At 52.0% G+C, this 71,492-nt stretch overlaps 3 protein-coding genes across 3 annotated transcripts; 1 reads left to right on the forward strand and 2 right to left on the reverse strand.

Moving 5' to 3' along the window:
• Window positions 1–7,074: 7,074 nt before the first annotated feature.
• LOC309890716 (N-alpha-acetyltransferase 20-like) lies at window positions 7,075–13,105 on the reverse strand (the record flags this gene model as incomplete). The annotated part of the gene is made up of 6 exons (XM_082785140.1): window positions 7,075–7,139; window positions 7,853–7,998; window positions 9,001–9,136; window positions 10,337–10,427; window positions 10,516–10,545; window positions 13,079–13,105. 6 exons carry the CDS (start codon window positions 13,103–13,105, stop codon window positions 7,075–7,077), a joined length of 495 nt encoding a protein of 164 aa, XP_082641266.1.
• Window positions 13,106–31,537: 18,432 nt separating this feature from the next.
• LOC309890717 (N-alpha-acetyltransferase 20-like) lies at window positions 31,538–37,575 on the reverse strand (the record flags this gene model as incomplete). Its single annotated transcript, XM_082785141.1, has 5 exons — window positions 31,538–31,602; window positions 32,317–32,462; window positions 33,465–33,600; window positions 34,806–34,987; window positions 37,532–37,575. 5 exons carry the CDS (start codon window positions 37,573–37,575, stop codon window positions 31,538–31,540), a joined length of 573 nt encoding a protein of 190 aa, XP_082641267.1.
• Window positions 37,576–40,001: 2,426 nt separating this feature from the next.
• On the forward strand, window positions 40,002–59,862 carry LOC309890719 (N-alpha-acetyltransferase 20-like; the record flags this gene model as incomplete). The annotated part of the gene is made up of 5 exons (XM_082785142.1): window positions 40,002–40,046; window positions 56,935–56,964; window positions 57,053–57,143; window positions 58,344–58,479; window positions 59,481–59,862. 5 exons carry the CDS (start codon window positions 40,002–40,004, stop codon window positions 59,731–59,733), a joined length of 555 nt encoding a protein of 184 aa, XP_082641268.1. The 3' UTR covers window positions 59,734–59,862.
• Between the last annotated feature and the right edge of the window lie 11,630 nt (window positions 59,863–71,492).

Below are 71,492 nucleotides of genomic sequence, written 5' to 3' on the forward strand. Positions count from 1 at the left end.
CCCAGCAGTCAATCAGTGAATAATATCGGGTGTGGTGCCTTCTACTTTTCTTCCTGTGGGCTAATTACAGCAGCCTTTCGGTATCTTGGATACCCCTGGTGAGATATTATCCTCCTATTACTAGGTCTAGTGTTTGTCTTCTTCCCCAAGGCAAAGCAATTGATTAAGAATATTATCCAAGGACCTGTCCCCAGACAAAGTTGTGGGTGGCAAGGTGTGTGGGGGGATTTGGGCAGGTACCTATCACGGTTTTCTCCTCCAATGGTTCTAAATTTCACCCCTGAACAAGTACAAAATCCAAGAAAACTGGTAGAATGTTTGAAAGATGTATGCCCTGATCCTGGCAATACTAGAGAACTCCACCAGCTGGCTGCACTCTGCTGGGGTCTGGCTAACGCCTGTCAGATGTCAATTAACATTGCCCAGCACCCTCAAGGAGATAGGGAGGTTCTTGAATTTGATGATGAGACAGCACACAGTGTGACCACCCCAGAGGACCGACCATCTTTGGTATCAGTCGCCCCTGTAGTAAAGACGAAACAGTGGAAACGGAGATCAGGTCGTTTAGTAAGGGAAGAAGCTCCTCCTACGGATGAGGGAGAAGAGGAAAAGGCAAGCGGCTCTAAAGCAGCGTTATCACGGCAACATCACGAAGAAGAGACTGAAATCATAGATGAATCAGAAACTACTCGGTCTCTATCCTTGAGTGAGCTGCAAGAAATACGAAAAGACTTCAGTCGCCGTCCAGGTGAGCACATCCTCACTTGGCTGCTTCGACGCTGGGATAGTGGGGCCAACACCCAACAGCTAGAAGGCAACGAAGCCAAGCAGCTGGGATCCCTTTCTAGAGAAAGGCTCATTGACAGAGTAATTGGAAGAGAGGCCCAAGTTATCAGCCTCCGGAGGTGAATCCTAACAGCTGTGAAAGAAAGGTATCCCCACAAAGAGGATATTGTCTCCCAAGTAAACAAATGGCCCACTACGGCTAAGGGCCTCCAGCAGCTGCGGGAATTAGCTGTGCTGGAGGTGCTTTATAGTGATTTAAACAACGCCCAGGCACCTAAAGACCCCGATGAAGTCCAATGCACAGCGTCCATGTGGCGGAAGTTTGTACGGGCTGCACCCCCAACACATGCCAGCACACTGGCAGTCATGGGTTGGGACGAGGGGATGGGGCCAACTGTGGACAACGTGTCCAATCCACTTCATAAATATGAAGAAAATCTCTCTGCCCCAGTACGGGGCTGCATTTCAGCTGTGGAGAGACTGTCCCAACGGTTAGATGAACACATAGCTTCGTCCTCACCTAGACGGAAAAATCGGCCTTCAAGCACCAGCAGTCCCCGGCTCAAACAAGGGAGAATCCGGGACGCACACCGCGAGGTACCTTGTGGTTTTATTTACGTGACCACGGGGAAGATATGAGGAAGTGGGACGGTGAACCGAACTCGGCCCTAGCTGCTCGGGTACGTGAGCTACGGAAAGATACAGCAGCAACAAAGAGGGCCCCTAGGAGGATTGCTGCCTCCAACACTTTCTGCTGAACAGTCCCCCAGAGGGAGTACAAGGAATAGTAATACTCCTGACCCTGATGAAGAGACTTCTCTTTCACGTTTGGAAGAAATAATTGATAGATACTCCGACCAGGACTAGTGGGGCCCTGCCTCTGGCCAGGTAGAGGAGAGGAACAACCGGATTTACTGGACTGTGTGGATTCGATGGCCTGGCACACCGGAACCGCAAAAATATAAAGCTTTAGTGGACACAGGCGCACAGTGTACCCTAATGCCGTCAGGCCACCAAGGGGCAGAACCCATCTCTATCTCCGGAGTGACGGGGGGATCCCAAGAGCTAACCTTATTGGAAGCGGAAGTGAGCCTAACTGGGAATGAGTGGCAAAAGCACCCCATCGTGATTGGCCCAGAAGCTCCGTGCATCCTCGGCATAAACTACCTCAGGAAAGGGTACCTCAAGGATCCAAAAGGATACTGGTGGGCTTTTGGCATAGCTGCCTTGAGCACAGAGAAGATTAAGCAGCTGTCTACCCTGCCTGGTCTCTCACAAGACCCTTCTGCTGTAGGATTGCTGAGGATTGAAGAACAGCAAGTGCCAATTGCGACTACAACTGTGCACCGGCGGCAATAGTGCACCAACCGAGACTCCCTGATTCCTCTCCATGAGTTAGTTCACCATCTGGAGAGCCAAGGAGTGATCAGCAAGACTCATTCACCTTTTAACAGTCCTATATGGCCAGTGCGGAAGTCCAATGGCGAGTGGAGGCTAACAGTGGACTATCGGGGCCTGAATGAAGTCACATCACCACTAAGTGCAGCAGTGCCAGACATGCTAGAACTCCAGTACGAACTAAAGTCAAAGGCAGCCAAGTGGTATGCTACAATCGATATTGCTAATGCATTTTTCTCTATCCCTCTAGCAGCAGCATGCAGGCCGCAGTTTGCCTTCACTTGGAGGGGCATTCAGTATACTTGGAATCGACTGCCCCAGGGGTGGAAACATAGCCCTACCATCTGCCATGGACTGATCCAGACGACACTGGAACAGGGGAACGCTCCTGAACACCTGCAGTATATCGATGATATCATCGTATGGGGTAACACAGCAGAAGAAGTTTTTGGGAAAGGGAAGAAAATAATTAAAATTCTCCTGAAAGCTGGATTTGCCATTAAACGGAATAAAGTCAAGGGACCTGCACAGGAAATCCAGTTCTTGGGGGTAAAATGGCAGGATGGACGTCGCCACATTCCGACGGATGTGATCAACAAAATAACAGTTATGTCTCCGCCAACTAGCAAAAAAGAAACACAAGCTTTCCTAGGTCTTGTGGGATTTTGGAGAATGCATGTGCCAGGCTATAGTCAGCTTGTGAGTCCTCTATATCGAGTGACTCGAAAGAGGAACTCTTTCGAGTGGGGCCCCGAGCAACAACAGGCCTTTGAACAAATCAAACAAGAAATAGCTCGTGCAATAGCCCTTGGGCCTGTCCGTACTGGACCAGCTGTGCAAAACATACTGTACACTGCAGCTGGGGAGCATGGGCTCACCTGGAGCCTCTGGCAGAAGACCCCAGGAGAAACTCGAGGCCGACCTTTGGGGTTCTGGAGCCGGGGCTATCGAGGATCAGAAGCCAATTACACCCCAACTGAAAAGGAAATATTAACAGCATATGAGGGGATTAGAGCAGCTTCAGAAATTGTTGGTACGGAAGCACAACTTCTCTTGGCCCCACGGCTACCTGTGTTACATTGGATGTTCAAAGAGAAAATCCCCACTACACATCATGCAACCGATGCTACATGGAGTAAGTGGATAGCGCTGTGTAATTAACACAGCGGGCTCGAATGGGGAAACCCAACCGCCCGGGAATCCTGGAAGAGATTATGGACTGGCCAGGGGGCAGGGATTTCGGAGCACCGACAGAAGAAGTAACTCGTGCTGAAGAGGCACCACCATACAATGAGTTGCCAGAAGACAGAAAGCAGTATGCGTTGTTCACTGATGGATCCTGCCGTGTGGTAGGGAGCCATCGGAAGTGGAAAGCTGCTGTGTGGAGTCCCACACGAGAAGTTGTGGAGGCCATGGAAGGGGAAGGTGAGTCAAGTCAGTATGCAGAAGTGAAAGCTATACAACTGGCCCTAGAAATTGCTGAAAGAGAAAAGTGGCCGGTACTGTATCTCTACACTGACTCATGGATGGTGGCAAATGCGCTATGGGGGTGGCTGCGACAATGGAAACAGAACAACTGGCAGCGCAGAGGTAAACCTATCTGGGCTGCTACCCTGTGGCAAGATATTGCTGCCCGGGTAGAAAACCTGGCTGTAAAGGTACGTCATGTAGATGCCCATATGCCTAAGAATCGTGCTACCGAAGAACATCAGAACAACGAAGAAGTAGATCGAGCTTCAAAAATTGAAATAGCTCAGGTGGACCTGGACTGGGGACGTAAGGGTGAACTGTTTGTAGCTCGATGGGCTCATGAAACATCAGGACATCTGGGGAGGGATGCCACATATAGATGGGCTCGTGATCGAGGGGTGGACCTGACCATTGAGGCCATCACACAGGTTACCCATCAGTGTGAGACCTGTGCTGCAATCAAACGAGCCATGAGGGTAAAGTCTCCCTGGAATAGGGGGAGATGGCTTGGATTTCGATATGGTGAGGCCTGGCAGATTGACTACATCGGACCACTTCCACAAACCCGCCAAGGCAAACGGTACATACTCACCATGGTAGAAGCAACTACTGGGTGGCTGGAAACATACCCTGTAAACCATGCCACGGCCCGAAACACTATCTTGGGCCTGGAAAGACAAGTGCTGTGGCGACATGGTACACCGGAGAGAATAGAGTCCGACAATGGGAGTCACTTCCGAAACAATTTGATCACTTCCTGGGCCAAGAGACATGGCATTGAGTGGGTGTATCACATCCCTTATCACCCACAAGCCTCTGGGAAGGTTGAGAGGTACAATGGACTGTTAAAAACTATGCTGCGAGCATTGGGTGCTGGGACATGGAAACATTGGGATATAAATCTACCAGAGGCCACTTGGCTAGTTAACAACAGGGGGTCTGAAAGCCGTCCTGGTCCTGCTGAAACCAAACCCCTACACACTGTGGGAGAAGCTAAAGTCCCTGTAGTGCAGGTGGGGAAGTGGATGGGGAAGGCAGTGTGGCTTGCCCCTGCCATGGGAAAAGGCAAACCCACTCGTGGGATTGTCTTTGCCCAAGGACCAGGGTATACCTGGTGGGTAATGCAGAAAGATGGGGCTATCAAGTGTGTGCCTCAAGGAGATTTAACACTGGGAGAAAATTAATCTGTCATCCAAGTTATGTGTTGTAGGAGGACACTGCAGAACCAATGACAGGTATACTTTGCAAGGAACCGGGCAAGTGCAACACTGATGTGAGCTAAGCTGGTGCTGGTGTCAAGAAAACCAACTTCGAGTGCCCTGAGTGACCACTTTGACAGATGAAGGCGAAACCATCAACAGTTTTTATGAGCATTTTGGGAAAAGACCTATAGAATAAAGAGAAGTAGAGACATAAAAATGCTTCAATGGACAGAAAACAATGGTGATGAGACCATCTATATACTAAACTGTACCTGATTGTGACAGAAATGTTATGGAATAAGGGGTGGAAGTTGTGTTGGGTCTGTCTGAGCTGGAGTCACCTTTTCCCTGCAGCAGCCCGCACAGTGCTGTACTCTGCACTCGTAGCTGGAACAACACTGAAGTCACTCCAGTGTTGTGTCTATTGCTGCATAGTGCTGGCACAGCATCAGGACTCCTTCCAAGTCCCCAAGAGACACGCACGGGTGCCGGCTGTCCCGTGTCCCGTGGGTCCGAACTCGGGCTGCGTGGGGTCCAGCCATCACGCTTCCTGGGGCTCCGGTCTTTGGCGACGCATGTGCCAACCGCACCGGGTTCCGGGTCCGACCTCGGGCGGCGCGGGGCTGGCTGATCCTATAATCTGGGCTCCGGTCTTTGCGATGCGTGTGCTGGACGCACCGGAGAGCGTGTGTGACTTCGGGCGGTTCGGGGACGGCGATCCCGAGGCCCGTGTGTGCGGCCTCCGGCGGCGCGGGTGCCGGCTGTCCCGTGGGTCCGAAGTCGGGCGACGTGGGTGCCTGCCGAGCCGTGAAGCGGGAGGCTGCTGCCCACCGGCTCGGGCTCTGGCCGTCCCGGAATCCAGCAGGTTCGGTCTCTTGCGGAGCTGCGGCAGGCCGTCCTGCCCTCCCGGGTAGCTCCTGCCGGAGGCGCGGGATGCGACCGTCCCGAGGTCCTGGGCTGCGGTCCTGGGCGACGCGTGTGCTAGCCGCACCGGGGTCCGGGTCCGACTTTGGCTTTTTCAGAGACGGCCGTCCCGGGCTCCAGGTGTCCGGCCTCGGGCGGCGCGGCCGGCTGTCCCGTGTCCCGGGGATCAGAACTCGGGCGGGTTGGGGGCCGACTGTGCCGTGAAGCGGGAGGCTGCTGTCTGCCGGCTCGGGGTCTGGCTGTCCCGGAGACAGGGGGTTCGGTCCCGTGCGAAGCTGCGGCTGGCCGACCCGCGCTCCCCGTTTCTCTATCCCGGGGCGCGGGATCTGACCCTCGCAAGCCCCTGGGCTCCGTTGTCGGGAGACGCTTGTGCTAGTCGCAGCGGTGTGGCCGGCCGTCCCGATTCTCTGGGATCCGGTCTTGGGCGACGCTTGGGAGCCCAGAAGCTCTTGGGAGCCCAGCTGCTAGGGACAGCCGGCCCCGCGCCGCCCGAGGCGGGACACCTGGACACCGGGACCGCCGGCCCCGAGAAGCCGAGTTCGGCCCCGGACCCCGCTGAGTCTAGCACTAGACCGGTGCCCAGGGATTCGGGCCGGCCGGCCACCGAACCGCACGGGACCGAAAGCCCGCTCTCTGGGAAGCCGGCGGACGCCAGCCCCCCGCTTCACTGCACGGCCGGCCCCCACGCCCCCTGAATTCGGATCCCCGGGACACGACATAGCCGGCCCCCGCTATCCGACGGCCCCGGAATCGCCGTCCCCGAACCGTCCGATGTCGGACCCGGAACCCGGTGCTGCTTGCAAACGCGTCGCACAAGACCGGAGCACAGGGGCTCGGAAGAGCCAGCTCCCGCCCTGCCGGAGGCCGGACTCCCGGGCTATGTCCACATGTCTCTTAAATACCTTTAAGGATCGGGTCTCTTACCACTTCCCCGGGCAGCCTGTTCTAATAGCAAACCACCCCTTCCATGAAGAAATGCTTATTCAGTATCGAGCTATCCAGTGCTGGTAAACAGAGGTGTTTCTCCCTAGGGGTAGGGCTTGGCATTTCCCTCTCCTGAACTTCAAAAGGTTCCTGCCTGCCCCTATCTGCAGCCTGTCAAGGTTCCTCTGAATGCGCAGCCCCCCATACAAGCGCCTTTTCCACAGAAGCCACCGACCACCCGCCGCCTCGCCCCCTCCCAATTCAGGCTGCCCCAGGGCGCCACCGACCACCAACCTCCTTGCAGCACCATGCCTCAGCATCCCGAGCTATGAATGTCAAGAAAATGGCAGGCTAAAAGGGCAAACATGACTTAAGTGATCTGCAACAACTGTAGTTGTCTGTCCACAGCCTTTGTATTTCGTATGTTACTTGAATCTGAAACGATGAATGGATGAACAGAAAAGATACACAGCAAGCCCAAAGAAGCTTTCGTGGAGGACACTTACAGGAAAAAATACCTTGCAATAACAAGCACCTAGTACTCCTGTTGTTTTAAACAGTACTTGAAATTTCCATGTCCTTTATCCTTTAAATTGAAAAGGCCACCCAATTCTCTCTCACTGTGGACCATTAGCCTCTGTAAGATTTTAATTGGCTGAGAAAAACAATTCCTCAAGTCCGTATAATCAAGGGACAACAAAACAAATGCGTGTGTGTGTGGGGGGGGGGGGGGTGGGGGTGGACCGTCACAGAAAAGGAGGGAAGAGAAAGGAAGAAGAAGGAAAGCACAGCCATTCCTCTTCCCAGTGGCATCAGGAAGAAGTCCAGGCACCTGCCAGGAGCATTCTTTCCATTAGATAAGTAACCAAACGTTATTTATCCTTACTCACAGAATAACATGTCTTTGTACTTGATAGCTTACTCATCTGGTATTTTATTTTACCATGGATACAATGCAACGTGCAAACCACAAGGTTGAGTTTTTTAACAGATATTAATCCTCAGCAGGAAAAGCTATCTAAAGGAAGAAGTAAAATCCCATTAAACAACCACCACCTTAACTTTTTCCCTATAAACAAAACACAGGGACAACCCTGGGACACACAAGAGGACCTTTCCATTCAACGTGGGGTAGAACAAGTACTTACCATAAGCATCCTCATCAGGCTCTCCACTGCTAGCAGAATAGTACTCTAACACTGTCCGGTACACACTGTAGCGCAGTTGCTTATACATGTTTACCGCAACCTGATTTGATACTCTCACAAAGAGATCAACGAAAAATCCGCACTTTCTTTTAAAAAATAAACAAAACACAGTAAGAACGAGCAGGTGAATATATTTCCAATTAAAAACCCACAACATGTAACCAAGAACAGGTCTGATGAGGCAATACACTAATCAGGTATGTTTCACGCTGTAGTAACAGATGCACTCCTTTTACCACGGGATAAGCCCAGTATTGGCATAAGTTATTTTTTTTGGTCACATGAACAATCTTCTACACCATCCAGTGCACTCAGAATTATTAACAAAAAGAACAGGGCCAGCCAAATACCCACAGAAGCCTCATTTTCGTATATATATATATGATTATTTTAATTATAATCCGTACTTTAGATGCATTTACATTGCACTAGCTTAGGGACTGCCCCCTTCAAAATGAACAGGGGAAGAAAAATCAGTCTCACAATTCAGTTGCCTAACAGCAACTGAGGAGACAGCCCTCAGTATGCAAGTTCTTCAAAGAATCAAGCAATTTGGGGATTCAACCAACCACAATAGGGTTGCCCTACTGGCACAAGCTAGGGACATTTCCCTAATGTGTTCATTTTCTGCAGTTACGAGTAAGCTAGCATGAGATGGAAAATAAGCTAAGTTACTGTCTGCAGCACTACATTTGCATAGTATTGCGTCCAAGGGAACCCGCACAAAGCCCACAGCCGCTAAATAAGTATGTTGGGAGCACTGTGGAAAACACTGTTGGTAGGAAAAGAACTTCACAAAATATCAAGAAAAGGATAATTTATACTGTGTCTTTGCTGCAATTTAGACTACTTCCCATTCATCATGGCAAGTGAGCTTTCATAGAAATCAAGACATTTTAAAATGCCGAGCGAAGTTTTTAGCTCTTGTTCTCTAACTACAGGGAATTTCAGTCATTTGGGGGCACTATTTAATAGAGAAGTCCGGGAGTCTGGGTACGTTTCATGTAAAACAAATACCTAAACCAGGGACAAAAGTCTACAGAAAGAATACTTTACAAGATCAGCTTAAAGAGAAGGGTAATACTCACTTTTCTGAGATTTCTTCCAATAGTTCCATCAACTTGGCAGCCAAACCCAGCCGTCGAAATTCTGGTGCAACAGAGAGAGCAGTAACATGTCCGTGCCATTCTTCCCTGGACACAGAGCCTTCTGCTTTACCCATTACTGCGGACATACAGAGTATCAGCACAGCAGCACCTCTGGGACACTGCACCCCAGGTGTACATCGTTACAGAGGAGTATATGAACACATGCTGCTGCAACAACTGTGGCAAAAAGCTGAACAAAGCATGTCTGTATTATCACTCTATGACTTAGCAACTCTGTACGGTTACGGGTCAAATATCAGAGCTTCAGAGAAAGGCAGACAAGGCCCCTGAAGGTCACATTTCCGTCTGGATTCCAAGCTCTATTGGAAAGACCCCCAGATGCTAGTTCCTGATTTCACCAGCTGCACGCTAACAGAACCTATTCTGACACCCAACTTCACCTACCGCAGACAATGCAGATGGTTCTCATACAGTTCTGCTTCATTGCATCAGACATCATTTTGCTCGTTTTACAGTAGTCTCTTGACTAGCATTAAAAAAGTTAAATCATTTTTCAAAGTTTGTTTTTTGAGGAGTGCCTTCTAAATAAAAGCCTTAAGCAATTCTCACGAGTCTTTAAACGAGCAGAATTCGGGGTCTGACTGGAATAATGGAAGAACAGAGGGCTGCAAGCCAAAAAACTAGTTAATCACCCTAGCAACCAAAGGAAATTTCTGGTCGCTTTGAGGGGGTAGAACTTGGGCAGCTTTGCTAATGTGGCAAAAGACAGCTTAGACCCTGCAAACACGTTACATGTAGCCAAAAGAGGTGGGTTTTTATGTTTGTTTGTTATTTTGGGGGGAGGGGGAAGAGTCGGGTGGGGAGCAGGGGTGTCTTTGGAGCTTGTTTCTACACAGCACCACACAAGCGTTAGATTGCGAACAACCCTTCAAACCTCCTGTCGCACGCAGTACTTCAGAAACACCCGTCACTCACAGCACCAATGCTTTAGGCTTCAACACATAGAACGGGTATTTCCCCACTCTCTGCAAAGGCCTCCCGGGATGCCGGGGCAGCGATAACGAGGAGGGCGAACCGGCAGAAAGCCCTAGTAGCGGGTACTGCTGGCGAACGCCACCGCGGCAAGGTAAGGCAAGGCAAGGCTCGGCTCCCCGGCCCAGGACAGCTCTCGGCGGTCGAAGGGAAGCCCGAGCCCGAGCCCGGAGCTCAGCGCCGCTCGCAGCGCGCCCGCTCCGCGGCCCAGGAGCAGCAGGAGCCCCCGCCGAGCGCTGCGGCCCCGGAGCGGCGGGGCCGGGACCGGGGCCGGGGCACTCACTGTAACCCATCAGCTCCCCGCCGGGCGCCTCCGCCACGATGAAGTACTCGGGCCAGTGCGCCAGGTACTGCAGGTAGAAGGGGATCCCGTACTGCGGCCGCCAGTTAAGGAGCACAGCAACATCGGCGCGGCGCCCCCCGAGGCCTCCCGCCAGGCGGCCGGCGGCAGCGGAAGGATACGGTCTCCGTCAGGTAAGGGTGACGGTTAGGCTAAAGGTAAGTGTAAGGTTTAGATTTAGGCTAAGGGTAAGTGTAGCAGAAAGGGTCAGGTTTACGGTAAGGGTAAATGTTAGGATAAGGGTAAGGTTTAGGGATAGGGTAAAGGTTTTCATTTGTTAAAGCTGAAACGCAGTATGCAATCTGGGACGTCACAGCCAGAGCTGCCTATGGCAAGGTGAGAGAGGAAAATATGGAGCAGATGTTCTACTCCTAGTTTTTTCTTTATACGTAAATAAAAGTTTGAGCTAATTCCAGTTGGAAGAGTTCCAATTACTTGCTTGGTCATACTGTCTTTTAATATTGAAAGCTGCAGCAAAAGCATGGGGATTTTTGCTTCTAGAAACACCCTAGTTCTCTTGTCTGCACTATGCATGCTTTTGAGCTAAAACTGATTAAAAAATAAAAAGAAAAATCACACACACAAAAAAAACAAAAACAAACACACCACCGCTGCTGCTGCTGTCTTCCTACTTCCTTGTGCTTTGCCCCTACCCTTTCCCAGGTGATTGGGTTTGGGTGCTAGGCGGGGCCAAATGGTATATGAGTCCCAGGCATCCCCTCAGAGAGCTCATTCTGCTTGGGTTGCTCTTTGGGGTGTTTGTTTTACCTTCGGTCAGTTGCAGGCTTCTTCAGGTGGATGAGAGTTTATGGACGCACATCTTTTTGAGGTAACAGCTAGTAGGATCTGTTAGAATAAACTAATGTAGTACTTGGTGCCTTTATTGCATGCAGTTCTTTATCAGGTGAGTAACTGTTGTGAGTAACTGAAGTCAATGTTACTTGGTGTGTTCGCTATGCGGTGCCTATGCGGACTATTGCACGAGACACAGCTTTCTGACATCTGGCCCAGCAACTACTAAATAAGGGGAGGGGAGAAGCTGAAGAACGACCAAAGGACAAAGCCTGGGAGGAAGACTATGAGCCTTCAGTAGGAGCGGCCGCCAGAGGGACCACCGGAGACTGATAACGTATGCACCAGTGGCAGGGTTCGGATTCTGGGAACTAATTAGAATAACCCTGCCTTTAGGCCTAGTAGTAATGAATATGTATTAGCCTAGTAGCATAAAAACCAGCCGCCTGATGTAACTTGTGTGCGTCTTGGTGGAGCAGAGACTCCTGGCGCACCCAGCGCTGTTTGCTTACCTCTATTCCTTTAATAAATCATAAACATTAATTGTAAGCCTATTTGGGACTCGGTCATTTATTACAACTGGGACCTCCCGATGGGTGGAAGCTGTCGGGATAGCTCGGGATCCTGAGGCGTGGTGCTGCAAGGAGGTTGCACTGGATAGCTCGATACTGAATAAGCATTTCTTCATGGAAGGGGTGGTTTGCTATTAGAACAGGCTGCGCGGGGAAGTGGTAAGAGACCCGATCCTTAAAGGTATTTAAGAGACATGTGGACATAGCCCGGGAGTCCGGCCTCCGGCAGGGCGGGAGCTGGCTCTTCCGAGCCCCTGTGCTCCGGTCTTGTGCGACGCGTTTGCAAGCAGCACCGGGTTCCGGGTCCGACATCGGACGGTTCGGGGACGGCGATTCCGGGGCCGTCGGATAGCGGGGGCCGGCTATGTCGTGTCCCGGGGATCCGAATTCAGGGGGCGTGGGGGCCGGCCGTGCAGTGAAGCGGGGGGCTGGCGTCCGCCGGCTTCCCAGAGAGCGGGCTTTCGGTCCCGTGCGGTTCGGTGGCCGGCCGGCCCGAATCCCTGGGCACCGGTCTAGTGCTAGACTCAGCGGGGTCCGGGGCCGAACTCGGCTTCTCGGGGCCGGCGGTCCCGGTGTCCAGGTGTCCCGCCTCGGGCGGCGCGGGGCCGGCTGTCCCTAGCAGCTGGGCTCCCAAGAGCTTCTGGGCTCCCAAGCGTCGCCCAAGACCGGATCCCAGAGAATCGGGACGGCCGGCCACACCGCTGCGACTAGCACAAGCGTCTCCCGACAACGGAGCCCAGGGGCTTGCGAGGGTCAGATCCCGCGCCCCGGGATAGAGAAACGGGGAGCGCGGGTCGGCCAGCCGCAGCTTCGCACGGGACCGAACCCCCTGTCTCCGGGACAGCCAGACCCCGAGCCGGCAGACAGCAGCCTCCCGCTTCACGGCACAGTCGGCCCCCAACCCGCCCGAGTTCTGATCCCCGGGACACGGGACAGCCGGCCGCGCCGCCCGAGGCCGGACACCTGGAGCCCGGGACGGCCGTCTCTGAAAAAGCCAAAGTCGGACCCGGACCCCGGTGCGGCTAGCACACGCGTCGCCCAGGACCGCAGCCCAGGACCTCGGGACGGTCGCATCCCGCGCCTCCGGCAGGAGCTACCCGGGAGGGCAGGACGGCCTGCCGCAGCTCCGCAAGAGACCGAACCTGCTGGATTCCGGGACGGCCAGAGCCCGAGCCGGTGGGCAGCAGCCTCCCGCTTCACGGCTCGGCAGGCACCCACGTCGCCCGACTTCGGACCCACGGGACAGCCGGCACCCGCGCCGCCGGAGGCCGCACACACGGGCCTCGGGATCGCCGTCCCCGAACCGCCCGAAGTCACACACGCTCTCCGGTGCGTCCAGCACACGCATCGCAAAGACCGGAGCCCAGATTATAGGATCAGCCAGCCCCGCGCCGCCCGAGGTCGGACCCGGACCCCGTGTGTTGGGGCTGTCTGAGCTGGAGTCACCTTTTCCCTGCAGCAGCCCGCATACTGCTGTACTCTGCACTCGTAGCTGGAACAGCACTGATATCACTCCAGTGTTGTGTCTATTGCTGCATAGTGCTGGCACAGCATCAGGACTCCTTCCAAGCCCCCAAGAGCCAGCAGGTTAGGGGTGGGCAAGTGATGGGGAGGGGACATTGCCGGGGCAGCTGACCTAAACCAACCAAAGGGATATTCCATAACACCTGATGTCACACTCAGCAATAAAAGGTGGGGCTCTCGTGGGGGAGGGGGCTGTTCCTCCTGATCAACCACTACGCGTTTGAGGCCCTGCTTCCCAGGACGTGGCCAAACATCGCTCGCTGATGGGAAGTAGAGAATAATTTTTTCTCTTTCTGTGCTTCCACGCGGACTGATTGCTTCTTTTGTCTCTGTTTTTTCCTCCCCATTCCCTTTCCCTTTAATTAAACCTTTCTTATCTCAAACCTCGAGTTCTCTGTATTGTATTTTCTCCCCCTTCCTCTTTGAGGAGAGGGGGAGTGAGAGAGCGGTTGTGGTGGAGCTCGGCTGCCCACCTGAGTAAAACCACCACAGTTCTTTTTGGCGCCCAACGTGGGGCTCGAGGGTTGAGATAACAATAGTATTGATTGAAGTATTTACAGCTAACATATTGGTTGTCATAGTGCTCGGTTTTCTGGTAATACTTTTCTGTGTGGATACGTTGTATGTAGCCCACTCTCTGTTTTCTTTTTTCCTTTACATCCGATTGGAGAAAGTGTTGAAGTCTGTGCTTTTTTTTTTTTCATGTTGTACTGTAACATACTGGCCTTCAGTTTGGTTTGGTATTCAAGCCCGGCATTGTTATCCTCCTGGTCTCCTAGAGATTATCTTATTGAAAATATTAAGAATTACAGTGCCTTCTTTTTTGCCCCCAGCAGTCAATCAGTGAATAATATCGGGTGTGGTGCCTTCTACTTTTCTTCCTGTGGGCTAATTACAGCAGCCTTTCGGTATCTTGGATACCCCTGGTGAGATATTATCCTCCTATTACTAGGTCTAGTGTTTGTCTTCTTCCCCAAGGCAAAGCAATTGATTAAGAATATTATCCAAGGACCTGTCCCCAGACAAAGTTGTGGGTGGCAAGGTGTGTGGGGGGATTTGGGCAGGTACCTATCACGGTTTTCTCCTCCAATGGTTCTAAATTTCACCCCTGAACAAGTACAAAATCCAAGAAAACTGGTAGAATGTTTGAAAGATGTATGCCCTGATCCTGGCAATACTAGAGAACTCCACCAGCTGGCTGCACTCTGCTGGGGTCTGGCTAACGCCTGTCAGATGTCAATTAACATTGCCCAGCACCCTCAAGGAGATAGGGAGGTTCTTGAATTTGATGATGAGACAGCACACAGTGTGACCACCCCAGAGGACCGACCATCTTTGGTATCAGTCGCCCCTGTAGTAAAGACGAAACAGTGGAAACGGAGATCAGGTCGTTTAGTAAGGGAAGAAGCTCCTCCTACGGATGAGGGAGAAGAGGAAAAGGCAAGCGGCTCTAAAGCAGCGTTATCACGGCAACATCACGAAGAAGAGACTGAAATCATAGATGAATCAGAAACTACTCGGTCTCTATCCTTGAGTGAGCTGCAAGAAATACGAAAAGACTTCAGTCGCCGTCCAGGTGAGCACATCCTCACTTGGCTGCTTCGACGCTGGGATAGTGGGGCCAACACCCAACAGCTAGAAGGCAACGAAGCCAAGCAGCTGGGATCCCTTTCTAGAGAAAGGCTCATTGACAGAGTAATTGGAAGAGAGGCCCAAGTTATCAGCCTCCGGAGGTGAATCCTAACAGCTGTGAAAGAAAGGTATCCCCACAAAGAGGATATTGTCTCCCAAGTAAACAAATGGCCCACTACGGCTAAGGGCCTCCAGCAGCTGCGGGAATTAGCTGTGCTGGAGGTGCTTTATAGTGATTTAAACAACGCCCAGGCACCTAAAGACCCCGATGAAGTCCAATGCACAGCGTCCATGTGGCGGAAGTTTGTACGGGCTGCACCCCCAACACATGCCAGCACACTGGCAGTCATGGGTTGGGACGAGGGGATGGGGCCAACTGTGGACAACGTGTCCAATCCACTTCATAAATATGAAGAAAATCTCTCTGCCCCAGTACGGGGCTGCATTTCAGCTGTGGAGAGACTGTCCCAACGGTTAGATGAACACATAGCTTCGTCCTCACCTAGACGGAAAAATCGGCCTTCAAGCACCAGCAGTCCCCGGCTCAAACAAGGGAGAATCCGGGACGCACACCGCGAGGTACCTTGTGGTTTTATTTACGTGACCACGGGGAAGATATGAGGAAGTGGGACGGTGAACCGAACTCGGCCCTAGCTGCTCGGGTACGTGAGCTACGGAAAGATACAGCAGCAACAAAGAGGGCCCCTAGGAGGATTGCTGCCTCCAACACTTTCTGCTGAACAGTCCCCCAGAGGGAGTACAAGGAATAGTAATACTCCTGACCCTGATGAAGAGACTTCTCTTTCACGTTTGGAAGAAATAATTGATAGATACTCCGACCAGGACTAGTGGGGCCCTGCCTCTGGCCAGGTAGAGGAGAGGAACAACCGGATTTACTGGACTGTGTGGATTCGATGGCCTGGCACACCGGAACCGCAAAAATATAAAGCTTTAGTGGACACAGGCGCACAGTGTACCCTAATGCCGTCAGGCCACCAAGGGGCAGAACCCATCTCTATCTCCGGAGTGACGGGGGGATCCCAAGAGCTAACCTTATTGGAAGCGGAAGTGAGCCTAACTGGGAATGAGTGGCAAAAGCACCCCATCGTGATTGGCCCAGAAGCTCCGTGCATCCTCGGCATAAACTACCTCAGGAAAGGGTACCTCAAGGATCCAAAAGGATACTGGTGGGCTTTTGGCATAGCTGCCTTGAGCACAGAGAAGATTAAGCAGCTGTCTACCCTGCCTGGTCTCTCACAAGACCCTTCTGCTGTAGGATTGCTGAGGATTGAAGAACAGCAAGTGCCAATTGCGACTACAACTGTGCACCGGCGGCAATAGTGCACCAACCGAGACTCCCTGATTCCTCTCCATGAGTTAGTTCACCATCTGGAGAGCCAAGGAGTGATCAGCAAGACTCATTCACCTTTTAACAGTCCTATATGGCCAGTGCGGAAGTCCAATGGCGAGTGGAGGCTAACAGTGGACTATCGGGGCCTGAATGAAGTCACATCACCACTAAGTGCAGCAGTGCCAGACATGCTAGAACTCCAGTACGAACTAAAGTCAAAGGCAGCCAAGTGGTATGCTACAATCGATATTGCTAATGCATTTTTCTCTATCCCTCTAGCAGCAGCATGCAGGCCGCAGTTTGCCTTCACTTGGAGGGGCATTCAGTATACTTGGAATCGACTGCCCCAGGGGTGGAAACATAGCCCTACCATCTGCCATGGACTGATCCAGACGACACTGGAACAGGGGAACGCTCCTGAACACCTGCAGTATATCGATGATATCATCGTATGGGGTAACACAGCAGAAGAAGTTTTTGGGAAAGGGAAGAAAATAATTAAAATTCTCCTGAAAGCTGGATTTGCCATTAAACGGAATAAAGTCAAGGGACCTGCACAGGAAATCCAGTTCTTGGGGGTAAAATGGCAGGATGGACGTCGCCACATTCCGACGGATGTGATCAACAAAATAACAGTTATGTCTCCGCCAACTAGCAAAAAAGAAACACAAGCTTTCCTAGGTCTTGTGGGATTTTGGAGAATGCATGTGCCAGGCTATAGTCAGCTTGTGAGTCCTCTATATCGAGTGACTCGAAAGAGGAACTCTTTCGAGTGGGGCCCCGAGCAACAACAGGCCTTTGAACAAATCAAACAAGAAATAGCTCGTGCAATAGCCCTTGGGCCTGTCCGTACTGGACCAGCTGTGCAAAACATACTGTACACTGCAGCTGGGGAGCATGGGCTCACCTGGAGCCTCTGGCAGAAGACCCCAGGAGAAACTCGAGGCCGACCTTTGGGGTTCTGGAGCCGGGGCTATCGAGGATCAGAAGCCAATTACACCCCAACTGAAAAGGAAATATTAACAGCATATGAGGGGATTAGAGCAGCTTCAGAAATTGTTGGTACGGAAGCACAACTTCTCTTGGCCCCACGGCTACCTGTGTTACATTGGATGTTCAAAGAGAAAATCCCCACTACACATCATGCAACCGATGCTACATGGAGTAAGTGGATAGCGCTGTGTAATTAACACAGCGGGCTCGAATGGGGAAACCCAACCGCCCGGGAATCCTGGAAGAGATTATGGACTGGCCAGGGGGCAGGGATTTCGGAGCACCGACAGAAGAAGTAACTCGTGCTGAAGAGGCACCACCATACAATGAGTTGCCAGAAGACAGAAAGCAGTATGCGTTGTTCACTGATGGATCCTGCCGTGTGGTAGGGAGCCATCGGAAGTGGAAAGCTGCTGTGTGGAGTCCCACACGAGAAGTTGTGGAGGCCATGGAAGGGGAAGGTGAGTCAAGTCAGTATGCAGAAGTGAAAGCTATACAACTGGCCCTAGAAATTGCTGAAAGAGAAAAGTGGCCGGTACTGTATCTCTACACTGACTCATGGATGGTGGCAAATGCGCTATGGGGGTGGCTGCGACAATGGAAACAGAACAACTGGCAGCGCAGAGGTAAACCTATCTGGGCTGCTACCCTGTGGCAAGATATTGCTGCCCGGGTAGAAAACCTGGCTGTAAAGGTACGTCATGTAGATGCCCATATGCCTAAGAATCGTGCTACCGAAGAACATCAGAACAACGAAGAAGTAGATCGAGCTTCAAAAATTGAAATAGCTCAGGTGGACCTGGACTGGGGACGTAAGGGTGAACTGTTTGTAGCTCGATGGGCTCATGAAACATCAGGACATCTGGGGAGGGATGCCACATATAGATGGGCTCGTGATCGAGGGGTGGACCTGACCATTGAGGCCATCACACAGGTTACCCATCAGTGTGAGACCTGTGCTGCAATCAAACGAGCCATGAGGGTAAAGTCTCCCTGGAATAGGGGGAGATGGCTTGGATTTCGATATGGTGAGGCCTGGCAGATTGACTACATCGGACCACTTCCACAAACCCGCCAAGGCAAACGGTACATACTCACCATGGTAGAAGCAACTACTGGGTGGCTGGAAACATACCCTGTAAACCATGCCACGGCCCGAAACACTATCTTGGGCCTGGAAAGACAAGTGCTGTGGCGACATGGTACACCGGAGAGAATAGAGTCCGACAATGGGAGTCACTTCCGAAACAATTTGATCACTTCCTGGGCCAAGAGACATGGCATTGAGTGGGTGTATCACATCCCTTATCACCCACAAGCCTCTGGGAAGGTTGAGAGGTACAATGGACTGTTAAAAACTATGCTGCGAGCATTGGGTGCTGGGACATGGAAACATTGGGATATAAATCTACCAGAGGCCACTTGGCTAGTTAACAACAGGGGGTCTGAAAGCCGTCCTGGTCCTGCTGAAACCAAACCCCTACACACTGTGGGAGAAGCTAAAGTCCCTGTAGTGCAGGTGGGGAAGTGGATGGGGAAGGCAGTGTGGCTTGCCCCTGCCATGGGAAAAGGCAAACCCACTCGTGGGATTGTCTTTGCCCAAGGACCAGGGTATACCTGGTGGGTAATGCAGAAAGATGGGGCTATCAAGTGTGTGCCTCAAGGAGATTTAACACTGGGAGAAAATTAATCTGTCATCCAAGTTATGTGTTGTAGGAGGACACTGCAGAACCAATGACAGGTATACTTTGCAAGGAACCGGGCAAGTGCAACACTGATGTGAGCTAAGCTGGTGCTGGTGTCAAGAAAACCAACTTCGAGTGCCCTGAGTGACCACTTTGACAGATGAAGGCGAAACCATCAACAGTTTTTATGAGCATTTTGGGAAAAGACCTATAGAATAAAGAGAAGTAGAGACATAAAAATGCTTCAATGGACAGAAAACAATGGTGATGAGACCATCTATATACTAAACTGTACCTGATTGTGACAGAAATGTTATGGAATAAGGGGTGGAAGTTGTGTTGGGTCTGTCTGAGCTGGAGTCACCTTTTCCCTGCAGCAGCCCGCACAGTGCTGTACTCTGCACTCGTAGCTGGAACAACACTGAAGTCACTCCAGTGTTGTGTCTATTGCTGCATAGTGCTGGCACAGCATCAGGACTCCTTCCAAGTCCCCAAGAGACACGCACGGGTGCCGGCTGTCCCGTGTCCCGTGGGTCCGAACTCGGGCTGCGTGGGGTCCAGCCATCACGCTTCCTGGGGCTCCGGTCTTTGGCGACGCATGTGCCAACCGCACCGGGTTCCGGGTCCGACCTCGGGCGGCGCGGGGCTGGCTGATCCTATAATCTGGGCTCCGGTCTTTGCGATGCGTGTGCTGGACGCACCGGAGAGCGTGTGTGACTTCGGGCGGTTCGGGGACGGCGATCCCGAGGCCCGTGTGTGCGGCCTCCGGCGGCGCGGGTGCCGGCTGTCCCGTGGGTCCGAAGTCGGGCGACGTGGGTGCCTGCCGAGCCGTGAAGCGGGAGGCTGCTGCCCACCGGCTCGGGCTCTGGCCGTCCCGGAATCCAGCAGGTTCGGTCTCTTGCGGAGCTGCGGCAGGCCGTCCTGCCCTCCCGGGTAGCTCCTGCCGGAGGCGCGGGATGCGACCGTCCCGAGGTCCTGGGCTGCGGTCCTGGGCGACGCGTGTGCTAGCCGCACCGGGGTCCGGGTCCGACTTTGGCTTTTTCAGAGACGGCCGTCCCGGGCTCCAGGTGTCCGGCCTCGGGCGGCGCGGCCGGCTGTCCCGTGTCCCGGGGATCAGAACTCGGGCGGGTTGGGGGTCGACTGTGCCGTGAAGCGGGAGGCTGCTGTCTGCCGGCTCGGGGTCTGGCTGTCCCGGAGACAGGGGGTTCGGTCCCGTGCGAAGCTGCGGCTGGCCGACCCGCGCTCCCCGTTTCTCTATCCCGGGGCGCGGGATCTGACCCTCGCAAGCCCCTGGGCTCCGTTGTCAGGAGACGCTTGTGCTAGTCGCAGCGGTGTGGCCGGCCGTCCCGATTCTCTGGGATCCGGTCTTGGGCGACGCTTGGGAGCCCAGAAGCTCTTGGGAGCCCAGCTGCTAGGGACAGCCGGCCCCGCGCCGCCCGAGGCGGGACACCTGGACACCGGGACCGCCGGCCCCGAGAAGCCGAGTTCGGCCCCGGACCCCGCTGAGTCTAGCACTAGACCGGTGCCCAGGGATTCGGGCCGGCCGGCCACAGAACCGCACGGGACCGAAAGCCCGCTCTCTGGGAAGCCGGCGGACGCCAGCCCCCCGCTTCACTGCACGGCCGGCCCCCACGCCCCCTGAATTCGGATCCCCGGGACACGACATAGCCGGCCCCCGCTATCCGACGGCCCCGGAATCGCCGTCCCCGAACCGTCCGATGTCGGACCCGGAACCCGGTGCTGCTTGCAAACGCGTCGCACAAGACCGGAGCACAGGGGCTCGGAAGAGCCAGCTCCCGCCCTGCCGGAGGCCGGACTCCCGGGCTATGTCCACATGTCTCTTAAATACCTTTAAGGATCGGGTCTCTTACCACTTCCCCGGGCAGCCTGTTCTAATAGCAAACCACCCCTTCCATGAAGAAATGCTTATTCAGTATCGAGCTATCCAGTGCTGGTAAACAGAGGTGTTTCTCCCTAGGGGTAGGGCTTGGCATTTCCCTCTCCTGAACTTCAAAAGGTTCCTGCCTGCCCCTATCTGCAGCCTGTCAAGGTTCCTCTGAATGCGCAGCCCCCCATACAAGCGCCTTTTCCACAGAAGCCACCGACCACCCGCCGCCTCGCCCCCTCCCAATTCAGGCTGCCCCAGGGCGCCACCGACCACCAACCTCCTTGCAGCACCACGCCTCAGCATCCCGAGCTATGAATGTCAAGAAAATGGCAGGCTAAAAGGGCAAACATGACTTAAGTGATCTGCAACAACTGTAGTTGTCTGTCCACAGCCTTTGTATTTCGTATGTTACTTGAATCTGAAACGATGAATGGATGAACAGAAAAGATACACAGCAAGCCCAAAGAAGCTTTCGTGGAGGACACTTACAGGAAAAAATACCTTGCAATAACAAGCACCTAGTACTCCTGTTGTTTTAAACAGTACTTGAAATTTCCATGTCCTTTATCCTTTAAATTGAAAAGGCCACCCAATTCTCTCTCACTGTGGACCATTAGCCTCTGTAAGATTTTAATTGGCTGAGAAAAACAATTCCTCAAGTCCGTATAATCAAGGGACAACAAAACAAATTCGTGTGTGTGTGGGGGGGGGGGGGGGGTGGGGGGGGGTGGACCGTCACAGAAAAGGAGGGAAGAGAAAGGAAGAAGAAGGAAAGCACAGCCATTCCTCTTCCCAGTGGCATCAGGAAGAAGTCCAGGCACCTGCCAGGAGCATTCTTTCCATTAGATAAGTAACCAAACGTTATTTATCCTTACTCACAGAATAACATGTCTTTGTACTTGATAGCTTACTCATCTGGTATTTTATTTTACCATGGATACAATGCAACGTGCAAACCACAAGGTTGAGTTTTTTAACAGATATTAATCCTCAGCAGGAAAAGCTATCTAAAGGAAGAAGTAAAATCCCATTAAACAACCACCACCTTAACTTTTTCCCTATAAACAAATTTACTGGGAACTAATTAGAATAACCCTGCCTTTAGGCCTAGTAGTAATGAATATGTATTAGCCTAGTAGCATAAAAACCAGCCGCCTGATGTAACTTGTGTGCGTCTTGGTGGAGCAGAGACTCCTGGCGCACCCAGCGCTGTTTGCTTACCTCTATTCCTTTAATAAATCATAAACATTAATTGTAAGCCTATTTGGGACTCGGTCATTTATTACAACTGGGACCCCCGATGGGTGGAAGCTGTCGGGATAGCTCGGGATCCTGAGGCGTGGTGCTGCAAGGAGGTTGCACTGGATAGCTCGATACTGAATAAGCATTTCTTCATGGAAGGGGTGGTTTGCTATTAGAACAGGCTGCGCGGGGAAGTGGTAAGAGACCCGATCCTTAAAGGTATTTAAGAGACATGTGGACATAGCCCGGGAGTCCGGCCTCCGGCAGGGCGGGAGCTGGCTCTTCCGAGCCCCTGTGCTCCGGTCTTGTGCGACGCGTTTGCAAGCAGCACCGGGTTCCGGGTCCGACATCGGACGGTTCGGGGACGGCGATTCCGGGGCCGTCGGATAGCGGGGGCCGGCTATGTCGTGTCCCGGGGATCCGAATTCAGGGGGCGTGGGGGCCGGCCGTGCAGTGAAGCGGGGGGCTGGCGTCCGCCGGCTTCCCAGAGAGCGGGCTTTCGGTCCCGTGCGGTTCGGTGGCCGGCCGGCCCGAATCCCTGGGCACCGGTCTAGTGCTAGACTCAGCGGGGTCCGGGGCCGAACTCGGCTTCTCGGGGCCGGCGGTCCCGGTGTCCAGGTGTCCCGCCTCGGGCGGCGCGGGGCCGGCTGTCCCTAGCAGCTGGGCTCCCAAGAGCTTCTGGGCTCCCAAGCGTCGCCCAAGACCGGATCCCAGAGAATCGGGACGGCCGGCCACACCGCTGCGACTAGCACAAGCGTCTCCCGACAACGGAGCCCAGGGGCTTGCGAGGGTCAGATCCCGCGCCCCGGGATAGAGAAACGGGGAGCGCGGGTCGGCCAGCCGCAGCTTCGCACGGGACCGAACCCCCTGTCTCCGGGACAGCCAGACCCCGAGCCGGCAGACAGCAGCCTCCCGCTTCACGGCACAGTCGGCCCCCAACCCGCCCGAGTTCTGATCCCCGGGACACGGGACAGCCGGCCGCGCCGCCCGAGGCCGGACACCTGGAGCCCGGGACGGCCGTCTCTGAAAAAGCCAAAGTCGGACCCGGACCCCGGTGCGGCTAGCACACGCGTCGCCCAGGACCGCAGCCCAGGACCTCGGGACGGTCGCATCCCGCGCCTCCGGCAGGAGCTACCCGGGAGGGCAGGACGGCCTGCCGCAGCTCCGCAAGAGACCGAACCTGCTGGATTCCGGGACGGCCAGAGCCCGAGCCGGTGGGCAGCAGCCTCCCGCTTCACGGCTCGGCAGGCACCCACGTCGCCCGACTTCGGACCCACGGGACAGCCGGCACCCGCGCCGCCGGAGGCCGCACACACGGGCCTCGGGATCGCCGTCCCCGAACCGCCCGAAGTCACACACGCTCTCCGGTGCGTCCAGCACACGCATCGCAAAGACCGGAGCCCAGATTATAGGATCAGCCAGCCCCGCGCCGCCCGAGGTCGGACCCGGACCCCGTGTGTTGGGGCTGTCTGAGCTGGAGTCACCTTTTCCCTGCAGCAGCCCGCATACTGCTGTACTCTGCACTCGTAGCTGGAACAGCACTGATATCACTCCAGTGTTGTGTCTATTGCTGCATAGTGCTGGCACAGCATCAGGACTCCTTCCAAGCCCCCAAGAGCCAGCAGGTTAGGGGTGGGCAAGTGATGGGGAGGGGACATTGCCGGGGCAGCTGACCTAAACCAACCAAAGGGATATTCCATAACACCTGATGTCACACTCAGCAATAAAAGGTGGGGCTCTCGTGGGGGAGGGGGCTGTTCCTCCTGATCAACCACTACGCGTTTGAGGCCCTGCTTCCCAGGACGTGGCCAAACATCGCTCGCTGATGGGAAGTAGAGAATAATTTTTTCTCTTTCTGTGCTTCCACGCGGACTGATTGCTTCTTTTGTCTCTGTTTTTTCCTCCCCATTCCCTTTCCCTTTAATTAAACCTTTCTTATCTCAAACCTCGAGTTCTCTGTATTGTATTTTCTCCCCCTTCCTCTTTGAGGAGAGGGGGAGTGAGAGAGCGGTTGTGGTGGAGCTCGGCTGCCCACCTGAGTAAAACCACCACAGTTCTTTTTGGCGCCCAACGTGGGGCTCGAGGGTTGAGATAACAATAGTATTGATTGAAGTATTTACAGCTAACATATTGGTTGTCATAGTGCTCGGTTTTCTGGTAATACTTTTCTGTGTGGATACGTTGTATGTAGCCCACTCTCTGTTTTCTTTTTTCCTTTACATCCGATTGGAGAAAGTGTTGAAGTCTGTGCTTTTTTTTTTTTTCATGTTGTACTGTAACATACTGGCCTTCAGTTTGGTTTGGTATTCAAGCCCGGCATTGTTATCCTCCTGGTCTCCTAGAGATTATCTTATTGAAAATATTAAGAATTACAGTGCCTTCTTTTTTGCCCCCAGCAGTCAATCAGTGAATAATATCGGGTGTGGTGCCTTCTACTTTTCTCCCTGTGGGCTAATTACAGCAGCCTTTCGGTATCTTGGATACCCCTGGTGAGATATTATCCTCCTATTACTAGGTCTAGTGTTTGTCTTCTTCCCCAAGGCAAAGCAATTGATTAAGAATATTATCCAAGGACCTGTCCCCAGACAAAGTTGTGGGTGGCAAGGTGTGTGGGGGGATTTGGGCAGGTACCTATCACGGTTTTCTCCTCCAATGGTTCTAAATTTCACCCCTGAACAAGTACAAAATCCAAGAAAACTGGTAGAATGTTTGAAAGATGTATGCCCTGATCCTGGCAATACTAGAGAACTCCACCAGCTGGCTGCACTCTGCTGGGGTCTGGCTAACGCCTGTCAGATGTCAATTAACATTGCCCAGCACCCTCAAGGAGATAGGGAGGTTCTTGAATTTGATGATGAGACAGCACACAGTGTGACCACCCCAGAGGACCGACCATCTTTGGTATCAGTCGCCCCTGTAGTAAAGACGAAACAGTGGAAACGGAGATCAGGTCGTTTAGTAAGGGAAGAAGCTCCTCCTACGGATGAGGGAGAAGAGGAAAAGGCAAGCGGCTCTAAAGCAGCGTTATCACGGCAACATCACGAAGAAGAGACTGAAATCATAGATGAATCAGAAACTACTCGGTCTCTATCCTTGAGTGAGCTGCAAGAAATACGAAAAGACTTCAGTCGCCGTCCAGGTGAGCACATCCTCACTTGGCTGCTTCGACGCTGGGATAGTGGGGCCAACACCCAACAGCTAGAAGGCAACGAAGCCAAGCAGCTGGGATCCCTTTCTAGAGAAAGGCTCATTGACAGAGTAATTGGAAGAGAGGCCCAAGTTATCAGCCTCCGGAGGTGAATCCTAACAGCTGTGAAAGAAAGGTATCCCCACAAAGAGGATATTGTCTCCCAAGTAAACAAATGGCCCACTACGGCTAAGGGCCTCCAGCAGCTGCGGGAATTAGCTGTGCTGGAGGTGCTTTATAGTGATTTAAACAACGCCCAGGCACCTAAAGACCCCGATGAAGTCCAATGCACAGCGTCCATGTGGCGGAAGTTTGTACGGGCTGCACCCCCAACACATGCCAGCACACTGGCAGTCATGGGTTGGGACGAGGGGATGGGGCCAACTGTGGACAACGTGTCCAATCCACTTCATAAATATGAAGAAAATCTCTCTGCCCCAGTACGGGGCTGCATTTCAGCTGTGGAGAGACTGTCCCAACGGTTAGATGAACACATAGCTTCGTCCTCACCTAGACGGAAAAATCGGCCTTCAAGCACCAGCAGTCCCCGGCTCAAACAAGGGAGAATCCGGGACGCACACCGCGAGGTACCTTGTGGTTTTATTTACGTGACCACGGGGAAGATATGAGGAAGTGGGACGGTGAACCGAACTCGGCCCTAGCTGCTCGGGTACGTGAGCTACGGAAAGATACAGCAGCAACAAAGAGGGCCCCTAGGAGGATTGCTGCCTCCAACACTTTCTGCTGAACAGTCCCCCAGAGGGAGTACAAGGAATAGTAATACTCCTGACCCTGATGAAGAGACTTCTCTTTCACGTTTGGAAGAAATAATTGATAGATACTCCGACCAGGACTAGTGGGGCCCTGCCTCTGGCCAGGTAGAGGAGAGGAACAACCGGATTTACTGGACTGTGTGGATTCGATGGCCTGGCACACCGGAACCGCAAAAATATAAAGCTTTAGTGGACACAGGCGCACAGTGTACCCTAATGCCGTCAGGCCACCAAGGGGCAGAACCCATCTCTATCTCCGGAGTGACGGGGGGATCCCAAGAGCTAACCTTATTGGAAGCGGAAGTGAGCCTAACTGGGAATGAGTGGCAAAAGCACCCCATCGTGATTGGCCCAGAAGCTCCGTGCATCCTCGGCATAAACTACCTCAGGAAAGGGTACCTCAAGGATCCAAAAGGATACTGGTGGGCTTTTGGCATAGCTGCCTTGAGCACAGAGAAGATTAAGCAGCTGTCTACCCTGCCTGGTCTCTCACAAGACCCTTCTGCTGTAGGATTGCTGAGGATTGAAGAACAGCAAGTGCCAATTGCGACTACAACTGTGCACCGGCGGCAATAGTGCACCAACCGAGACTCCCTGATTCCTCTCCATGAGTTAGTTCACCATCTGGAGAGCCAAGGAGTGATCAGCAAGACTCATTCACCTTTTAACAGTCCTATATGGCCAGTGCGGAAGTCCAATGGCGAGTGGAGGCTAACAGTGGACTATCGGGGCCTGAATGAAGTCACATCACCACTAAGTGCAGCAGTGCCAGACATGCTAGAACTCCAGTACGAACTAAAGTCAAAGGCAGCCAAGTGGTATGCTACAATCGATATTGCTAATGCATTTTTCTCTATCCCTCTAGCAGCAGCATGCAGGCCGCAGTTTGCCTTCACTTGGAGGGGCATTCAGTATACTTGGAATCGACTGCCCCAGGGGTGGAAACATAGCCCTACCATCTGCCATGGACTGATCCAGACGACACTGGAACAGGGGAACGCTCCTGAACACCTGCAGTATATCGATGATATCATCGTATGGGGTAACACAGCAGAAGAAGTTTTTGGGAAAGGGAAGAAAATAATTAAAATTCTCCTGAAAGCTGGATTTGCCATTAAACGGAATAAAGTCAAGGGACCTGCACAGGAAATCCAGTTCTTGGGGGTAAAATGGCAGGATGGACGTCGCCACATTCCGACGGATGTGATCAACAAAATAACAGTTATGTCTCCGCCAACTAGCAAAAAAGAAACACAAGCTTTCCTAGGTCTTGTGGGATTTTGGAGAATGCATGTGCCAGGCTATAGTCAGCTTGTGAGTCCTCTATATCGAGTGACTCGAAAGAGGAACTCTTTCGAGTGGGGCCCCGAGCAACAACAGGCCTTTGAACAAATCAAACAAGAAATAGCTCGTGCAATAGCCCTTGGGCCTGTCCGTACTGGACCAGCTGTGCAAAACATACTGTACACTGCAGCTGGGGAGCATGGGCTCACCTGGAGCCTCTGGCAGAAGACCCCAGGAGAAACTCGAGGCCGACCTTTGGGGTTCTGGAGCCGGGGCTATCGAGGATCAGAAGCCAATTACACCCCAACTGAAAAGGAAATATTAACAGCATATGAGGGGATTAGAGCAGCTTCAGAAATTGTTGGTACGGAAGCACAACTTCTCTTGGCCCCACGGCTACCTGTGTTACATTGGATGTTCAAAGAGAAAATCCCCACTACACATCATGCAACCGATGCTACATGGAGTAAGTGGATAGCGCTGTGTAATTAACACAGCGGGCTCGAATGGGGAAACCCAACCGCCCGGGAATCCTGGAAGAGATTATGGACTGGCCAGGGGGCAGGGATTTCGGAGCACCGACAGAAGAAGTAACTCGTGCTGAAGAGGCACCACCATACAATGAGTTGCCAGAAGACAGAAAGCAGTATGCGTTGTTCACTGATGGATCCTGCCGTGTGGTAGGGAGCCATCGGAAGTGGAAAGCTGCTGTGTGGAGTCCCACACGAGAAGTTGTGGAGGCCATGGAAGGGGAAGGTGAGTCAAGTCAGTATGCAGAAGTGAAAGCTATACAACTGGCCCTAGAAATTGCTGAAAGAGAAAAGTGGCCGGTACTGTATCTCTACACTGACTCATGGATGGTGGCAAATGCGCTATGGGGGTGGCTGCGACAATGGAAACAGAACAACTGGCAGCGCAGAGGTAAACCTATCTGGGCTGCTACCCTGTGGCAAGATATTGCTGCCCGGGTAGAAAACCTGGCTGTAAAGGTACGTCATGTAGATGCCCATATGCCTAAGAATCGTGCTACCGAAGAACATCAGAACAACGAAGAAGTAGATCGAGCTTCAAAAATTGAAATAGCTCAGGTGGACCTGGACTGGGGACGTAAGGGTGAACTGTTTGTAGCTCGATGGGCTCATGAAACATCAGGACATCTGGGGAGGGATGCCACATATAGATGGGCTCGTGATCGAGGGGTGGACCTGACCATTGAGGCCATCACACAGGTTACCCATCAGTGTGAGACCTGTGCTGCAATCAAACGAGCCATGAGGGTAAAGTCTCCCTGGAATAGGGGGAGATGGCTTGGATTTCGATATGGTGAGGCCTGGCAGATTGACTACATCGGACCACTTCCACAAACCCGCCAAGGCAAACGGTACATACTCACCATGGTAGAAGCAACTACTGGGTGGCTGGAAACATACCCTGTAAACCATGCCACGGCCCGAAACACTATCTTGGGCCTGGAAAGACAAGTGCTGTGGCGACATGGTACACCGGAGAGAATAGAGTCCGACAATGGGAGTCACTTCCGAAACAATTTGATCACTTCCTGGGCCAAGAGACATGGCATTGAGTGGGTGTATCACATCCCTTATCACCCACAAGCCTCTGGGAAGGTTGAGAGGTACAATGGACTGTTAAAAACTATGCTGCGAGCATTGGGTGCTGGGACATGGAAACATTGGGATATAAATCTACCAGAGGCCACTTGGCTAGTTAACAACAGGGGGTCTGAAAGCCGTCCTGGTCCTGCTGAAACCAAACCCCTACACACTGTGGGAGAAGCTAAAGTCCCTGTAGTGCAGGTGGGGAAGTGGATGGGGAAGGCAGTGTGGCTTGCCCCTGCCATGGGAAAAGGCAAACCCACTCGTGGGATTGTCTTTGCCCAAGGACCAGGGTATACCTGGTGGGTAATGCAGAAAGATGGGGCTATCAAGTGTGTGCCTCAAGGAGATTTAACACTGGGAGAAAATTAATCTGTCATCCAAGTTATGTGTTGTAGGAGGACACTGCAGAACCAATGACAGGTATACTTTGCAAGGAACCAGGCAAGTGCAACACTGATGTGAGCTAAGCTGGTGCTGGTGTCAAGAAAACCAACTTCGAGTGCCCTGAGTGACCACTTTGACAGATGAAGGCGAAACCATCAACAGTTTTTATGAGCATTTTGGGAAAAGACCTATAGAATAAAGAGAAGTAGAGACATAAAAATGCTTCAATGGACAGAAAACAATGGTGATGAGACCATCTATATACTAAACTGTACCTGATTGTGACAGAAATGTTATGGAATAAGGGGTGGAAGTTGTGTTGGGTCTGTCTGAGCTGGAGTCACCTTTTCCCTGCAGCAGCCCGCACAGTGCTGTACTCTGCACTCGTAGCTGGAACAACACTGAAGTCACTCCAGTGTTGTGTCTATTGCTGCATAGTGCTGGCACAGCATCAGGACTCCTTCCAAGTCCCCAAGAGACACGCACGGGTGCCGGCTGTCCCGTGTCCCGTGGGTCCGAACTCGGGCTGCGTGGGGTCCAGCCATCACGCTTCCTGGGGCTCCGGTCTTTGGCGACGCATGTGCCAACCGCACCGGGTTCCGGGTCCGACCTCGGGCGGCGCGGGGCTGGCTGATCCTATAATCTGGGCTCCGGTCTTTGCGATGCGTGTGCTGGACGCACCGGAGAGCGTGTGTGACTTCGGGCGGTTCGGGGACGGCGATCCCGAGGCCCGTGTGTGCGGCCTCCGGCGGCGCGGGTGCCGGCTGTCCCGTGGGTCCGAAGTCGGGCGACGTGGGTGCCTGCCGAGCCGTGAAGCGGGAGGCTGCTGCCCACCGGCTCGGGCTCTGGCCGTCCCGGAATCCAGCAGGTTCGGTCTCTTGCGGAGCTGCGGCAGGCCGTCCTGCCCTCCCGGGTAGCTCCTGCCGGAGGCGCGGGATGCGACCGTCCCGAGGTCCTGGGCTGCGGTCCTGGGCGACGCGTGTGCTAGCCGCACCGGGGTCCGGGTCCGACTTTGGCTTTTTCAGAGACGGCCGTCCCGGGCTCCAGGTGTCCGGCCTCGGGCGGCGCGGCCGGCTGTCCCGTGTCCCGGGGATCAGAACTCGGGCGGGTTGGGGGCCGACTGTGCCGTGAAGCGGGAGGCTGCTGTCTGCCGGCTCGGGGTCTGGCTGTCCCGGAGACAGGGGGTTCGGTCCCGTGCGAAGCTGCGGCTGGCCGACCCGCGCTCCCCGTTTCTCTATCCCGGGGCGCGGGATCTGACCCTCGCAAGCCCCTGGGCTCCGTTGTCGGGAGACGCTTGTGCTAGTCGCAGCGGTGTGGCCGGCCGTCCCGATTCTCTGGGATCCGGTCTTGGGCGACGCTTGGGAGCCCAGAAGCTCTTGGGAGCCCAGCTGCTAGGGACAGCCGGCCCCGCGCCGCCCGAGGCGGGACACCTGGACACCGGGACCGCCGGCCCCGAGAAGCCGAGTTCGGCCCCGGACCCCGCTGAGTCTAGCACTAGACCGGTGCCCAGGGATTCGGGCCGGCCGGCCACCGAACCGCACGGGACCGAAAGCCCGCTCTCTGGGAAGCCGGCGGACGCCAGCCCCCCGCTTCACTGCACGGCCGGCCCCCACGCCCCCTGAATTCGGATCCCCGGGACACGACATAGCCGGCCCCCGCTATCCGACGGCCCCGGAATCGCCGTCCCCGAACCGTCCGATGTCGGACCCGGAACCCGGTGCTGCTTGCAAACGCGTCGCACAAGACCGGAGCACAGGGGCTCGGAAGAGCCAGCTCCCGCCCTGCCGGAGGCCGGACTCCCGGGCTATGTCCACATGTCTCTTAAATACCTTTAAGGATCGGGTCTCTTACCACTTCCCCGGGCAGCCTGTTCTAATAGCAAACCACCCCTTCCATGAAGAAATGCTTATTCAGTATCGAGCTATCCAGTGCTGGTAAACAGAGGTGTTTCTCCCTAGGGGTAGGGCTTGGCATTTCCCTCTCCTGAACTTCAAAAGGTTCCTGCCTGCCCCTATCTGCAGCCTGTCAAGGTTCCTCTGAATGCGCAGCCCCCCATACAAGCGCCTTTTCCACAGAAGCCACCGACCACCCGCCGCCTCGCCCCCTCCCAATTCAGGCTGCCCCAGGGCGCCACCGACCACCAACCTCCTTGCAGCACCATGCCTCAGCATCCCGAGCTATGAATGTCAAGAAAATGGCAGGCTAAAAGGGCAAACATGACTTAAGTGATCTGCAACAACTGTAGTTGTCTGTCCACAGCCTTTGTATTTCGTATGTTACTTGAATCTGAAACGATGAATGGATGAACAGAAAAGATACACAGCAAGCCCAAAGAAGCTTTCGTGGAGGACACTTACAGGAAAAAATACCTTGCAATAACAAGCACCTAGTACTCCTGTTGTTTTAAACAGTACTTGAAATTTCCATGTCCTTTATCCTTTAAATTGAAAAGGCCACCCAATTCTCTCTCACTGTGGACCATTAGCCTCTGTAAGATTTTAATTGGCTGAGAAAAACAATTCCTCAAGTCCGTATAATCAAGGGACAACAAAACAAATGCGTGTGTGTGTGTGTGGGGGGGGGGGGGGGGGTGGACCGTCACAGAAAAGGAGGGAAGAGAAAGGAAGAAGAAGGAAAGCACAGCCATTCCTCTTCCCAGTGGCATCAGGAAGAAGTCCAGGCACCTGCCAGGAGCATTCTTTCCATTAGATAAGTAACCAAACGTTATTTATCCTTACTCACAGAATAACATGTCTTTGTACTTGATAGCTTACTCATCTGGTATTTTATTTTACCATGGATACAATGCAACGTGCAAACCACAAGGTTGAGTTTTTTAACAGATATTAATCCTCAGCAGGAAAAGCTATCTAAAGGAAGAAGTAAAATCCCATTAAACAACCACCACCTTAACTTTTTCCCTATAAACAAAACACAGGGACAACCCTGGGACACACAAGAGGACCTTTCCATTCAACGTGGGGTAGAACAAGTACTTACCATAAGCATCCTCATCAGGCTCTCCACTGCTAGCAGAATAGTACTCTAACACTGTCCGGTACACACTGTAGCCCAGTTGCTTATACATGTTTACCGCAACCTGATTTGATACTCTCACAAAGAGATCAACGAAAAATCCGCACTTTCTTTTAAAAAATAAACAAAACACAGTAAGAACGAGCAGGTGAATATATTTCCAATTAAAAACCCACAACATGTAACCAAGAACAGGTCTGATGAGGCAATACACTAATCAGGTATGTTTCACGCTGTAGTAACAGATGCACTCCTTTTACCACGGGATAAGCCCAGTATTGGCATAAGTTATTTTTTTTGGTCACATGAACAATCTTCTACACCATCCAGTGCACTCAGAATTATTAACAAAAAGAACAGGGCCAGCCAAATACCCACAGAAGCCTCATTTTCGTATATATATATATGATTATTTTAATTATAATCCGTACTTTAGATGCATTTACATTGCACTAGCTTAGGGACTGCCCCCTTCAAAATGAACAGGGGAAGAAAAATCAGTCTCACAATTCAGTTGCCTAACAGCAACTGAGGAGACAGCCCTCAGTATGCAAGTTCTTCAAAGAATCAAGCAATTTGGGGATTCAACCAACCACAATAGGGTTGCCCTACTGGCACAAGCTAGGGACATTTCCCTAATGTGTTCATTTTCTGCAGTTACGAGTAAGCTAGCATGAGATGGAAAATAAGCTAAGTTACTGTCTGCAGCACTACATTTGCGTAGTATTGCGTCCAAGGGAACCCGCACAAAGCCCACAGCCGCTAAATAAGTATGTTGGGAGCACTGTGGAAAACACTGTTGGTAGGAAAAGAACTTCACAAAATATCAAGAAAAGGATAATTTATACTGTGTCTTTGCTGCAATTTAGACTACTTCCCATTCATCATGGCAAGTGAGCTTTCATAGAAATCAAGACATTTTAAAATGCCGAGCGAAGTTTTTAGCTCTTGTTCTCTAACTACAGGGAATTTCAGTCATTTGGGGGCACTATTTAATAGAGAAGTCCGGGAGTCTGGGTACGTTTCATGTAAAACAAATACCTAAACCAGGGACAAAAGTCTACAGAAAGAATACTTTACAAGATCAGCTTAAAGAGAAGGGTAATACTCACTTTTCTGAGATTTCTTCCAATAGTTCCATCAACTTGGCAGCCAAACCCAGCCGTCGAAATTCTGGTGCAACAGAGAGAGCAGTAACATGTCCGTGCCATTCTTCCCTGGACACAGAGCCTTCTGCTTTACCCATTACTGCGGACATACAGAGTATCAGCACAGCAGCACCTCTGGGACACTGCACCCCAGGTGTACATCGTTACAGAGGAGTATATGAACACATGCTGCTGCAACAACTGTGGCAAAAAGCTGAACAAAGCATGTCTGTATTATCACTCTATGACTTAGCAACTCTGTACGGTTACGGGTCAAATATCAGAGCTTCAGAGAAAGGCAGACAAGGCCCCTGAAGGTCACATTTCCGTCTGGATTCCAAGCTCTATTGGAAAGACCCCCAGATGCTAGTTCCTGATTTCACCAGCTGCACGCTAACAGAACCTATTCTGACACCCAACTTCACCTACCGCAGACAATGCAGATGGTTCTCATACAGTTCTGCTTCATTGCATCAGACATCATTTTGCTCGTTTTACAGTAGTCTCTTGACTAGCATTAAAAAAGTTAAATCATTTTTCAAAGTTTGTTTTTTGAGGAGTGCCTTCTAAATAAAAGCCTTAAGCAATTCTCACGAGTCTTTAAACGAGCAGAATTCGGGGTCTGACTGGAATAATGGAAGAACAGAGGGCTGCAAGCCAAAAAACTAGTTAATCACCCTAGCAACCAAAGGAAATTTCTGGTCGCTTTGAGGGGGTAGAACTTGGGCAGCTTTGCTAATGTGGCAAAAGACAGCTTAGACCCTGCAAACACGTTACATGTAGCCAAAAGAGGTGGGTTTTTATGTTTGTTTGTTATTTTGGGGGGAGGGGGAAGAGTCGGGTGGGGAGCAGGGGTGTCTTTGGAGCTTGTTTCTACACAGCACCACACAAGCGTTAGATTGCGAACAACCCTTCAAACCTCCTGTCGCACGCAGTACTTCAGAAACACCCGTCACTCACAGCACCAATGCTTTAGGCTTCAACACATAGAACGGGTATTTCCCCACTCTCTGCAAAGGCCTCCCGGGATGCCGGGGCAGCGATAACGAGGAGGGCGAACCGGCAGAAAGCCCTAGTAGCGGGTACTGCTGGCGAACGCCACCGCGGCAAGGTAAGGCAAGGCAAGGCAAGGCTCGGCTCCCCGGCCCAGGACAGCTCTCGGCGGTCGAAGGGAAGCCCGAGCCCGAGCCCGGAGCTCAGCGCCGCTCGCAGCGCGCCCGCTCCGCGGCCCAGGAGCAGCAGGAGCCCCCGCCGAGCGCTGCGGCCCCGGAGCGGCGGGGCCGGGACCGGGGCCGGGGCACTCACTGTAACCCATCAGCTCCCCGCCGGGCGCCTCCGCCACGATGAAGTACTCGGGCCAGTGCGCCAGGTACTGCAGGTAGAAGGGGATCCCGTACTGCGGCCGCCAGTTAAGGAGCACAGCAACATCGGCGCGGCGCCCCCCGAGGCCTCCCGCCAGGCGGCCGGCGGCAGCGGAAGGATACGGTCTCCGTCAGGTAAGGGTGACGGTTAGGCTAAAGGTAAGTGTAAGGTTTAGATTTAGGCTAAGGGTAAGTGTAGCAGAAAGGGTCAGGTTTACGGTAAGGGTAAGTGTTAGGATAAGGGTTAAGGTTTAGGGATAGGGTAAAGGTTTTCATTTGTTAAAGCTGAAACGCAGTATGCAATCTGGGACGTCACAGCCAGAGCTGCCTATGGCAAGGTGAGAGAGGAAAATATGGAGCAGATGTTCTACTCCTAGTTTTTTCTTTATACGTAAATAAAAGTTTGAGCTAATTCCAGTTGGAAGAGTTCCAATTACTTGCTTGGTCATACTGTCTTTTAATATTGAAAGCTGCAGCAAAAGCATGGGGATTTTTGCTTCTAGAAACACCCTAGTTCTCTTGTCTGCACTATGCATGCTTTTGAGCTAAAACTGATTAAAAAATAAAAAGAAAAATCACACACACAAAAAAAACAAAAACAAACACACCACCGCTGCTGCTGCTGTCTTCCTACTTCCTTGTGCTTTGCCCCTACCCTTTCCCAGGTGATTGGGTTTGGGTGCTAGGCGGGGCCAAATGGTATATGAGTCCCAGGCATCCCCTCAGAGAGCTCATTCTGCTTGGGTTGCTCTTTGGGGTGTTTGTTTTACCTTCGGTCAGTTGCAGGCTTCTTCAGGTGGATGAGAGTTTATGGACGCACATCTTTTTGAGGTAACAGCTAGTAGGATCTGTTAGAATAAACTAATGTAGTACTTGGTGCCTTTATTGCATGCAGTTCTTTATCAGGTGAGTAACTGTTGTGAGTAACTGAAGTCAATGTTACTTGGTGTGTTCGCTATGCGGTGCCTATGCGGACTATTGCACGAGACACAGCTTTCTGACATCTGGCCCAGCAACTACTAAATAAGGGGAGGGGAGAAGCTGAAGAACGACCAAAGGACAAAGCCTGGGAGGAAGACTATGAGCCTTCAGTAGGAGCGGCCGCCAGAGGGACCACCGGAGACTGATAACGTATGCACCAGTGGCAGGGTTCGGATTCTGGGAACTAATTAGAATAACCCTGCCTTTAGGCCTAGTAGTAATGAATATGTATTAGCCTAGTAGCATAAAAACCAGCCGCCTGATGTAACTTGTGTGCGTCTTGGTGGAGCAGAGACTCCTGGCGCACCCAGCGCTGTTTGCTTACCTCTATTCCTTTAATAAATCATAAACATTAATTGTAAGCCTATTTGGGACTCGGTCATTTATTACAACTGGGACCTCCCGATGGGTGGAAGCTGTCGGGATAGCTCGGGATCCTGAGGCGTGGTGCTGCAAGGAGGTTGCACTGGATAGCTCGATACTGAATAAGCATTTCTTCATGGAAGGGGTGGTTTGCTATTAGAACAGGCTGCGCGGGGAAGTGGTAAGAGACCCGATCCTTAAAGGTATTTAAGAGACATGTGGACATAGCCCGGGAGTCCGGCCTCCGGCAGGGCGGGAGCTGGCTCTTCCGAGCCCCTGTGCTCCGGTCTTGTGCGACGCGTTTGCAAGCAGCACCGGGTTCCGGGTCCGACATCGGACGGTTCGGGGACGGCGATTCCGGGGCCGTCGGATAGCGGGGGCCGGCTATGTCGTGTCCCGGGGATCCGAATTCAGGGGGCGTGGGGGCCGGCCGTGCAGTGAAGCGGGGGGCTGGCGTCCGCCGGCTTCCCAGAGAGCGGGCTTTCGGTCCCGTGCGGTTCGGTGGCCGGCCGGCCCGAATCCCTGGGCACCGGTCTAGTGCTAGACTCAGCGGGGTCCGGGGCCGAACTCGGCTTCTCGGGGCCGGCGGTCCCGGTGTCCAGGTGTCCCGCCTCGGGCGGCGCGGGGCCGGCTGTCCCTAGCAGCTGGGCTCCCAAGAGCTTCTGGGCTCCCAAGCGTCGCCCAAGACCGGATCCCAGAGAATCGGGACGGCCGGCCACACCGCTGCGACTAGCACAAGCGTCTCCCGACAACGGAGCCCAGGGGCTTGCGAGGGTCAGATCCCGCGCCCCGGGATAGAGAAACGGGGAGCGCGGGTCGGCCAGCCGCAGCTTCGCACGGGACCGAACCCCCTGTCTCCGGGACAGCCAGACCCCGAGCCGGCAGACAGCAGCCTCCCGCTTCACGGCACAGTCGGCCCCCAACCCGCCCGAGTTCTGATCCCCGGGACACGGGACAGCCGGCCGCGCCGCCCGAGGCCGGACACCTGGAGCCCGGGACGGCCGTCTCTGAAAAAGCCAAAGTCGGACCCGGACCCCGGTGCGGCTAGCACACGCGTCGCCCAGGACCGCAGCCCAGGACCTCGGGACGGTCGCATCCCGCGCCTCCGGCAGGAGCTACCCGGGAGGGCAGGACGGCCTGCCGCAGCTCCGCAAGAGACCGAACCTGCTGGATTCCGGGACGGCCAGAGCCCGAGCCGGTGGGCAGCAGCCTCCCGCTTCACGGCTCGGCAGGCACCCACGTCGCCCGACTTCGGACCCACGGGACAGCCGGCACCCGCGCCGCCGGAGGCCGCACACACGGGCCTCGGGATCGCCGTCCCCGAACCGCCCGAAGTCACACACGCTCTCCGGTGCGTCCAGCACACGCATCGCAAAGACCGGAGCCCAGATTATAGGATCAGCCAGCCCCGCGCCGCCCGAGGTCGGACCCGGACCCCGTGTGTTGGGGCTGTCTGAGCTGGAGTCACCTTTTCCCTGCAGCAGCCCGCATACTGCTGTACTCTGCACTCGTAGCTGGAACAGCACTGATATCACTCCAGTGTTGTGTCTATTGCTGCATAGTGCTGGCACAGCATCAGGACTCCTTCCAAGCCCCCAAGAGCCAGCAGGTTAGGGGTGGGCAAGTGATGGGGAGGGGACATTGCCGGGGCAGCTGACCTAAACCAACCAAAGGGATATTCCATAACACCTGATGTCACACTCAGCAATAAAAGGCGGGGCTCTCGTGGGGGAGGGGGCTGTTCCTCCTGAACAACCACTACGCGTTTGAGGCCCTGCTTCCCAGGACGTGGCCAAACATCGCTCGCTGATGGGAAGTAGAGAATAATTTTTTCTCTTTCTGTGCTTCCACGCGGACTGATTGCTTCTTTTGTCTCTGTTTTTTCCTCCCCATTCCCTTTCCCTTTAATTAAACCTTTCTTATCTCAAACCTCGAGTTCTCTGTATTGTATTTTCTCCCCCTTCCTCTTTGAGGAGAGGGGGAGTGAGAGAGCGGTTGTGGTGGAGCTCGGCTGCCCACCTGAGTAAAACCACCACAGTTCTTTTTGGCGCCCAACGTGGGGCTCGAGGGTTGAGATAACAATAGTATTGATTGAAGTATTTACAGCTAACATATTGGTTGTCCTAGTGCTCGGTTTTCTGGTAATACTTTTCTGTGTGGATACGTTGTATGTAGCCCACTCTCTGTTTTCTTTTTTCCTTTACATCCGATTGGAGAAAGTGTTGAAGTCTGTGCTTTTTTTTTTTTTCATGTTGTACTGTAACATACTGGCCTTCAGTTTGGTTTGGTATTCAAGCCCGGCATTGTTATCCTCCTGGTCTCCTAGAGATTATCTTATTGAAAATATTAAGAATTACAGTGCCTTCTTTTTTGCCCCCAGCAGTCAATCAGTGAATAATATCGGGTGTGGTGCCTTCTACTTTTCTCCCTGTGGGCTAATTACAGCAGCCTTTCGGTATCTTGGATACCCCTGGTGAGATATTATCCTCCTATTACTAGGTCTAGTGTTTGTCTTCTTCCCCAAGGCAAAGCAATTGATTAAGAATATTATCCAAGGACCTGTCCCCAGACAAAGTTGTGGGTGGCAAGGTGTGTGGGGGGATTTGGGCAGGTACCTATCACGGTTTTCTCCTCCAATGGTTCTAAATTTCACCCCTGAACAAGTACAAAATCCAAGAAAACTGGTAGAATGTTTGAAAGATGTATGCCCTGATCCTGGCAATACTAGAGAACTCCACCAGCTGGCTGCACTCTGCTGGGGTCTGGCTAACGCCTGTCAGATGTCAATTAACATTGCCCAGCACCCTCAAGGAGATAGGGAGGTTCTTGAATTTGATGATGAGACAGCACACAGTGTGACCACCCCAGAGGACCGACCATCTTTGGTATCAGTCGCCCCTGTAGTAAAGACGAAACAGTGGAAACGGAGATCAGGTCGTTTAGTAAGGGAAGAAGCTCCTCCTACGGATGAGGGAGAAGAGGAAAAGGCAAGCGGCTCTAAAGCAGCGTTATCACGGCAACATCACGAAGAAGAGACTGAAATCATAGATGAATCAGAAACTACTCGGTCTCTATCCTTGAGTGAGCTGCAAGAAATACGAAAAGACTTCAGTCGCCGTCCAGGTGAGCACATCCTCACTTGGCTGCTTCGACGCTGGGATAGTGGGGCCAACACCCAACAGCTAGAAGGCAACGAAGCCAAGCAGCTGGGATCCCTTTCTAGAGAAAGGCTCATTGACAGAGTAATTGGAAGAGAGGCCCAAGTTATCAGCCTCCGGAGGTGAATCCTAACAGCTGTGAAAGAAAGGTATCCCCACAAAGAGGATATTGTCTCCCAAGTAAACAAATGGCCCACTACGGCTAAGGGCCTCCAGCAGCTGCGGGAATTAGCTGTGCTGGAGGTGCTTTATAGTGATTTAAACAACGCCCAGGCACCTAAAGACCCCGATGAAGTCCAATGCACAGCGTCCATGTGGCGGAAGTTTGTACGGGCTGCACCCCCAACACATGCCAGCACACTGGCAGTCATGGGTTGGGACGAGGGGATGGGGCCAACTGTGGACAACGTGTCCAATCCACTTCATAAATATGAAGAAAATCTCTCTGCCCCAGTACGGGGCTGCATTTCAGCTGTGGAGAGACTGTCCCAACGGTTAGATGAACACATAGCTTCGTCCTCACCTAGACGGAAAAATCGGCCTTCAAGCACCAGCAGTCCCCGGCTCAAACAAGGGAGAATCCGGGACGCACACCGCGAGGTACCTTGTGGTTTTATTTACGTGACCACGGGGAAGATATGAGGAAGTGGGACGGTGAACCGAACTCGGCCCTAGCTGCTCGGGTACGTGAGCTACGGAAAGATACAGCAGCAACAAAGAGGGCCCCTAGGAGGATTGCTGCCTCCAACACTTTCTGCTGAACAGTCCCCCAGAGGGAGTACAAGGAATAGTAATACTCCTGACCCTGATGAAGAGACTTCTCTTTCACGTTTGGAAGAAATAATTGATAGATACTCCGACCAGGACTAGTGGGGCCCTGCCTCTGGCCAGGTAGAGGAGAGGAACAACCGGATTTACTGGACTGTGTGGATTCGATGGCCTGGCACACCGGAACCGCAAAAATATAAAGCTTTAGTGGACACAGGCGCACAGTGTACCCTAATGCCGTCAGGCCACCAAGGGGCAGAACCCATCTCTATCTCCGGAGTGACGGGGGGATCCCAAGAGCTAACCTTATTGGAAGCGGAAGTGAGCCTAACTGGGAATGAGTGGCAAAAGCACCCCATCGTGATTGGCCCAGAAGCTCCGTGCATCCTCGGCATAAACTACCTCAGGAAAGGGTACCTCAAGGATCCAAAAGGATACTGGTGGGCTTTTGGCATAGCTGCCTTGAGCACAGAGAAGATTAAGCAGCTGTCTACCCTGCCTGGTCTCTCACAAGACCCTTCTGCTGTAGGATTGCTGAGGATTGAAGAACAGCAAGTGCCAATTGCGACTACAACTGTGCACCGGCGGCAATAGTGCACCAACCGAGACTCCCTGATTCCTCTCCATGAGTTAGTTCACCATCTGGAGAGCCAAGGAGTGATCAGCAAGACTCATTCACCTTTTAACAGTCCTATATGGCCAGTGCGGAAGTCCAATGGCGAGTGGAGGCTAACAGTGGACTATCGGGGCCTGAATGAAGTCACATCACCACTAAGTGCAGCAGTGCCAGACATGCTAGAACTCCAGTACGAACTAAAGTCAAAGGCAGCCAAGTGGTATGCTACAATCGATATTGCTAATGCATTTTTCTCTATCCCTCTAGCAGCAGCATGCAGGCCGCAGTTTGCCTTCACTTGGAGGGGCATTCAGTATACTTGGAATCGACTGCCCCAGGGGTGGAAACATAGCCCTACCATCTGCCATGGACTGATCCAGACGACACTGGAACAGGGGAACGCTCCTGAACACCTGCAGTATATCGATGATATCATCGTATGGGGTAACACAGCAGAAGAAGTTTTTGGGAAAGGGAAGAAAATAATTAAAATTCTCCTGAAAGCTGGATTTGCCATTAAACGGAATAAAGTCAAGGGACCTGCACAGGAAATCCAGTTCTTGGGGGTAAAATGGCAGGATGGACGTCGCCACATTCCGACGGATGTGATCAACAAAATAACAGTTATGTCTCCGCCAACTAGCAAAAAAGAAACACAAGCTTTCCTAGGTCTTGTGGGATTTTGGAGAATGCATGTGCCAGGCTATAGTCAGCTTGTGAGTCCTCTATATCGAGTGACTCGAAAGAGGAACTCTTTCGAGTGGGGCCCCGAGCAACAACAGGCCTTTGAACAAATCAAACAAGAAATAGCTCGTGCAATAGCCCTTGGGCCTGTCCGTACTGGACCAGCTGTGCAAAACATACTGTACACTGCAGCTGGGGAGCATGGGCTCACCTGGAGCCTCTGGCAGAAGACCCCAGGAGAAACTCGAGGCCGACCTTTGGGGTTCTGGAGCCGGGGCTATCGAGGATCAGAAGCCAATTACACCCCAACTGAAAAGGAAATATTAACAGCATATGAGGGGAGGCACCACCATACAATGAGTTGCCAGAAGACAGAAAGCAGTATGCGTTGTTCACTGATGGATCCTGCCGTGTGGTAGGGAGCCATCGGAAGTGGAAAGCTGCTGTGTGGAGTCCCACACGAGAAGTTGTGGAGGCCATGGAAGGGGAAGGTGAGTCAAGTCAGTATGCAGAAGTGAAAGCTATACAACTGGCCCTAGAAATTGCTGAAAGAGAAAAGTGGCCGGTACTGTATCTCTACACTGACTCATGGATGGTGGCAAATGCGCTATGGGGGTGGCTGCGACAATGGAAACAGAACAACTGGCAGCGCAGAGGTAAACCTATCTGGGCTGCTACCCTGTGGCAAGATATTGCTGCCCGGGTAGAAAACCTGGCTGTAAAGGTACGTCATGTAGATGCCCATATGCCTAAGAATCGTGCTACCGAAGAACATCAGAACAACGAAGAAGTAGATCGAGCTTCAAAAATTGAAATAGCTCAGGTGGACCTGGACTGGGGACGTAAGGGTGAACTGTTTGTAGCTCGATGGGCTCATGAAACATCAGGACATCTGGGGAGGGATGCCACATATAGATGGGCTCGTGATCGAGGGGTGGACCTGACCATTGAGGCCATCACACAGGTTACCCATCAGTGTGAGACCTGTGCTGCAATCAAACGAGCCATGAGGGTAAAGTCTCCCTGGAATAGGGGGAGATGGCTTGGATTTCGATATGGTGAGGCCTGGCAGATTGACTACATCGGACCACTTCCACAAACCCGCCAAGGCAAACGGTACATACTCACCATGGTAGAAGCAACTACTGGGTGGCTGGAAACATACCCTGTAAACCATGCCACGGCCCGAAACACTATCTTGGGCCTGGAAAGACAAGTGCTGTGGCGACATGGTACACCGGAGAGAATAGAGTCCGACAATGGGAGTCACTTCCGAAACAATTTGATCACTTCCTGGGCCAAGAGACATGGCATTGAGTGGGTGTATCACATCCCTTATCACCCACAAGCCTCTGGGAAGGTTGAGAGGTACAATGGACTGTTAAAAACTATGCTGCGAGCATTGGGTGCTGGGACATGGAAACATTGGGATATAAATCTACCAGAGGCCACTTGGCTAGTTAACAACAGGGGGTCTGAAAGCCGTCCTGGTCCTGCTGAAACCAAACCCCTACACACTGTGGGAGAAGCTAAAGTCCCTGTAGTGCAGGTGGGGAAGTGGATGGGGAAGGCAGTGTGGCTTGCCCCTGCCATGGGAAAAGGCAAACCCACTCGTGGGATTGTCTTTGCCCAAGGACCAGGGTATACCTGGTGGGTAATGCAGAAAGATGGGGCTATCAAGTGTGTGCCTCAAGGAGATTTAACACTGGGAGAAAATTAATCTGTCATCCAAGTTATGTGTTGTAGGAGGACACTGCAGAACCAATGACAGGTATACTTTGCAAGGAACCGGGCAAGTGCAACACTGATGTGAGCTAAGCTGGTGCTGGTGTCAAGAAAACCAACTTCGAGTGCCCTGAGTGACCACTTTGACAGATGAAGGCGAAACCATCAACAGTTTTTATGAGCATTTTGGGAAAAGACCTATAGAATAAAGAGAAGTAGAGACATAAAAATGCTTCAATGGACAGAAAACAATGGTGATGAGACCATCTATATACTAAACTGTACCTGATTGTGACAGAAATGTTATGGAATAAGGGGTGGAAGTTGTGTTGGGTCTGTCTGAGCTGGAGTCACCTTTTCCCTGCAGCAGCCCGCACAGTGCTGTACTCTGCACTCGTAGCTGGAACAACACTGAAGTCACTCCAGTGTTGTGTCTATTGCTGCATAGTGCTGGCACAGCATCAGGACTCCTTCCAAGTCCCCAAGAGACACGCACGGGTGCCGGCTGTCCCGTGTCCCGTGGGTCCGAACTCGGGCTGCGTGGGGTCCAGCCATCACGCTTCCTGGGGCTCCGGTCTTTGGCGACGCATGTGCCAACCGCACCGGGTTCCGGGTCCGACCTCGGGCGGCGCGGGGCTGGCTGATCCTATAATCTGGGCTCCGGTCTTTGCGATGCGTGTGCTGGACGCACCGGAGAGCGTGTGTGACTTCGGGCGGTTCGGGGACGGCGATCCCGAGGCCCGTGTGTGCGGCCTCCGGCGGCGCGGGTGCCGGCTGTCCCGTGGGTCCGAAGTCGGGCGACGTGGGTGCCTGCCGAGCCGTGAAGCGGGAGGCTGCTGCCCACCGGCTCGGGCTCTGGCCGTCCCGGAATCCAGCAGGTTCGGTCTCTTGCGGAGCTGCGGCAGGCCGTCCTGCCCTCCCGGGTAGCTCCTGCCGGAGGCGCGGGATGCGACCGTCCCGAGGTCCTGGGCTGCGGTCCTGGGCGACGCGTGTGCTAGCCGCACCGGGGTCCGGGTCCGACTTTGGCTTTTTCAGAGACGGCCGTCCCGGGCTCCAGGTGTCCGGCCTCGGGCGGCGCGGCCGGCTGTCCCGTGTCCCGGGGATCAGAACTCGGGCGGGTTGGGGGTCGACTGTGCCGTGAAGCGGGAGGCTGCTGTCTGCCGGCTCGGGGTCTGGCTGTCCCGGAGACAGGGGGTTCGGTCCCGTGCGAAGCTGCGGCTGGCCGACCCGCGCTCCCCGTTTCTCTATCCCGGGGCGCGGGATCTGACCCTCGCAAGCCCCTGGGCTCCGTTGTCGGGAGACGCTTGTGCTAGTCGCAGCGGTGTGGCCGGCCGTCCCGATTCTCTGGGATCCGGTCTTGGGCGACGCTTGGGAGCCCAGAAGCTCTTGGGAGCCCAGCTGCTAGGGACAGCCGGCCCCGCGCCGCCCGAGGCGGGACACCTGGACACCGGGACCGCCGGCCCCGAGAAGCCGAGTTCGGCCCCGGACCCCGCTGAGTCTAGCACTAGACCGGTGCCCAGGGATTCGGGCCGGCCGGCCACAGAACCGCACGGGACCGAAAGCCCGCTCTCTGGGAAGCCGGCGGACGCCAGCCCCCCGCTTCACTGCACGGCCGGCCCCCACGCCCCCTGAATTCGGATCCCCGGGACACGACATAGCCGGCCCCCGCTATCCGACGGCCCCGGAATCGCCGTCCCCGAACCGTCCGATGTCGGACCCGGAACCCGGTGCTGCTTGCAAACGCGTCGCACAAGACCGGAGCACAGGGGCTCGGAAGAGCCAGCTCCCGCCCTGCCGGAGGCCGGACTCCCGGGCTATGTCCACATGTCTCTTAAATACCTTTAAGGATCGGGTCTCTTACCACTTCCCCGGGCAGCCTGTTCTAATAGCAAACCACCCCTTCCATGAAGAAATGCTTATTCAGTATCGAGCTATCCAGTGCTGGTAAACAGAGGTGTTTCTCCCTAGGGGTAGGGCTTGGCATTTCCCTCTCCTGAACTTCAAAAGGTTCCTGCCTGCCCCTATCTGCAGCCTGTCAAGGTTCCTCTGAATGCGCAGCCCCCCATACAAGCGCCTTTTCCACAGAAGCCACCGACCACCCGCCGCCTCGCCCCCTCCCAATTCAGGCTGCCCCAGGGCGCCACCGACCACCAACCTCCTTGCAGCACCACGCCTCAGCATCCCGAGCTATGAATGTCAAGAAAATGGCAGGCTAAAAGGGCAAACATGACTTAAGTGATCTGCAACAACTGTAGTTGTCTGTCCACAGCCTTTGTATTTCGTATGTTACTTGAATCTGAAACGATGAATGGATGAACAGAAAAGATACACAGCAAGCCCAAAGAAGCTTTCGTGGAGGACACTTACAGGAAAAAATACCTTGCAATAACAAGCACCTAGTACTCCTGTTGTTTTAAACAGTACTTGAAATTTCCATGTCCTTTATCCTTTAAATTGAAAAGGCCACCCAATTCTCTCTCACTGTGGACCATTAGCCTCTGTAAGATTTTAATTGGCTGAGAAAAACAATTCCTCAAGTCCGTATAATCAAGGGACAACAAAACAAATTCGTGTGTGTGTGTGTGGGGGGGTGGGGGGGGTGGACCGTCACAGAAAAGGAGGGAAGAGAAAGGAAGAAGAAGGAAAGCACAGCCATTCCTCTTCCCAGTGGCATCAGGAAGAAGTCCAGGCACCTGCCAGGAGCATTCTTTCCATTAGATAAGTAACCAAACGTTATTTATCCTTACTCACAGAATAACATGTCTTTGTACTTGATAGCTTACTCATCTGGTATTTTATTTTACCATGGATACAATGCAACGTGCAAACCACAAGGTTGAGTTTTTTAACAGATATTAATCCTCAGCAGGAAAAGCTATCTAAAGGAAGAAGTAAAATCCCATTAAACAACCACCACCTTAACTTTTTCCCTATAAACAAATTTACTGGGAACTAATTAGAATAACCCTGCCTTTAGGCCTAGTAGTAATGAATATGTATTAGCCTAGTAGCATAAAAACCAGCCGCCTGATGTAACTTGTGTGCGTCTTGGTGGAGCAGAGACTCCTGGCGCACCCAGCGCTGTTTGCTTACCTCTATTCCTTTAATAAATCATAAACATTAATTGTAAGCCTATTTGGGACTCGGTCATTTATTACAACTGGGACCTCCCGATGGGTGGAAGCTGTCGGGATAGCTCGGGATCCTGAGGCGTGGTGCTGCAAGGAGGTTGCACTGGATAGCTCGATACTGAATAAGCATTTCTTCATGGAAGGGGTGGTTTGCTATTAGAACAGGCTGCCCGGGGAAGTGGTAAGAGACCCGATCCTTAAAGGTATTTAAGAGACATGTGGACATAGCCCGGGAGTCCGGCCTCCGGCAGGGCGGGAGCTGGCTCTTCCGAGCCCCTGTGCTCCGGTCTTGTGCGACGCGTTTGCAAGCAGCACCGGGTTCCGGGTCCGACATCGGACGGTTCGGGGACGGCGATTCCGGGGCCGTCGGATAGCGGGGGCCGGCTATGTCGTGTCCCGGGGATCCGAATTCAGGGGGCGTGGGGGCCGGCCGTGCAGTGAAGCGGGGGGCTGGCGTCCGCCGGCTTCCCAGAGAGCGGGCTTTCGGTCCCGTGCGGTTCTGTGGCCGGCCGGCCCGAATCCCTGGGCACCGGTCTAGTGCTAGACTCAGCGGGGTCCGGGGCCGAACTCGGCTTCTCGGGGCCGGCGGTCCCGGTGTCCAGGTGTCCCGCCTCGGGCGGCGCGGGGCCGGCTGTCCCTAGCAGCTGGGCTCCCAAGAGCTTCTGGGCTCCCAAGCGTCGCCCAAGACCGGATCCCAGAGAATCGGGACGGCCGGCCACACCGCTGCGACTAGCACAAGCGTCTCCCGACAACGGAGCCCAGGGGCTTGCGAGGGTCAGATCCCGCGCCCCGGGATAGAGAAACGGGGAGCGCGGGTCGGCCAGCCGCAGCTTCGCACGGGACCGAACCCCCTGTCTCCGGGACAGCCAGACCCCGAGCCGGCAGACAGCAGCCTCCCGCTTCACGGCACAGTCGGCCCCCAACCCGCCCGAGTTCTGATCCCCGGGACACGGGACAGCCGGCCGCGCCGCCCGAGGCCGGACACCTGGAGCCCGGGACGGCCGTCTCTGAAAAAGCCAAAGTCGGACCCGGACCCCGGTGCGGCTAGCACACGCGTCGCCCAGGACCTCGGGACGGTCGCATCCCGTGCCTCCGGCAGGAGCTACCCGGGAGGGCAGGACGGCCTGCCGCAGCTCCGCAAGAGACCGAACCTGCTGGATTCCGGGACGGCCAGAGCCCGAGCCGGTGGGCAGCAGCCTCCCGCTTCACGGCTCGGCAGGCACCCACGTCGCCCGACTTCGGACCCACGGGACAGCCGGCACCCGCGCCGCCGGAGGCCGCACACACGGGCCTCGGGATCGCCGTCCCCGAACCGCCCGAAGTCACACACGCTCTCCGGTGCGTCCAGCACACGCATCGCAAAGACCGGAGCCCAGATTATAGGATCAGCCAGCCCCGCGCCGCCCGAGGTCGGACCCGGACCCCGTGTGTTGGGGCTGTCTGAGCTGGAGTCACCTTTTCCCTGCAGCAGCCCGCATACTGCTGTACTCTGCACTCGTAGCTGGAACAGCACTGATATCACTCCAGTGTTGTGTCTATTGCTGCATAGTGCTGGCACAGCATCAGGACTCCTTCCAAGCCCCCAAGAGCCAGCAGGTTAGGGGTGGGCAAGTGATGGGGAGGGGACATTGCCGGGGCAGCTGACCTAAACCAACCAAAGGGATATTCCATAACACCTGATGTCACACTCAGCAATAAAAGGTGGGGCTCTCGTGGGGGAGGGGGCTGTTCCTCCTGAACAACCACTACGCGTTTGAGGCCCTGCTTCCCAGGACGTGGCCAAACATCGCTCGCTGATGGGAAGTAGAGAATAATTTTTTCTCTTTCTGTGCTTCCACGCGGACTGATTGCTTCTTTTGTCTCTGTTTTTTCCTCCCCATTCCCTTTCCCTTTAATTAAACCTTTCTTATCTCAAACCTCGAGTTCTCTGTATTGTATTTTCTCCCCCTTCCTCTTTGAGGAGAGGGGGAGTGAGAGAGCGGTTGTGGTGGAGCTCGGCTGCCCACCTGAGTAAAACCACCACAGTTCTTTTTGGCGCCCAACGTGGGGCTCGAGGGTTGAGATAACAATAGTATTGATTGAAGTATTTACAGCTAACATATTGGTTGTCCTAGTGCTCGGTTTTCTGGTAATACTTTTCTGTGTGGATACGTTGTATGTAGCCCACTCTCTGTTTTCTTTTTTCCTTTACATCCGATTGGAGAAAGTGTTGAAGTCTGTGCTTTTTTTTTTTTTCATGTTGTACTGTAACATACTGGCCTTCAGTTTGGTTTGGTATTCAAGCCCGGCATTGTTATCCTCCTGGTCTCCTAGAGATTATCTTATTGAAAATATTAAGAATTACAGTGCCTTCTTTTTTGCCCCCAGCAGTCAATCAGTGAATAATATCGGGTGTGGTGCCTTCTACTTTTCTCCCTGTGGGCTAATTACAGCAGCCTTTCGGTATCTTGGATACCCCTGGTGAGATATTATCCTCCTATTACTAGGTCTAGTGTTTGTCTTCTTCCCCAAGGCAAAGCAATTGATTAAGAATATTATCCAAGGACCTGTCCCCAGACAAAGTTGTGGGTGGCAAGGTGTGTGGGGGGATTTGGGCAGGTACCTATCACGGTTTTCTCCTCCAATGGTTCTAAATTTCACCCCTGAACAAGTACAAAATCCAAGAAAACTGGTAGAATGTTTGAAAGATGTATGCCCTGATCCTGGCAATACTAGAGAACTCCACCAGCTGGCTGCACTCTGCTGGGGTCTGGCTAACGCCTGTCAGATGTCAATTAACATTGCCCAGCACCCTCAAGGAGATAGGGAGGTTCTTGAATTTGATGATGAGACAGCACACAGTGTGACCACCCCAGAGGACCGACCATCTTTGGTATCAGTCGCCCCTGTAGTAAAGACGAAACAGTGGAAACGGAGATCAGGTCGTTTAGTAAGGGAAGAAGCTCCTCCTACGGATGAGGGAGAAGAGGAAAAGGCAAGCGGCTCTAAAGCAGCGTTATCACGGCAACATCACGAAGAAGAGACTGAAATCATAGATGAATCAGAAACTACTCGGTCTCTATCCTTGAGTGAGCTGCAAGAAATACGAAAAGACTTCAGTCGCCGTCCAGGTGAGCACATCCTCACTTGGCTGCTTCGACGCTGGGATAGTGGGGCCAACACCCAACAGCTAGAAGGCAACGAAGCCAAGCAGCTGGGATCCCTTTCTAGAGAAAGGCTCATTGACAGAGTAATTGGAAGAGAGGCCCAAGTTATCAGCCTCCGGAGGTGAATCCTAACAGCTGTGAAAGAAAGGTATCCCCACAAAGAGGATATTGTCTCCCAAGTAAACAAATGGCCCACTACGGCTAAGGGCCTCCAGCAGCTGCGGGAATTAGCTGTGCTGGAGGTGCTTTATAGTGATTTAAACAACGCCCAGGCACCTAAAGACCCCGATGAAGTCCAATGCACAGCGTCCATGTGGCGGAAGTTTGTACGGGCTGCACCCCCAACACATGCCAGCACACTGGCAGTCATGGGTTGGGACGAGGGGATGGGGCCAACTGTGGACAACGTGTCCAATCCACTTCATAAATATGAAGAAAATCTCTCTGCCCCAGTACGGGGCTGCATTTCAGCTGTGGAGAGACTGTCCCAACGGTTAGATGAACACATAGCTTCGTCCTCACCTAGACGGAAAAATCGGCCTTCAAGCACCAGCAGTCCCCGGCTCAAACAAGGGAGAATCCGGGACGCACACCGCGAGGTACCTTGTGGTTTTATTTACGTGACCACGGGGAAGATATGAGGAAGTGGGACGGTGAACCGAACTCGGCCCTAGCTGCTCGGGTACGTGAGCTACGGAAAGATACAGCAGCAACAAAGAGGGCCCCTAGGAGGATTGCTGCCTCCAACACTTTCTGCTGAACAGTCCCTCAGAGGGAGTACAAGGAATAGTAATACTCCTGACCCTGATGAAGAGACTTCTCTTTCACGTTTGGAAGAAATAATTGATAGATACTCCGACCAGGACTAGTGGGGCCCTGCCTCTGGCCAGGTAGAGGAGAGGAACAACCGGATTTACTGGACTGTGTGGATTCGATGGCCTGGCACACCGGAACCGCAAAAATAGAAAGCTTTAGTGGACACAGGCGCACAGTGTACCCTAATGCCGTCAGGCCACCAAGGGGCAGAACCCATCTCTATCTCCGGAGTGACGGGGGGATCCCAAGAGCTAACCTTATTGGAAGCTGAAGTGAGCCTAACTGGGAATGAGTGGCAAAAGCACCCCATCGTGATTGGCCCAGAGGCTCCGTGCATCCTCGGCATAAACTACCTCAGGAAAGGGTACCTCAAGGATCCAAAAGGATACTGGTGGGCTTTTGGCATAGCTGCCTTGAGCACAGAGAAGATTAAGCAGCTGTCTACCCTGCCTGGTCTCTCACAAGACCCTTCTGCTGTAGGATTGCTGAGGATTGAAGAACAGCAAGTGCCAATTGCGACTACAACTGTGCACCGGCGGCAATAGTGCACCAACCGAGACTCCCTGATTCCTCTCCATGAGTTAGTTCACCATCTGGAGAGCCAAGGAGTGATCAGCAAGACTCATTCACCTTTTAACAGTCCTATATGGCCAGTGCGGAAGTCCAATGGCGAGTGGAGGCTAACAGTGGACTATCGGGGCCTGAATGAAGTCACATCACCACTAAGTGCAGCAGTGCCAGACATGCTAGAACTCCAGTACGAACTAAAGTCAAAGGCAGCCAAGTGGTATGCTACAATCGATATTGCTAATGCATTTTTCTCTATCCCTCTAGCAGCAGCATGCAGGCCGCAGTTTGCCTTCACTTGGAGGGGCATTCAGTATACTTGGAATCGACTGCCCCAGGGGTGGAAACATAGCCCTACCATCTGCCATGGACTGATCCAGACGACACTGGAACAGGGGAACGCTCCTGAACACCTGCAGTATATCGATGATATCATCGTATGGGGTAACACAGCAGAAGAAGTTTTTGGGAAAGGGAAGAAAATAATTAAAATTCTCCTGAAAGCTGGATTTGCCATTAAACGGAATAAAGTCAAGGGACCTGCACAGGAAATCCAGTTCTTGGGGGTAAAATGGCAGGATGGACGTCGCCACATTCCGACGGATGTGATCAACAAAATAACAGTTATGTCTCCGCCAACTAGCAAAAAAGAAACACAAGCTTTCCTAGGTCTTGTGGGATTTTGGAGAATGCATGTGCCAGGCTATAGTCAGCTTGTGAGTCCTCTATATCGAGTGACTCGAAAGAGGAACTCTTTCGAGTGGGGCCCCGAGCAACAACAGGCCTTTGAACAAATCAAACAAGAAATAGCTCGTGCAATAGCCCTTGGGCCTGTCCGTACTGGACCAGCTGTGCAAAACATACTGTACACTGCAGCTGGGGAGCATGGGCTCACCTGGAGCCTCTGGCAGAAGACCCCAGGAGAAACTCGAGGCCGACCTTTGGGGTTCTGGAGCCGGGGCTATCGAGGATCAGAAGCCAATTACACCCCAACTGAAAAGGAAATATTAACAGCATATGAGGGGATTAGAGCAGCTTCAGAAATTGTTGGTACGGAAGCACAACTTCTCTTGGCCCCACGGCTACCTGTGTTACATTGGATGTTCAAAGAGAAAATCCCCACTACACATCATGCAACCGATGCTACATGGAGTAAGTGGATAGCGCTGTGTAATTAACACAGCGGGCTCGAATGGGGAAACCCAACCGCCCGGGAATCCTGGAAGAGATTATGGACTGGCCAGGGGGCAGGGATTTCGGAGCACCGACAGAAGAAGTAACTCGTGCTGAAGAGGCACCACCATACAATGAGTTGCCAGAAGACAGAAAGCAGTATGCGTTGTTCACTGATGGATCCTGCCGTGTGGTAGGGAGCCATCGGAAGTGGAAAGCTGCTGTGTGGAGTCCCACACGAGAAGTTGTGGAGGCCATGGAAGGGGAAGGTGAGTCAAGTCAGTATGCAGAAGTGAAAGCTATACAACTGGCCCTAGAAATTGCTGAAAGAGAAAAGTGGCCGGTACTGTATCTCTACACTGACTCATGGATGGTGGCAAATGCGCTATGGGGGTGGCTGCGACAATGGAAACAGAACAACTGGCAGCGCAGAGGTAAACCTATCTGGGCTGCTACCCTGTGGCAAGATATTGCTGCCCGGGTAGAAAACCTGGCTGTAAAGGTACGTCATGTAGATGCCCATATGCCTAAGAATCGTGCTACCGAAGAACATCAGAACAACGAAGAAGTAGATCGAGCTTCAAAAATTGAAATAGCTCAGGTGGACCTGGACTGGGGACGTAAGGGTGAACTGTTTGTAGCTCGATGGGCTCATGAAACATCAGGACATCTGGGGAGGGATGCCACATATAGATGGGCTCGTGATCGAGGGGTGGACCTGACCATTGAGGCCATCACACAGGTTACCCATCAGTGTGAGACCTGTGCTGCAATCAAACGAGCCATGAGGGTAAAGTCTCCCTGGAATAGGGGGAGATGGCTTGGATTTCGATATGGTGAGGCCTGGCAGATTGACTACATCGGACCACTTCCACAAACCCGCCAAGGCAAACGGTACATACTCACCATGGTAGAAGCAACTACTGGGTGGCTGGAAACATACCCTGTAAACCATGCCACGGCCCGAAACACTATCTTGGGCCTGGAAAGACAAGTGCTGTGGCGACATGGTACACCGGAGAGAATAGAGTCCGACAATGGGAGTCACTTCCGAAACAATTTGATCACTTCCTGGGCCAAGAGACATGGCATTGAGTGGGTGTATCACATCCCTTATCACCCACAAGCCTCTGGGAAGGTTGAGAGGTACAATGGACTGTTAAAAACTATGCTGCGAGCATTGGGTGCTGGGACATGGAAACATTGGGATATAAATCTACCAGAGGCCACTTGGCTAGTTAACAACAGGGGGTCTGAAAGCCGTCCTGGTCCTGCTGAAACCAAACCCCTACACACTGTGGGAGAAGCTAAAGTCCCTGTAGTGCAGGTGGGGAAGTGGATGGGGAAGGCAGTGTGGCTTGCCCCTGCCATGGGAAAAGGCAAACCCACTCGTGGGATTGTCTTTGCCCAAGGACCAGGGTATACCTGGTGGGTAATGCAGAAAGATGGGGCTATCAAGTGTGTGCCTCAAGGAGATTTAACACTGGGAGAAAATTAATCTGTCATCCAAGTTATGTGTTGTAGGAGGACACTGCAGAACCAATGACAGGTATACTTTGCAAGGAACCGGGCAAGTGCAACACTGATGTGAGCTAAGCTGGTGCTGGTGTCAAGAAAACCAACTTCGAGTGCCCTGAGTGACCACTTTGACAGATGAAGGCGAAACCATCAACAGTTTTTATGAGCATTTTGGGAAAAGACCTATAGAATAAAGAGAAGTAGAGACATAAAAATGCTTCAATGGACAGAAAACAATGGTGATGAGACCATCTATATACTAAACTGTACCTGATTGTGACAGAAATGTTATGGAATAAGGGGTGGAAGTTGTGTTGGGTCTGTCTGAGCTGGAGTCACCTTTTCCCTGCAGCAGCCCGCACAGTGCTGTACTCTGCACTCGTAGCTGGAACAACACTGAAGTCACTCCAGTGTTGTGTCTATTGCTGCATAGTGCTGGCACAGCATCAGGACTCCTTCCAAGTCCCCAAGAGACACGCACGGGTGCCGGCTGTCCCGTGTCCCGTGGGTCCGAACTCGGGCTGCGTGGGGTCCAGCCATCACGCTTCCTGGGGCTCCGGTCTTTGGCGACGCATGTGCCAACCGCACCGGGTTCCGGGTCCGACCTCGGGCGGCGCGGGGCTGGCTGATCCTATAATCTGGGCTCCGGTCTTTGCGATGCGTGTGCTGGACGCACCGGAGAGCGTGTGTGACTTCGGGCGGTTCGGGGACGGCGATCCCGAGGCCCGTGTGTGCGGCCTCCGGCGGCGCGGGTGCCGGCTGTCCCGTGGGTCCGAAGTCGGGCGACGTGGGTGCCTGCCGAGCCGTGAAGCGGGAGGCTGCTGCCCACCGGCTCGGGCTCTGGCCGTCCCGGAATCCAGCAGGTTCGGTCTCTTGCGGAGCTGCGGCAGGCCGTCCTGCCCTCCCGGGTAGCTCCTGCCGGAGGCGCGGGATGCGACCGTCCCGAGGTCCTGGGCTGCGGTCCTGGGCGACGCGTGTGCTAGCCGCACCGGGGTCCGGGTCCGACTTTGGCTTTTTCAGAGACGGCCGTCCCGGGCTCCAGGTGTCCGGCCTCGGGCGGCGCGGCCGGCTGTCCCGTGTCCCGGGGATCAGAACTCGGGCGGGTTGGGGGCCGACTGTGCCGTGAAGCGGGAGGCTGCTGTCTGCCGGCTCGGGGTCTGGCTGTCCCGGAGACAGGGGGTTCGGTCCCGTGCGAAGCTGCGGCTGGCCGACCCGCGCTCCCCGTTTCTCTATCCCGGGGCGCGGGATCTGACCCTCGCAAGCCCCTGGGCTCCGTTGTCGGGAGACGCTTGTGCTAGTCGCAGCGGTGTGGCCGGCCGTCCCGATTCTCTGGGATCCGGTCTTGGGCGACGCTTGGGAGCCCAGAAGCTCTTGGGAGCCCAGCTGCTAGGGACAGCCGGCCCCGCGCCGCCCGAGGCGGGACACCTGGACACCGGGACCGCCGGCCCCGAGAAGCCGAGTTCGGCCCCGGACCCCGCTGAGTCTAGCACTAGACCGGTGCCCAGGGATTCGGGCCGGCCGGCCACAGAACCGCACGGGACCGAAAGCCCGCTCTCTGGGAAGCCGGCGGACGCCAGCCCCCCGCTTCACTGCACGGCCGGCCCCCACGCCCCCTGAATTCGGATCCCCGGGACACGACATAGCCGGCCCCCGCTATCCGACGGCCCCGGAATCGCCGTCCCCGAACCGTCCGATGTCGGACCCGGAACCCGGTGCTGCTTGCAAACGCGTCGCACAAGACCGGAGCACAGGGGCTCGGAAGAGCCAGCTCCCGCCCTGCCGGAGGCCGGACTCCCGGGCTATGTCCACATGTCTCTTAAATACCTTTAAGGATCGGGTCTCTTACCACTTCCCCGGGCAGCCTGTTCTAATAGCAAACCACCCCTTCCATGAAGAAATGCTTATTCAGTATCGAGCTATCCAGTGCTGGTAAACAGAGGTGTTTCTCCCTAGGGGTAGGGCTTGGCATTTCCCTCTCCTGAACTTCAAAAGGTTCCTGCCTGCCCCTATCTGCAGCCTGTCAAGGTTCCTCTGAATGCGCAGCCCCCCATACAAGCGCCTTTTCCACAGAAGCCACCGACCACCCGCCGCCTCGCCCCCTCCCAATTCAGGCTGCCCCAGGGCGCCACCGACCACCAACCTCCTTGCAGCACCACGCCTCAGCATCCCGAGCTATCCCGACAGCTTCCACCCATCGGGAGGTCCCAGTTGTAATAAATGACCGAGTCCCAAATAGGCTTACAATTAATGTTTATGATTTATTAAAGGAATAGAGGTAAGCAAACAGCGCTGGGTGCGCCAGGAGTCTCTGCTCCACCAAGACGTACACAAGTTACATCAGGCGGCTGGTTTTTATGCTACTAGGCTAATACATATTCATTACTACTAGGCCTAAAGGCAGGGTTATTCTAATTAGTTCCCAGAATCCGAACCCTGCCACTGGTGCATACGTTATCAGTCTCCGGTGGTCCCTCTGGCGGCCGCTCCTACTGAAGGCTCATAGTCTTCCTCCCAGGCTTTGTCCTTTGGTCGTTCTTCAGCTTCTCCCCTCCCCTTATTTAGTAGTTGCTGGGCCAGATGTCAGAAAGCTGTGTCTCGTGCAATAGTCCGCATAGGCACCGCATAGCGAACACACCAAGTAACATTGACTTCAGTTACTCACAACAGTTACTCACCTGATAAAGAACTGCATGCAATAAAGGCACCAAGTACTACATTAGTTTATTCTAACAGATCCTACTAGCTGTTACCTCAAAAAGATGTGCGTCCATAAACTCTCATCCGCCTGAAGAAGCCTGCAACTGACCGAAGGTAAAACAAACACCCCAAAGAGCAACCCAAGCAGAATGAGCTCTCTGAGGGGATGCCTGGGACTCATATACCATTTGGCCCCGCCTAGCACCCAAACCCAATCACCTGGGAAAGGGTAGGGGCAAAGCACAAGGAAGTAGGAAGACAGCAGCAGCAGCGGTGGTGTGTTTGTTTTTGTTTTTTTTGTGTGTGTGATTTTTCTTTTTATTTTTTAATCAGTTTTAGCTCAAAAGCATGCATAGTGCAGACAAGAGAACTAGGGTGTTTCTAGAAGCAAAAATCCCCATGCTTTTGCTGCAGCTTTCAATATTAAAAGACAGTATGACCAAGCAAGTAATTGGAACTCTTCCAACTGGAATTAGCTCAAACTTTTATTTACGTATAAAGAAAAAACTAGGAGTAGAACATCTGCTCCATATTTTCCTCTCTCACCTTGCCATAGGCAGCTCTGGCTGTGACGTCCCAGATTGCATACTGCGTTTCAGCTTTAACAAATGAAAACCTTTACCCTATCCCTAAACCTTACCCTTATCCTAACATTTACCCTTACCGTAAACCTGACCCTTTCTGCTACACTTACCCTTAGCCTAAATCTAAACCTTACACTTACCTTTAGCCTAACCGTCACTCTTACCTGACGGAGACCGTATCCTTCCGCTGCCGCCGGCCGCCTGGCGGGAGGCCTCGGGGGGCGCCGCGCCGATGTTGCTGTGCTCCTTAACTGGCGGCCGCAGTACGGGATCCCCTTCTACCTGCAGTACCTGGCGCACTGGCCCGAGTACTTCATCGTGGCGGAGGCGCCCGGCGGGGAGCTGATGGGTTACAGTGAGTGCCCCGGCCCCGGTCCCGGCCCCGCCGCTCCGGGGCCGCAGCGCTCGGCGGGGGCTCCTGCTGCTCCTGGGCCGCGGAGCGGGCGCGCTGCGAGCGGCGCTGAGCTCCGGGCTCGGGCTCGGGCTTCCCTTCGACCGCCGAGAGCTGTCCTGGGCCGGGGAGCCGAGCCTTGCCTTGCCTTACCTTGCCGCGGTGGCGTTCGCCAGCAGTACCCGCTACTAGGGCTTTCTGCCGGTTCGCCCTCCTCGTTATCGCTGCCCCGGCATCCCGGGAGGCCTTTGCAGAGAGTGGGGAAATACCCGTTCTATGTGTTGAAGCCTAAAGCATTGGTGCTGTGAGTGACGGGTGTTTCTGAAGTACTGCGTGCGACAGGAGGTTTGAAGGGTTGTTCGCAATCTAACGCTTGTGTGGTGCTGTGTAGAAACAAGCTCCAAAGACACCCCTGCTCCCCACCCGACTCTTCCCCCTCCCCCCAAAATAACAAACAAACATAAAAACCCACCTCTTTTGGCTACATGTAATGTGTTTGCAGGGTCTAAGCTGTCTTTTGCCAGATTAGCAAAGCTGCCCAAGTTCTACCCCCTCAAAGCGACCAGAAATTTCCTTTGGTTGCTAGGGTGATTAACTAGTTTTTTGGCTTGTAGCCCTCTGTTCTTCCATTATTCCAGTCAGACCCCGAATTCTGCTCGTTTAAAGACTCGTGAGAATTGCTTAAGGCTTTTATTTAGAAGGCACTCCTCAAAAAACAAACTTTGAAAAATGATTTAACTTTTTTAATGCTAGTCAAGAGACTACTGTAAAACGAGCAAAATGATGTCTGATGCAATGAAGCAGAACTGTATGAGAACCATCTGCATTGTCTGCGGTAGGTGAAGTTGGGTGTCAGAATAGGTTCTGTTAGCGTGCAGCTGGTGAAATCAGGAACTAGCATCTGGGGGTCTTTCCAATAGAGCTTGGAATCCAGACGGAAATGTGACCTTCAGGGGCCTTGTCTGCCTTTCTCTGAAGCTCTGATATTTGACCCGTAACCGTACAGAGTTGCTAAGTCATAGAGTGATAATACAGACATGCTTTGTTCAGCTTTTTGCCACAGTTGTTGCAGCAGCATGTGTTCATATACTCCTCTGTAACGATGTACACCTGGGGTGCAGTGTCCCAGAGGTGCTGCTGTGCTGATACTCTGTATGTCCGCAGTAATGGGTAAAGCAGAAGGCTCTGTGTCCAGGGAAGAATGGCACGGACATGTTACTGCTCTCTCTGTTGCACCAGAATTTCGACGGCTGGGTTTGGCTGCCAAGTTGATGGAACTATTGGAAGAAATCTCAGAAAAGTGAGTATTACCCTTCTCTTTAAGCTGATCTTGTAAAGTATTCTTTCTGTAGACTTTTGTCCCTGGTTTAGGTATTTGTTTTACATGAAACGTACCCAGACTCCTGGACTTCTCTATTAAATAGTGCCCCCAAATGACTGAAATTCCCTGTAGTTAGAGAACAAGAGCTAAAAACTTCGCTCGGCATTTTAAAATGTCTTGATTTCTATGAAAGCTCACTTGCCATGATGAATGGGAAGTAGTCTAAATTGCAGCAAAGACACAGTATAAATTATCCTTTTCTTGATATTTTGTGAAGTTCTTTTCCTACCAACAGTGTTTTCCACAGTGCTCCCAACATACTTATTTAGCGGCTGTGGGCTTTGTGCGGGTTCCCTTGGACGCAATACTACGCAAATGTAGTGCTGCAGACAGTAACTTAGCTTATTTTCCATCTCATGCTAGCTTACTCGTAACTGCAGAAAATGAACACATTAGGGAAATGTCCCTAGCTTGTGCCAGTAGGGCAACCCTATTGTGGTTGGTTGAATCCCCAAATTGCTTGATTCTTTGAAGAACTTGCATACTGAGGGCTGTCTCCTCAGTTGCTGTTAGGCAACTGAATTGTGAGACTGATTTTTCTTCCCCTGTTCATTTTGAAGGGGGCAGTCCCTAAGCTAGTGCAATGTAAATGCATCTAAAGTACGGATTATAATTAAAATAATCATATATATATATACGAAAATAGGCTTCTGTGGGTATTTGGCTGGCCCTGTTCTTTTTGTTAATAATTTTGAGTGCACTGGATGGTGTAGAAGATTGTTCATGTGACCAAAAAAAATAACTTATGCCAATACTGGGCTTATCCCGTGGTAAAAGGAGTGCATCTGTTATTACAGCGTGAAACATACCTGATTAGTGTATTGCCTCATCAGACCTGTTCTTGGTTACATGTTGTGGGTTTTTAATTGGAAATATATTCACCTGCTCGTTCTTACTGTGTTTTGTTTATTTTTTAAAAGAAAGTGCGGATTTTTCGTTGATCTCTTTGTGAGAGTATCAAATCAGGTTGCGGTAAACATGTATAAGCAACTGGGCTACAGTGTGTACCGGACAGTGTTAGAGTACTATTCTGCTAGCAGTGGAGAGCCTGATGAGGATGCTTATGGTAAGTACTTGTTCTACCCCACGTTGAATGGAAAGGTCCTCTTGTGTGTCCCAGGGTTGTCCCTGTGTTTTGTTTATAGGGAAAAAGTTAAGGTGGTGGTTGTTTAATGGGATTTTACTTCTTCCTTTAGATAGCTTTTCCTGCTGAGGATTAATATCTGTTAAAAAACTCAACCTTGTGGTTTGCACGTTGCATTGTATCCATGGTAAAATAAAATACCAGATGAGTAAGCTATCAAGTACAAAGACATGTTATTCTGTGAGTAAGGATAAATAACGTTTGGTTACTTATCTAATGGAAAGAATGCTCCTGGCAGGTGCTTGGACTTCTTCCTGATGCCACTGGGAAGAGGAATGGCTGTGCTTTCCTTCTTCTTCCTTTCTCTTCCCTCCTTTTCTGTGACGGTCAACCCCCCCCCCCCCCCCCCCCCACACACACACACACACGCATTTGTTTTGTTGTCCCTTGATTATACGGACTTGAGGAATTGTTTTTCTCAGCCAATTAAAATCTTACAGAGGCTAATGGTCCACAGTGAGAGAGAATTGGGTGGCCTTTTCAATTTAAAGGATAAAGGACATGGAAATTTCAAGTACTGTTTAAAACAACAGGAGTACTAGGTGCTTGTTATTGCAAGGTATTTTTTCCTGTAAGTGTCCTCCACGAAAGCTTCTTTGGGCTTGCTGTGTATCTTTTCTGTTCATCCATTCATCGTTTCAGATTCAAGTAACATACGAAATACAAAGGCTGTGGACAGACAACTACAGTTGTTGCAGATCACTTAAGTCATGTTTGCCCTTTTAGCCTGCCATTTTCTTGACATTCATAGCTCGGGATGCTGAGGCGTGGTGCTGCAAGGAGGTTGGTGGTCGGTGGCGCCCTGGGGCAGCCTGAATTGGGAGGGGGCGAGGCGGCGGGTGGTCGGTGGCTTCTGTGGAAAAGGCGCTTGTATGGGGGGCTGCGCATTCAGAGGAACCTTGACAGGCTGCAGATAGGGGCAGGCAGGAACCTTTTGAAGTTCAGGAGAGGGAAATGCCAAGCCCTACCCCTAGGGAGAAACACCTCTGTTTACCAGCACTGGATAGCTCGATACTGAATAAGCATTTCTTCATGGAAGGGGTGGTTTGCTATTAGAACAGGCTGCCCGGGGAAGTGGTAAGAGACCCGATCCTTAAAGGTATTTAAGAGACATGTGGACATAGCCCGGGAGTCCGGCCTCCGGCAGGGCGGGAGCTGGCTCTTCCGAGCCCCTGTGCTCCGGTCTTGTGCGACGCGTTTGCAAGCAGCACCGGGTTCCGGGTCCGACATCGGACGGTTCGGGGACGGCGATTCCGGGGCCGTCGGATAGCGGGGGCCGGCTATGTCGTGTCCCGGGGATCCGAATTCAGGGGGCGTGGGGGCCGGCCGTGCAGTGAAGCGGGGGGCTGGCGTCCGCCGGCTTCCCAGAGAGCGGGCTTTCGGTCCCGTGCGGTTCGGTGGCCGGCCGGCCCGAATCCCTGGGCACCGGTCTAGTGCTAGACTCAGCGGGGTCCGGGGCCGAACTCGGCTTCTCGGGGCCGGCGGTCCCGGTGTCCAGGTGTCCCGCCTCGGGCGGCGCGGGGCCGGCTGTCCCTAGCAGCTGGGCTCCCAAGAGCTTCTGGGCTCCCAAGCGTCGCCCAAGACCGGATCCCAGAGAATCGGGACGGCCGGCCACACCGCTGCGACTAGCACAAGCGTCTCCCGACAACGGAGCCCAGGGGCTTGCGAGGGTCAGATCCCGCGCCCCGGGATAGAGAAACGGGGAGCGCGGGTCGGCCAGCCGCAGCTTCGCACGGGACCGAACCCCCTGTCTCCGGGACAGCCAGACCCCGAGCCGGCAGACAGCAGCCTCCCGCTTCACGGCACAGTCGGCCCCCAACCCGCCCGAGTTCTGATCCCCGGGACACGGGACAGCCGGCCGCGCCGCCCGAGGCCGGACACCTGGAGCCCGGGACGGCCGTCTCTGAAAAAGCCAAAGTCGGACCCGGACCCCGGTGCGGCTAGCACACGCGTCGCCCAGGACCGCAGCCCAGGACCTCGGGACGGTCGCATCCCGCGCCTCCGGCAGGAGCTACCCGGGAGGGCAGGACGGCCTGCCGCAGCTCCGCAAGAGACCGAACCTGCTGGATTCCGGGACGGCCAGAGCCCGAGCCGGTGGGCAGCAGCCTCCCGCTTCACGGCTCGGCAGGCACCCACGTCGCCCGACTTCGGACCCACGGGACAGCCGGCACCCGCGCCGCCGGAGGCCGCACACACGGGCCTCGGGATCGCCGTCCCCGAACCGCCCGAAGTCACACACGCTCTCCGGTGCGTCCAGCACACGCATCGCAAAGACCGGAGCCCAGATTATAGGATCAGCCAGCCCCGCGCCGCCCGAGGTCGGACCCGGAACCCGGTGCGGTTGGCACATGCGTCGCCAATGACCGGAGCCCCAGGAAGCGTGATGGCTGGACCCCACGCAGCCCGAGTTCGGACCCACGGGACACGGGACAGCCGGCACCCGTGCGTGTCTCTTGGGGACTTGGAAGGAGTCCTGATGCTGTGCCAGCACTATGCAGCAATAGACACAACACTGGAGTGACTTCAGTGTTGTTCCAGCTACGAGTGCAGAGTACAGCACTGTGCGGGCTGCTGCAGGGAAAAGGTGACTCCAGCTCAGACAGACCCAACACAACTTCCACCCCTTATTCCATAACATTTCTGTCACAATCAGGTACAGTTTAGTATTATAGATGGTCTCATCACCATTGTTTTCTGTCCATTGAAGCATTTTTATGTCTCTACTTCTCTTTATTCTATAGGTCTTTTCCCAAAATGCTCATAAAAACTGTTGATGGTTTCGCCTTCATCTGTCAAAGTGGTCACTCAGGGCACTCGAAGTTGGTTTTCTTGACACCAGCACCAGCTTAGCTCACATCAGTGTTGCACTTGCCCGGTTCCTTGCAAAGTATACCTGTCATTGGTTCTGCAGTGTCCTCCTACAACACATAACTTGGATGACAGATTAATTTTCTCCCAGTGTTAAATCTCCTTGAGGCACACACTTGATAGCCCCATCTTTCTGCATTACCCACCAGGTATACCCTGGTCCTTGGGCAAAGACAATCCCACGAGTGGGTTTGCCTTTTCCCATGGCAGGGGCAAGCCACACTGCCTTCCCCATCCACTTCCCCACCTGCACTACAGGGACTTTAGCTTCTCCCACAGTGTGTAGGGGTTTGGTTTCAGCAGGACCAGGACGGCTTTCAGACCCCCTGTTGTTAACTAGCCAAGTGGCCTCTGGTAGATTTATATCCCAATGTTTCCATGTCCCAGCACCCAATGCTCGCAGCATAGTTTTTAACAGTCCATTGTACCTCTCAACCTTCCCAGAGGCTTGTGGGTGATAAGGGATGTGATACACCCACTCAATGCCATGTCTCTTGGCCCAGGAAGTGATCAAATTGTTTCGGAAGTGACTCCCATTGTCGGACTCTATTCTCTCCGGTGTACCATGTCGCCACAGCACTTGTCTTTCCAGGCCCAAGATAGTGTTTCGGGCCGTGGCATGGTTTACAGGGTATGTTTCCAGCCACCCAGTAGTTGCTTCTACCATGGTGAGTATGTACCGTTTGCCTTGGCGGGTTTGTGGAAGTGGTCCGATGTAGTCAATCTGCCAGGCCTCACCATATCGAAATCCAAGCCATCTCCCCCTATTCCAGGGAGACTTTACCCTCATGGCTCGTTTGATTGCAGCACAGGTCTCACACTGATGGGTAACCTGTGTGATGGCCTCAATGGTCATCACACATCTCACATCGCACATCTCAATGGATGTGCGTACCCCTCGCTACTTGGAAACGCATCAGTCCATAAACTCTCATCCGCCTGAAGAAGCCTGCAACTGACCGAAGGTAAAACAAACACCCCAAAGAGCAACCCAAGCAGAATGAGCTCTCTGAGGGGATGCCTGGGACTCATATACCATTTGGCCCCGCCTAGCACCCAAACCCAATCACCTGGGAAAGGGTAGGGGCAAAGCACAAGGAAGTAGGAAGACAGCAGCAGCAGCGGTGGTGTGTTTGTTTTTGTTTTTTTGTGTGTGTGATTTTTCTTTTTATTTTTTAATCAGTTTTAGCTCAAAAGCATGCATAGTGCAGACAAGAGAACTAGGGTGTTTCTAGAAGCAAAAATCCCCATGCTTTTGCTGCAGCTTTCAATATTAAAAGACATTATGACCAAGCAAGTAATTGGAACTCTTCCAACTGGAATTAGCTCAAACTTTTATTTACGTATAAAGAAAAAAATAGGAGTAGAACATCTGCTCCATCTTTTCCTCTCTCACCTTGCCATAGGCAGCTTTGGCTGTGACGTCCCAGATTGCATACTGCGTTTCAGCTTTAACAAATGAAAACCTTTACCCTTATCCTGACCATTAGCTTACCCTTATTCTTACCCTAAACCTAACCCTAACCAATACCCTTACCCTAATCCTTACCCTAATCTGAACCCGAACCCTAACCCTAATACTCTCACCCTAACCCTTACCCTAACCCTAACCACAACCCTCAACCCCTAACCCCTAACACCTAACCCTTACCCTAACCCTCTAAACCTACCCCTAACTTTAACCCTCTAAGCCTAACCCTAAATCACTAACCCTAACAATAACCCCCAACCGCAACCTTCACCCCTAACTCTAGCCCCAGCCCTAGCCCCTAACCCTAACCCTAGTTCCCGAGAACTACATCTCCCGGTATGCTCTGGGCATTCAACATGGCCTCCCGGAAGTCCCGAATCCGACAACTACATTTCCCGGCATACTCTGGGTACGCAACATGGCCTCCTGGAAGTCCGGAGTCCTGAGAACATCATCTCCCGGCATGCTCTGGGCACACAACATGGCCTCCCAGTGCCGGAAAACTACACCTACCAGCATTCCCCGGACAGCCAGCATGGCCAATCACAGGCCGAGTGCTCGAGAACTGCATTTACCAGCACTCACTGGAACCCTCACCTCCCTTACAAAAAAAGCCTCAAGCCCTAACATCCAAAAAACCTCGAAACCCCTACAGACCTAACCCAAACTATTTACCACACTAAACCCCTGAAGACCTATGCCTAAAACCCCTAACCCAAAATCTTAGGATGCTCAAAACCCAAACCCAACCCAAAACGTTAGGATGCTCAAAGCCCTAGCCCAAAAACTTAGGGCGCTCCAAACCCTAACCCCAAAACATTAAGACGAACAAAACCCTAACCCAAAAACTTAGTGTAATACACCATAAATGTTTGTTCTTTGTCCTTTGTATTATTTTTATTACCCTTACCATATATTATTACCCTTATCATAACCCATACTCTAACACATACTTCTACCCATACCCTTACCCTTACCGTAACCCTTATCCTTATCCTTACCCTTATCCTTACCCTTAACCTAACCCTAAACCTTACCCTTATCCTAACACTTACCCTTACCGTAAACCTTACACTTTCTGCTACACTTATCCTTAGCCTAAATCTAAACCTTACACTTAATCTTAGCCTAACCCTCATCCTTACCATTACCCATACCCTTATTCTTACCCTTACCCTAACCCTTACCTTTACTGTTACGGTTACCATTAACCTTACCCTTACCCTAACACTTATCCTTAACCTAACCCTTACCCTAAATCTTACCCCAACCCTTACCCTGACCCTTACATTAACCCTAACCCTTACCCTAAACCTTACACTTATTCTTAACCTTAACCTTACCCTTAACATTAACCTAATACTTATGCATACGTTTTCCTGACTTTAACCCTAAAATTAACCCTAACCATTACCCTAACACTTACCCTTACCCTAACCCTAACCGTAACTCTAACCCTTACTCTAACCCTTACCCTGACCCGTACTCTTACACTTACCCTTACCCTAACCCTTACCCTTACCATAACCCATACCCTAACACGTACTTGTAGCCTTAACCTTACCGTTCCCCTTACCCTTACCTTTACTGTCTCCGTTACCCTTACACTTACCCTTAACATAAACCTTACCCTTGACCTTACCCTTACCATAAGCCATACAACAACACTTACATGTACACTTACGCTTACACTTACCCTAGCAATTACGCGTACAATTACCCTTACCCTTAACCTAAGCCGAAACCTTAAACCTTACAGTAAACCTTACCCTTTCTGCTACACTTACCCTTTGCCTAATTCTAAACCTTACCCTAACCCTCACCCTTGCCCTTATCATTATGCTTACTTTAACCCTTAACCGAAACCTTACCCCAACACTTACCCTGACCCTTACATTAATCCTAGCCTTAACCTAAACCTTACAGTTACTATTAACCTTAACCTTAGCTGTAACCTAATACTTACTCGTAAGTTTCCCTCACCCTAACCCTAAAATTAACCCTAACCATTATCCTAACACCGTTACCCTAACCCTTACTCTAACCCTTACAATGACCCGTACCGTTACATATACCCTTGCCCTTACTCTTAACCTAACGCTTATCCTTAGCATAACCCATAGCCTAACACATACTTCTACATGTACCCTTACCCTTAACCTTACCCTTACCCTTAACCTAAGCCTAAACCTTATCCTTAACCTTATCGTAACACTTACACTTACCGTAACCCTTTCCCTTTCTGCTACACTTACCCTTAGCCTAAATCTAAACCTTACACTTACCCATACCCTAACCCTCAACCTTACCATTACCCATACCCTTACTCTTACCCTATCCCTTACTCTTATCCTTATATATACAACTTACCCTTTCCCTAACCCTTACCCTTAACCTAACCCTAACCCTAAACCTTACCTGAACTTTTACCCTGACTCTTACATTAACCCTTACTCTTATCCTAAACCTTACACTTACTCTTAACATTAACCTTACCCTTAACCATTACCCTAACACTTACCCTTACGTTTCCCTCACCGTAATCCTAAAATTAACCCTAAACATTACCCCAACACTTACCCTTACCCTAACACTTACCCTAACCCTAACCCTAACGTACAATAAATTGATGATATAGAAGCTATTGATTTGCTCCTAAAGCCAATAAGGATGATTTTTATTGGTTGTTTCAGTTTCTGTACTCAGAAACTAACCCTAACCCTAACCCGAACCGTAACCCAACCCTAACCCTAAACCAACCCTAACCCTAATCCTAACCGGTTTAGGTTACATCTATTGATCACCTAGTTGTGGTTAGGTGAGATCCATATTTTATCCTGCTGGGATCATAAATGCCGGGGCTTTCTCTCCATACATAGCAATGGCCAGTCCTTCAGGCCATGCCCGTACCATGAGCATATCTCAATTCATGTACTAAGCTCAATTTCTTTACAAAGTTTACCAGGGATTCAGCAAAAGCATCTATTATTTAATTTATTTTTTGTTTAAGGCTAAGATGAAGAGATTTACTTTTTATCAGGCAGGGAAGTGAAGCATATTTCTAAAGCAACTGCAAGCAACTCATTGCATCCTCCTACTCGTCTAACATTTCTTCCTACTCCTCTAGCTTTCACTGCCAAGACTGCTTAAGACTTCACTGTGGTTAGCACATCCTGGACTTTGCAGCAGGGAAGCTCAGATGCAGCTAGTACCCTGGAACATTTAGAGCATACACATGAGGGGGCAGACTTCTGGTGCTTTGGCAAATCCAGGTCCAACATCTACCTCTCACAGAGATCTCACGGATCTCAGCATCTCACATCTGTCTTCTTTATGTAACCTCTCACCCAAATTATATCCAGGCTGACAGTAAAACTCACAGATATAAGCCAGAAAAATTATGAATCAACATTTATTGATGATATGTACAGAAGAGGTACAACACTTACAATCTTACAATTGGTCACTTTTAAGAGGGGGAAGGAGTATCAGGAGCAGGCAGTGCACAGTCCCACATCATGTGATTCACACTGAAACATCGTAGGAGGACTCACCGAGAAGGATACTTCCCATACTTTAAGGCCTAATTTTGATCTTTTTCCACTTACGGGGGATGAACATATATATTTATGAGAACCAGGCTCAGGTACCCTGGGCATGATCCAGATTTTTTTTCTTGCTGTCTCAAAATCTTTCAGAACCACCTTCAGTTTTTGCCCACAAAAAAAAAAAAAGGAATTTTCTTACAGATTATAGACCTGATTTCAGAATAATTTTGCCACTGAATACGTATGTCTGTTTTATTATCTATTTTATGATAAGACATACTTCTTGTATATAACAGGCATCCTGGACATCAGCTACAGTAGCTTGAGAAGCACTTAGCTTTACACTTAATTTCCAGTAGCCATCAATATCCTCTTCTAACAATGTCAGAAGCCCATGAGTCTGTGCATTTTCTTTATAGTCTGTTCCTACCAAGGGGACACAGCAGGGGATGGTGCTCTAGAGAGGACAGGCAGACCCTTGCTGCCCGCAGCATGCAGCACGCTGCGCAAGTAGCAGACAGGGTATCCAGCATAAGGCAGCTAGATTGATTTCCCCTTTGCTCATTGTGCTAATTTAAGCAGTGACTTACTGAACTTCTGGTGGTAGAGTCCCAACGCATCAGACAAACAAGACATAAAACAAAACATAAACTAATCATTCTGTGCGTGCATTAATTTTTAGTGTCATAACAAATGTACTCATGAGGAACACATCTATGCTGGCATCACTTTCGCTCACTGCCAGGGACGCACACCCATGCAGGTACTAGCACGTACCATGCTGGTTAGAGACCTGAAAACTAAAACCAATGTATTTACAGTAACTTGACTGAATACATTATTCTGAATGTTATCAGAACAGGATAGCCCATAATTGAAAGATAAAGCAGTTACTAAACTACGTAATTGACTCAGTTGAATGGCCAGAAGGAAAACAAACTCAGACAAAGAACAAAATCCAAAAGTAGAACAGAATTTTAAAAGATGGCCTAATTTTATGCTATGGATCAATACACACCAACAAGTAAAATTAAATTAAAGCACCGCTACCCATACTGTATACACCATTTCACTGAAATTACACATTGATAGATACATTATCTACACTAAGTGCAGAGAGGCACTGGACATCATGCTTCAACAAAATGTCAAAACTGGTATAAATAAGGTTTTACAAATATTAGTGTCTCACTTAACTCTATTCTACCTGCAGTTCCTATTAAGATAATACCTGGTAAAACTGATTTAAAATACAAGAAAGAGATTAAAATACAAAGGTACATCAACACACTTCCTACATGTATACCTACCAGAAATTTAGTCTCCCAAACCTCAGCACAATAACACACACCACAGATTTCTGAATAGGTGAAGAGATGCCCAGTTATCAGTCACACTGGGATAGCAATATTTGCTGTTCAATATTTTCTTCATTTTTAATCATGATCAAGGAACTTGTTGACCATAAGGGAACCTTTCTGTGATGTAAGTGTTAGTAATATTTATATTAAGTCATGTTTATTCCTCTCCAAACAGTACTTTGTTCATTAAATAAAATTATTATAGCCATGGCTTTAATACCAACAGGTATTTGCTTAATGGGAACAGACGACCATAAAAGAGAAGCAACCTTTACTTGTCCTGGTCAAAAAAATAGTCTTTGATCTCTTTAAAATACATAAGAATGCAGGAAGTATTTGTACAGATGCTACCCAATTGCAGTGGTCCCATGGTGGTTCTGTTGGTCCCCTTTCAAGAAGGCAAAGCTTGGTGGCCAAGTCATGAAGTCTTTCTGCAGGCTAAACTCAAGTACATTACATTATAGCAAGATGGACTAGGTAACTGACAACCTATGTTTTGCCTACCCAGATCTCCAATTTTCTCTCATCAGCAGTCTGAGTGAGTCAATTACACATGATCAGGTCCTAAGAAAGAACTGCAAGATTTGGCAAAGGTAATACCAGGAAAAATGACAAAAATGAGGGGCAATTGCCCAAGACAGTCAATCTAGAAGATTGTTCAGGTTATTATAACATTGTTCTATAATGAACTGCAGCATTTAAGGACATCTTGAAATTCCTATTTGCTTCTTGCATTTTGTGCTTTGTTTATAATTCATCACTAAACATAAGACAGAAACATTTCATTGATCCTAAATGCTAAAAACCAGAAAACTGGTTTTGTTCTAAGGTACAGATCACCTTTAAAGGCCTATCCCCCTATCTTATATGGTCATATAGAAAATATTATATGAAAATATGAGTGTCTGTAAATTTCAGATACTAGGCAAGTTAGTTCAGTCTAAACTGTAGTTTCCAGAGAATAAGTACAACCCCCTAAAACCTATATTAATAACTACATCAGGATTGAGCATATCATATTTATATTAATTTATGTGCAGTATTTTCTCATGCATTCTACAAGCTACAGCTCACACTGGACCATGGGAAATGGGATATATTTAAGAAGGGCACAGGATATGTTGGATGGAAGCGTATGCAATTGTTTTTAAGAAGGAAGGACAACCTGTAACACACAAGGACTCACAAGCCCATACAAAACACCAAAATGGACATACGATAATCTACAATACTGACAGCAAAACCAATTTGTAAACACAGTTTGCATACAGTCTTTGAAAAACTGTAGAAAAGAAATAGAAAAGAACGATACAAAAATCCGTGCAAACTCTTCTATTTATGTACAAAACACTGTACAGGTACTAGACAACCCAGGTTGTGTGATGCTGCCTATGGCACTTTCCCTTCGTGTAAAAGTGTATGCCACAGAGCATCATTAAAAACAATTGTGGGGATCCTGAATTTTGAAAAATCAAACTAGAAGGATTCCACACTCCAGCATCAATCAGCATTGGCTCTGCAGCAGAACACAGACATAAAAGGGGATCAAAGGTTGGGTGAGAAATCTCACTGGTCTTTCTGCCTTCCCAAATCCTGCCTTAGTTTAGTTATTTCCATCCTGGACCAGCAGAGACCCATTCGATGGCTCACTCATATGCTCTAGGTCTTTTTCAAAAAAAAAAAAAAATAGCTGCAAAAGCACAACCACCTTATCCATGAGGATTAGTATCAGCTTGGTAATGGGAAGCCACCAGGCTTCCCCAAAACATGGAAGAAGTCTCTGGGATGGTGGGCAACACAACCCCATGGTTGCCATGGCAACACTGTAATGGTCCCTATAGCAATGTGGCCTTGTGTTGCCATGGCAAAAATGGCGTGTTAACATGGGGTGGTGACACCATAGTGCCATAGGGAACACAAGGCCATGTTACTATAGGAAGTGCAAGATTGTTGCCATGGAAACCATAGGGGTTGTGTTACCATGGTAACCATGAGTTTGTGTTGCCATGGTAACCATGGGGTTGTGTTGCCATGGCAACCATGGGGTTGAGTTGCCATGGCAACCATGAGCTTGTGTTGCCATGGTAACCATGGGGTTGTGTTACCATGGAACCATGGGCTTGTGTTGCCATGGTAAACATGGGGTTGTGTTACCATGGTAACCATGGTGTTTTGGTTGCCATGCTAAGCATGCGGTTGGGTTGCTATAGTAACCATGCTTATTTGTTGCCATGGTAACAATTTGGTTGTGTTGCAATGGCAACCATGGGGTGGTGTTGCCATGGTAGACATGGGGTTGTGTTGCCATGGCAACCATGGGGTTCTGTTGCCATGGTAACCATGAGGTTGGGTTGCCATGGCAACCATCTAATTTTGTTGCCATGGTAACCATGGGGTTGTGTTGCCATGGTAACCATGGGGTTGTGTTGCCATAGCAACCATGAGGTTCTATTGCCATTGTAAGCATGTGGTTGTTGTGCCATGGCAATCATGGGGTCTTGCCATGGGGTGGTTACACCGAAATGCCATAGGCAACACAA

Source organism: Aythya marila, assembly GCF_965140915.1.
Source record: "Aythya marila genome assembly, contig: HAP1_HAP1_SCAFFOLD_222, whole genome shotgun sequence".
Lineage (NCBI taxonomy): Eukaryota > Metazoa > Chordata > Aves > Anseriformes > Anatidae > Aythya > Aythya marila.